We start from the raw sequence: 60,948 nt of genomic DNA on the forward strand, positions 1-60,948 counted from the left end.
TTTTAAAAAATGGGTTCTGAAAAATATTTTTGAAAAAGAACTGTAAAGTTGACGACTTAGGCTTGTTACCTGTTATATGTGTGGTGTACGGTGATGGGGATGAGGTGGTGGTGGTAGAGGGACCAGGGACTGAGCCGGTGGGGCTGCAGACTGCCCCAGGGTGCCTGCTGCGTCCCCGGGCAGCTCAGGAGAGATGCACCGCGCAGCCTGGGCTGCTGAAGCAGAATCTTGATTTCAGCAAGATCCTCGGCCGTTGGGTGTGCCTGGCACCACCGGGAGGCGCGGACTGAAGGCACGCCGTCAGAAGCGCTGGTAGAGGTGGTGCTGCGACCAACCCCCGCCAGTGTTCACGGTACTTGGGGAGGGGTTAAGGAGGGACTGTGGTTGCGCAGATGCAGGTTGTTCCTTGGCCTCCTCTGCCTTCTGCCCTCACCCACTCATGGAACCTCCATGCCTCCCAGAGGAGGGACACGGGGTGGGCTGGTCCTGCTGGTCTCCTCTGGCTTCTACATTCTTGTTTCCATAACCTCACTTCCTCCCCTCTTCAAACTCTAACCGACCCCCATCACTTCCTTCCCTGCACATTTACAGAGTACCTGCTGCATACTAGACGGACAACACCTTGCCCCTATGAGTCTGACATTTCTGTTGGTCCTGGCATCCCCAGGGGTGTCCCCCAGGGGCGTGCCCCCAGGTGTATCCCCCTAGGTGTGTGCCCCCAGGTATGTCCCTCAGGGATGTACCCCCAGGCGTGTCCCCCTAGGTATGTGCCCCCAGGAATGTCCCTCAGGGATGTGCCCCAGTTGTGTCCCCCAGCTGTGTCCCTCAGAGGTGTGCCCAGTTTTGTCCCCCAGGTGTGTGCCCCAGGTGTGTCCCTCTAGGTGTGTGCCCCCAGGTATGTCCCTCAGGGATGTGCCCCAGGTGTGTCCCCCAGGTGTGTCCCCCAGATATGCCTCCAGGTGTGTCCCTGGCCTCATCATTGCCCTCTCATTCCTGTTTCTCTGTTTGAGGCCTCAGCCCTGGATGTGGCTGGGGGTCTCCTGCTTCTAACTTCACCTGAAGCTTCTCTTGGGTGTTTATGTTTTGCTGGCACAGCTCAGGAGAGGGGAGGGAGCTGATGCGGAGCTGATCCCCCGGCAGGTGCTGAGGTTACCTTAGGTCCTCAGAGCTGGCAGGTGACCCGAGGGCAGGCTCCTGTCAGTGTCAGGCCAGGTCCCCACATACTAACCAGTCCCCCTGCCAGTGGTTTCACTCTTGAATACCCAGTGAGCGGTTCACTGTGGGTTTTTTTTCTCTCTGAATTCCTGATATCAGCTGTTTTTCCTCCTGCTTTCTATCTTCTTAAGACAAAAATGAAATACAGTAGGAAAGCCACAGCCATCTTATATTAAGTTGGGGTTTCTCCCGGGCCCCTCTGCTTTCTGTTTGGCCTCCGGCTCACGCAGGGGAACAAGCAGGTGCGCCACCTGCCAGGGCTGAGGACCCAACAGGGCAGCTTCAGGGAGGTCCATCGGGGTCTGCACTTTGTCCTCAGAGGAAGCAATGGGGAGGATGGGCATCTAATCCGCCTGGAAGCAGCTTAGAGGATTGTCTTTTTCTGGCACCTGCTCTGTGACCCCGGGCTGGGATTTGGCTGGAGCTGTGTCAGCTGGGTTCCCTGGGCTCCCGGCGAGGCCCCCAGTCACTCTTCACCTATTGGGACGCCTGCAGTCTGGGGAGGGCAGGGGGCACAGGCCCCGGACAGTGGGTCAGGCCTCTCGAGCCTAACTCGGCAGGAGGCCAGCACCGGGATGGATTTCGGTTCCCTGGAGACGGTGGTGGCCAACTCAGCCTTCATTGCCGCCCGGGGCAGCTTCGATGGGAGCAGTGGCCCATCTTCTCGGGACAGGAAGTACCTGGCTAAGCTCAAGTTGCCTCCACTGTCCAAGTGTGAGGGCCTCCGGGAGAGCCTGGACCTGGCGTTCCCAAGTGTGTGCTCAGAGCAGCCCATCGGCAAGCGGCTTTTCCAGCAGTTCCTGGGGGCTGATGAGAGGCATGTGCCAGCTCTGGAGCTCTGGAAGGACATCGAGGACTATGACACTGCAGATGACGACCTCCGGCCACAGAAGGCCCGGGCCATCCTGGCTGAGTACCTGGACCCCCAGGCCAAGCTCTTCTGCAGCTTCCTGGATGAGGGGGTAGTGGCCAAGTTCCGGGAAGGGCCCACGGCAAGTGAGGATGGGCTGTTCCAGCCCCTGCTGCAGGCTACCCTGGAGCACCTGAGCCAGGCGCCCTTCCAGGAGTACCTGGGCAGCCTGTACTTCCAGAGGTTCCTGCAGTGGAAGTGGCTGGAGGCCCAGCCTACGGGGGAGGACTGGTTCCTGGACTTCAGGGTCCTGGGGAAAGGTGGTTTCGGGGAGGTGTCTGCCTGCCAGATGAAGGCGACTGGCAAGTTGTATGCGTGTAAGAAGCTCAACAAGAAGAGACTCAAGAAAAGGAAGGGGTACCAGGTGGGCAGCTGACTGTTCACGGTGGTGGGAGGGCCATCGGGCTGTGTCCGGTCCTGCGCGGGGCCCTTTGTGGGCTGGCTCCTCTGACCTTGGGACACCGGGCCCCTCCTACTGGGCAGCCTCCTGATCCTGAGCCAAGGGCCTGGCCCCCGGGGCATAGAGGGGGTGTCCTCAGCTCTGCCACCCTGGCCCAGCACTCTGCACACCACAGGGTTTGCCCTGACCCCTCATCAGAGGCGGCCTTAGAGGTGTTTGTTAGTGTGGGCGGTATTGCATATCCTGCCAGCTGTCATCTTTTTTTTTTTTTTTTAAGATTTATTTTAGAGAACACGTGTGCACGAGTGGGGAAGGTGGGGTAAAGGCAGAGGGAAAGAGAGTCTTAAGCAGACTCTGAGCTGAGTGCAGAGCCCAACGCAGGACTCAGTCCCATGACCCTGACCCTGAGATCATGACCTGAACTGAAACCAAGAGTTGGACACCCAACTGACTGCACCATCCTAGGTGCCCCTCCTGCCAGCCGTCTTGTGTTTTTACCACCATCATGAAATTTGGGAACAAGTGTTGGGGGAGGCTGTTGGCTTCCTGGAGCTCTCTTGGCCCTGGCTTGTCTGTGACGGAGAGCACGCTGGGAGTCCAGCCGCTGGGAGTCCAGCCAGGCCTGGTAGCATCCGCCATGCTTTCTCCGGGCCGGAGTGAACCAAGCACATGGGGTTGCTGCATGGGGTCTGCTCTGCATGGGGTCAGGCTCCGTTGAGGCAGGACAGTGGATGCTGCTGTGTTGTAGGAGCTTGTCTCATCCCATGTGGTCCCTTGTCTTTCCTGCCAATGGAGCACAAATGCAACTTTTGGGGTTAACAGCAGCCACCCAGGGTGCCCACCCCAGGGCTTCTCAGTAGTGCTGTCCCTTTGGGGCTACGGGACAAGCAGGCATCCCTTCCAACTGTCCACGTGTGGTCTGAACCCAGCATCTTCTGTCCGAGGTCGGGGTCCTCACTGAGCCTAATACTCAGCAAGAGCAACCTGACATCTGCTCCGTAGTGTGGATGCAGAGGGCTCCCAGAACACCAGGATCCCTCCTTCCAAAAGGAATTCTACCCTCCTTAACCAAACATAATTTTAAAAAACATGTTAAATGGACATCGTGAGGTTTTAAAATACAGTTGGAAGATGAAGAGATGCTGCTGGGTCCCTGGCTGGCCGCTGCCCAGGGCCTGGAGAGGAGGTTGGGGCCTGGGGTTGCAGTGGGCAAGCTGGCCGGGTGTACCGAAGGCCCGGAAGGAAGGTCAGCACCACACAGGCTGCCATTGCCTGTGCTGGGTCCTCCGGTGTTTTTAAGGCTGGTGGTCTGACTCCTGCCCCTTGCTGGCGAGTCCTCTGTACACCCACACATTTGCACGGCTGGTTGGGGGATGAGTGAGATGTCTGTAGGTTGTTTGCAATTGTGTGGTGCAAGCTCCTTCAAGTGTGTTTGCATCTATTTTCTGGCATGTGGGACTTGGTCTTTTTGGTGACATCCTGCTTAAACCTGATAATATTTCGACATCTTGCTTTTCAGGGTGCTATGGTGGAGAAGAAGATTCTAGCAAAGGTACACAGCAGGTTTATAGTCTCTCTGGCCTATGCATTTGAAACCAAGACTGACCTCTGTCTGGTGATGACCATCATGAATGGAGGCGACATAAGGTAAATGGGGGGGCTGCCCACACGTGTAGAGAATATGGTGACCTGAGGTAAAGCCCTGGGCCCCCATCAACATGCTCCTCCCGTCCCCCAGTGGCTGATACTCTGCAGTCCTATGTGAAATGTGGGACCACGGGCAGATGGCCCGTGGCTCTCTAGCTCCTGGTGGACCTGAGGTTCATGTGACCACATAGGGGTGGAGGCAGCAGGAGCACAGGGTGCCACAGGGCAAGTGCTAACTGGGCAGACAGATGAAAGAAGGCTTGGGTGGAGGGCAGGGGTTGAGGACACTGCTTTGTGACCTGCTCTTGGGGATGACGGCAGAGCTGGAAACGTGACGTGGCCAAGTTCTGGGACCGGCGCTTTGCTGCCAGTGGATGGTGTCTGGATTTGCCGGGCGTCTGAGGACCCAGCCCTGGACTCCGGAGGATGTCAGGCCACTGGCTTTCAGTAGGGAAAGACCCAGGTGCAGCCCAGGCAGTCTGACTGCTCTTGCCTCCATGCACTGGTCTGTAAAACTAGTGTTCTCAGGGCATTATGGAGAGTCTGTTAATATGTGTAAGACACCTGAAAGGGTGTCACATGTCGCAGATGGGGCCATTGCTGTTGGTGTTCTGTGCAAGCCCCTGCCTCCATTCTGCCTGGTGGATTCAGCTTCATTGAAGATATGTCATGTGTATGTTGGCCATGTTTTCCAGGCGGGAATTCTGAGGCCTTGACTAAGGAACGCTTGTGAAGCCACATGGGGAGGAGAGAAGAGACTAGGAGGTTCATGCAACATGACCTAGAGAGCAGAGACTATCATGACACTGTACTGTACTGCATCCTACTACAGGGCATCACATACCCCATACTACACCCCACCATCCTGTACCACACCCTGCTGTCCTGTACTACACCCTGCCATCCTATACTACACCCCACTGTCCTGTACTACTCCCCGCCATCCTATACTACACCCCGCTGTCCTATACTACACCCTGCCATCCTGTACTACACCCCACTGTCCTGTACTACACCCTGTTGTCCTGTACTGCACCCCACTGTCCTGTACTATACCCTGCCGTCCTGTACTGCACCCTGCCGTCCTGTACTACACCCCACCATCCTGTACTACACCCTGTTGTCCTGTATTACACCCTGCCATCCTGTACTACACCCCACTGTCCTGTACTACTCCCTGCCATCCTATACTACACCCTGCCGTCCTGTACTACACCCCACTGTCCTGTACTACTCCCTGCCGTCTTGTACTACACCCCACTGTCCTGTACTACACCCTGTTGTCCTGTACTGCACCCCACTGTCCTGTACTACACCCTGCCATCCTGTACTACACCCCACTGTCCTGTACTACACCCTGCCATCCTGTACTACACCCCACTGTCCTGTACTACACCCTGCCGTCTTGTACTACACCCCCCTGTCCTGTACTATACCCTGCCATCCTGTACTGCACCCTGCCATACTGTACTACACCCCGCCATCCTGTACTACATTCCACTGTCCTCTACTACACCCTGTTGTCCTGTACTACACCCCACTGTCCTCTACTATACCATACATGCTACAGCACACTGTACTGTATTATACCACCCTGTCCTACACTATATTATACTATACTAAACTGTACTATGCCACACCATATTACAGTATACTACAGTATATTGCTACATAGTACTATACTATACCGCACTACACCATACTACTCTATAGTACATTATACTACACCATACCACACTACACAATATTATACACCATACTACACTGTTCCAGACTACACTAATACATTGTACCAGATTATAGTACACTATACCACATTGTACAGTACTATATCATACCATAGTACTGCTCTGTATTATACTCACCATTGTCTACTATCCTACATGTGCTGCACTGTACCCCATCACACCATTCCATCCCATCCCATCCATACTATGATGTACTATGCTATTCTGTATTACACTACACTACACCATACTATGCTACTACCCTATGCTACACTATACTACACTATACTTCTCTATACTAGATTATGCTACACCACACTGCACGACATGATATTACACCATATGACACTCCACTCCCCTCTACTACACCATACCACACTATGCTACGTTATACCGTATTAAACTACTGATACTATACTATGCCACGCTATGCTGCACCATAATACATCATGCTATACTACATTAAATCACACTACACTACATTGCTATGTACTACTACCCTCTACTAGGCTACACCGTGCCGTACCGTACTATACTATGCTATACTATGTTTTGCTACCCTACTGTGTATTACACTGCATTATGCCATTCTACATTACACTGTATTGTATTACACCGTACTGCACTATGCTGCTCTCTACTATACTATGCTGAATCATGCCATACTACTCTATGTTGCTTTATGCTACACCGTACTACACTATCACACTATACTATGCTACATGTACTACACTGTACTATATACCACACCATACTATACTACACTATACTCCATCACACTGTATTATATGATGCCGTGTCATGCTGTACTACATTATACACTTTTGCACTGTGATATGCTGTGCTTGACTCTACCACGCCACATCATACTGCACAATATTACACTGTGCTATTCTATACTATCCTACACAGTGTCACATGCCTTATCTATACTGTACTAAATGTACTGCACTATACTATAATATAAATGTAACATAAAAGCCATTTATCAAAAAAAAAAAGCCATTTATCTTGTCATCATGGCTGATTTGAGGCTTTCTCTCCTGTTCTCTTGGCCTGCCTCTCACTGATTGCTACCTGACATAAATAGTTTGTTTCCTTTTATTTGTTAGATCTTGCTTCTCTGTAGAAAGTAATAGTGGAAAAGATGAGCAGCAAGGTCATAGGAGGAGAGAAGCAGGAAGGAAACCCTACCTACAGCAGGCCCACCCAGGAGTCTGTGCTTGGGCTCGGTGAAATGGCCAACGTGTTTCCATGGACACTGGATTGACTGCTTTTGTTTGAGGGGACTCAGGCTCCCTGCCCCGGGCCCTTCACCATCCTCTGCCCTTCCTCCTTTGGCTGGCAATGGTGAAATGGCTCTGGGGTCCATTTCCTAGCCTGTGCAGACCAGTGTGGGTGAGGGGGGGAGAGCAGTGAGCTCTTATGCCTTGCTCTTCTCGCAATGGTTGTGGCGACAGGTTTGTGAGGACACAAACACCAGCTGCCAGGGCCTCTTGGCACTGCTGCAGGCTCTTCTGGCTGATGCTGGGGCCCCACAGTGACCAGACACTTCGCTGACAGCATGGGATTCTGAGGTTCTCACTGTTTTGGGAGATTTTACTTCCTTAGAAACTGTGGGCATCCCACTTGTTGTCCCAGAGAGTCATGGGCCTCTGTGTGGTCTGACCCAGGTACCACATCTACAATGTGAATGAGGAGAGCCCTGGCTTCCAGGAGCCACGTGCTATCTTCTACACAGCCCAGATCATCAGTGGCCTGGAGCACCTGCATCAGAGGGGCATTGTCTACCGAGACCTCAAGCCTGAGAACGTACTTCTGGATGATGACGGTGAGGCAGCCTCCCCTCCTGGCATTTTCCTGCCCAGCCTCCCCTCACCAGGCTCTCCTCCCTGGCCCAACGGATCATCCATAAGAGGATAGACTGGTCACACTTTGTGCCTTTTATGGGATTCTCATTAGATGGTAAATAGAGATCTCGGTTTGCTTTATGTCCTTTTAGATACCCTCCCTTTGTGTCTTTAAGTCACACAAATGTGGGGCATTCTTGAAATGGGATTTGGGTGGATTGTGCCCCCAATCACAGTGACAGGTGCTGTCCTCTGTTGGGGACAGGGTGGGAGGTGCAGAGGCCTCGGGGCCCTTGGGTGGGCATGTGCTGTGAGTGCCTGCCCGTGGGCACAGGCGTGCCCTTGTGTGCAAGTGTGTGCATGTGTGCAGAGGCTGCACTTGGCTCCTGCAGGTGCTGGGAATCAAAGTGCCCTAGTTCTGTGGAGCCGTGTGTGACCTCAGCCCATGTTTGCTTTCAGGCAATATCCGAATTTCTGACCTTGGGCTGGCTGTGGAGCTGAAGGACGGGCAGACCAAGACCAAGGGCTATGCAGGGACCCCAGGTTAGTGCCCGAGGTCAAGCATGGGGCCGCCTCTTTTCTGGGGGTGGGGTGGGCGTGAGGCCCTGGGGAACTTTGGGTATCCCCACCCCTCATAGCAAATAGTGAAACCACTGGCTCTGGCCAGGGCGTATGCCCGGCAGGTTGTAGCTGCTGGAGGGGCGGCAGTTCTGGCCACAGCCTCTGTGATGCAGCTTCTGCATCAGTGGCTTCCTGGACATTAGCAGAGTGCATTTGTCTTGAGTGCTCAGCCCTGTTGGTCAGAGCCCTAAGGGTCTGCACTACATTGGTCACCAGCCTGCCCTCAAGAGAATAAGACCCCCACTGAGGTGGGCAGACTGGGAGAGCCACCTGGGGTAGCCCCCCTCCATGTGGCCAGGGTCTTTGCAGTCCAAGGGAACCCAGGGTGGAGTGTGAGGCTTGGAGGGGGCTTCTCTTGTCCAGAATGTGTGCATGTGTGTGCACACGTGTCCGTGTGTATGTACGTATGCACACATGCATCTGTGGCTGCATGCAGGCGTGTCCATATGTGTATGTGCACGTGTGTCAACATGCACACACATGTCTGCGTGCATGTGCACACATGTGTCCATGTGTATGTGTGCATGCACACACAACACATCCTGCTGCTCCCCCACACCTCTACTCCCCTCAGTGGGGGGGAAGCAGGGCCTTCAAGTTGGGGTGGGCGCAGCAGGCAGCCCAGGGGCAGGGGGACTCAGTGCCATGTTGCGGCCCCTACACCTGTGCCCGCCGCACGTGGGGTCAATGCCCTGCCCTTCCATGTTCCAGAAGGTCCAGGGATGCCCAGCAAATCCTTTCCTGGTTTAATGTGACTTTGGGGGAAATGCTGCCACTGAGATTGGGGCCACTTGGACTGTGTCCCTGAATCCTCCTGTCCTGTGCTCTGGGCCCCTTTGGGGTTGTCCCTGTCATGGAGGGTCTGTCCTCATCTGAGGCTTCATTTAGGGAAGGTCCTATCTTGAGTTTTCCAGATCTTTGGCCTTAGTCTATGACCTTCCAGCCCTGTGTGCGATCATGTGAGCAGAAACACTCTCCACATATTTTAGGGTGATTCCAATCATTAGGAGAAAGCCCCAGAGCATAAGGCACCACAAGCTGGATTCCAAGTAGTCTGATTTGAGCAACACCCGCCCCCGGTGGCACAGCATGCGAGGGCTCTGCCGGCCACCAGAGGGCCCCCTGGCTTTGCCATGGCTGCTGCCTTTCTCTGAGTTGAGGACGCATCTTTTGAGCATTTGGGGTCAGGTGCAGGGTGTGACCTCCAAAGAGGTGCAGCAGATGGGGAGGCAGGTGTAGGTTGGGCTGCAGCCTACTGTGTGCCTCTCCCTGGCCTCTCTGTGCCCTGCCTGCTGGAGCCCCTGGAGCCAAGCCTCTGCACGCAGTCATCGAGCTGTGACCCAGGCACAGAGGACATGTGGGCGTGCCCTCCGAACCCACAGGGTTTCCAGCCCAGACACAGGGCTGAGTCAACGTGAGGAGGAATTAATAACTAGACTGAGTAGTGTTCACTCACTTACTTACTCGCTTGCTTACCTGCTCACTCACTCACTCACTCACTTACCCACCTGCTCACTCACCTGCTCGCTCACTCACCCACTCACTCACTTACTCACCCATCTGCTCCTTCAGGTGACAGATGTTTTCTGTTACTTTGTCCCAGATGCCATGTAGGTCCTTGAGATAGAAAATGATGTGTCAACCTGGACTGAGCTGGGAAGCAGACTAGAGGCCACCCACCCCTGGGATATTTGCTACAGAAATTGGTCCCCTCCCTTTGGCCTGGTGAGGCTTTCTCCCAGGCCCTGTTTTAATCTGAAAGTGGTGGTCTGTTAAACATGTCTTTCTCACAGCATCTGAGCCATCTGGATAGTTCCTGAGAAGCGGACCCACAAAGGGGAGATGGGCTGTCAGGGCCGGAAGGGCCTATGGAGTTTGACTCCTGTAGCCTCTTTGGGAAGAAGTGAGTCTGTGGTCACCTCAGCTTGGCTGCTGTTGCCAAGCACATCCCCTCTTAGAGACTGGCTCTGAACTTGGTATATTGAGGGCCAGGCAGTACCAGAAATCAACAGACACATTAGCATTGCTTACCTTGGAATGTCTGAAGCCGTTGGGCACAGAAGCCCCGTCCCAACCCATAGCACCTGCCCCTGGTCCCCAGGGAATGGACTGCCCGCCCCTCCTATGTGCTGGCTGGCTTCCGTACAGTGGCAGTTTAGGGAGGTCTAGAGCTTGCTTTCAGGGAGCCCCCTCTTCCAAGATGCAGGGCTCCCCACATGGCCCCAGCTCCCCTGATGTGGCACAGACCTGGCATGAGTGCCTATGGGGCAGTGATGGGCATCTGCATTGCTTTTTGGACTGTTTTGCTTAAATTTGTCTGCTGGGCCCTTTTGGGAAGGAGCTGGTAGCACCTGTCTCTGACCATATCCCCCAGCACCTGTCTCTGACCATACCCCCCTAGCACCTGTCTCTGACATGTGCTACATGGCACCACAGGTCACAGTTGCTCTGTGTGGTGAGCAAGGACTGTCTGTCTGGTTGTGTGCCCGGGGTGCCACGGGGGAGATGGGGCTTCACTGCTTATGTGGCGAGCAGTGGTTCTCAACCAGGGGCAGCTCTGCCAGAGGAGATGCTCAGCAGTGTCTGGAGACAGTTTTGGGCATGACAGCTGGGGGTTCTAACTCTCGGTGTGGCCAGGGGTGCTGCTCACCACCTCACAGTATATGGGCAGCAGCACAGGAGGGGTAGGACGGGAAGTCCGTAGTCGTGTGCAGGGCAGTGTCAGTTGTGCACCTGCCAGGGCAGGGAGTGCTCACCACCGTGCGCTGTGTCTTGCCCGGCAGGCTTCATGGCCCCTGAGCTCTTGCGTGGTGAGGAGTATGACTTTTCCGTGGATTACTTTGCTCTGGGGGTCACACTGTATGAGATGATCGCAGCCAGAGGACCCTTCCGTGCCCGAGGAGAGAAGGTAGGAGGTCTCTCGGGATGTGTCCCATAGTCACCCCATGACCACCATCCTTAGGGGGCAGCTGGCCCTTCCTGAGTGCTAGGCTTCTTGTGGCAAGTCCTTTCTGGGCAGGAGAGGAGACATGGTGGCCTCATCTATTCATATCAGGGAGCGCCCCATGCTAAGATGTGTTTCAGGACCAGCCATGCCTGGGCCTCCCCAAACCTCCGCTGAGAGCAGCGCTTGGCACCCCCAGGCCAAGCCGGTCCTGGGAGGAAAGGGGTGCAGGCTTGCCCCCTTCGTGCCTCTGCTGCAGACAGCAAGTTCCCCGTCACCCGCGTGTTGAGAACCTGCTCTGACACGGATGGCAGCCTTTCTGAATAGGGGGCAGCAGGCATGGGCTTGCTTTGCCTAACCCCTGACCCCCACCATGCCCATCCCCTGCACCATGTGCCCAGAGTCGGGCTCACCTCAGAGACCACTTGGGTCCAGCTCAGACCACCATAATGAAGCGATGAACCTCTCGGTTTCCTGGTCGACGTAAAAGTTGTGTTTACAGCATGCCGTAGTCTGCATAGCGAGCAGTGGCTTCACGTCCAAGGAACGGTCCATGTGCCTTAGTTAGCAGCTTCTTTAGAGCTGACCGTCCTCAGGGTTCTCGGTGAGCTGTGATCACTGACCATGGATCACCGTAACAGCTGTAATGATAATGAACACATTCGAGGTCTTGTGAGGAGCACCACGTGACAGAAACATAAAGTGAGCATGTGCTGTTGGAAAAATGGTGCCAACAGACTCATGTGCTGCCACGTTGCCGCAAACCTGCCATTTGTAAAAAGCAGATTTCTCAAGCACAGTGAGAAGAGGGGTGCCCATAGGTGGTATCTGGGGACCTCACCACCTGCTCAAAGCTGAGGGAGCAAAGCCAGCCTCTTCTCATGGGTCAGGTGTGGGTGGGCTTGAGGCTTGGTGGCTGCGGTCAGCCAGGTGGACAGGAACCAGGGTGAGGGGCACCTCCGGGGCAGCTGTGGCAAACAGCAGTGTTTAGACATGCCTGGAGGTCACGTCCCTCTCACTTCACTGTGTGGGGTCCTCTCCTAGCGTGTCCATCCCCAGGCCCACTCTGGCCCTGAGACACGTGTGGAAATAAGCCACGTGCAGTCTCCTGAGAGTGGTGTCTCTGCCGCTCACCCACGGGGCTGCTTGGGGTCTCTGCACATCAGCCTGAACTCGACTAACCCGTTTGCTCTCCTGACATCCACTTGGAAGAGCAAGGCAAGGCAAAGCCATGTGTGGTCTGTGCATGGGGGCCTGGCCTCTGGCGGGGGAGACCCCACGGCCCCGAGCAGAACCCCGGTTTCCCGATGGGCTCGGACAGAACAAGCGTGGTGGGCCCGCACAGCTCCTTGTCTCAAGTGTCAGACTCGTGTGGCGAAGGAAAGAAACATCCCAGAAGGGTAGCTGTGGGCGAGCCTGGGTCCGTGACGTTTTTGGAGACACAGATCTAATCCGTGGCAAAAGCAGATGGCCTGTGTTTGCCCGAGCTGGGTGGAGACAGGCCGCCGAGGCACAGGGCGATCTGGGGTCGTAGTGGGGCCTCCGACTGGCTGTGCAGGCCCTTTCCCTGGTTGCTGGGAATGGGGGTCTGTGGCAAAGCAGACCCAGAACCAGGCAGCACCGGCTGGCCCTGCTTCCACCCAGTCTCCTGTTTCCTGTTCCCTCCAGGGGGTGAGGGACAGTTACGTAAGTGTGCCCGTAGCTCCCTGGGCACCACAGCTGCCTCGACCAGCACTGCGGGGGCCTGTCCTCTGGCTGGAGGTCCTGAGCCCTTTGCGTGGTCATGTGCGCATGTGTCTTCCTGGGAGGCACGCTGGCCCAGCCGTACACGGACTCCATGGACTCTGCGGGCTCCGTGTGATGTGGTGTATCCTGCCGTGCAGGTAGAGAACAAGGAGCTGAAGCAGCGGGTCCTCTCGGAGGCCATCAAGTACCCAGACAAGTTCAGCCAGGTCAGCAAGGACTTCTGTGAGGCACTGCTGGAGAAGGACCCCGAGAAGCGCCTGGGGTTCAGAGACGGGACGTGTGATGGGCTCCGCGCCAGCCCCCTCTTCAAGGACATCAACTGGAGGCAGCTCGAGGCTGGTACTGTCTCCTCGTCTTTGGATCTGCGGGGTCGAGGGTGGGCTGTTGGGGGGGTCCGTGCTTGCCTGGCCTGCTGTTGGCAGGTCCTGAGATTAGTGGCGATGCTGCAGAGCCTCGCCCAGCCACCCTCCTGCCCCGATGACTGCCCGCCCCCCAGCCCTGTCACTCCACGACCCAGACCTGGGGGTTAGCGCACAGGCTTCTCAGGCTGGTAGAGGTTGGACGGGATGCGTGGGGCACATGCTGCTCTGGGAACCGAAGGCCCAGGCCTCTGTGTCAATTCCTACACCCTGCACTTTTGAGGAGCCGTACCCGGGAGAGTGCGGGATTCCTCAAGCTGTCTGCTTGGTACAAACTCATTCATTCAACAGTATGTGTTGTCAGGTGTCAGGTGTCAGGTGTCAGGTGTCAGGTGCACATGTGTGGACGCAGCCTTACCACAGAGCCTGTAGGAGGCGTGTGAATACGGGACTCCACGCGGGAGCCCTGAGCATCAGATACCCCAGGACAGAGGTTACTTCTGCAGGGAAGGGGCTCTGCCGGGGGAGCTGGTGTGGGGAGGATGGCGGCCGGGAGGCTGGGGCCAGGGGGTGTCTGGCATTCTGTATCTGGAGACTAGGGCGCCGGGGATCTAAGCAGGTTGGAAGAGAAGCAGCTTTGGAAAGAAGATGAGGAGCTAAGTCCCGAGCTGGGTTCAAGGTGTCCCACCTGCCGCTGATGACGCCTCGGGGAGGCCGGTGTGAGACTGCCGGCCAGAGCGTGGTGGGCACCCGGGGAAGCGCGTCCAGCCTGACACTAAGGCCCTGGTGTCCTACTCGTGCCGCTGGGCACTGGGAAGCCTGTCTGGAGCCACCGGGTCACCTTGGGAAGAGTGGCCCTGCTCACTGAGCATGCGGCTGTCTCTTTTCTCTCGTGGTGTCCCGCATCCTGTGCTTTCCCTCTCCTCACAGGGATGCTGACGCCCCCCTTTGTACCAGACTCACGGACCGTCTATGCCAAGAACATCCAGGACGTGGGCGCCTTCTCCACGGTCAAGGGTGTCGTCTTTGACAAAGCCGACACAGAATTCTTCCAGGAGTTCGCGACGGGCAACTGCTCCATCCCCTGGCAGGAGGAGATGATCGAGACGGGCGTGTTCGCGGAGCTGAATGTGTGGCGCGCTGATGGGCAGATGCCTGATGACATGAAGGGGATCGCCGTGGAGGAGGCAGCCCCAGCGTCCAAGTCAGGGATGTGTCTGGTTTCCTAAACGTGCAGAAAGAGGTTGCTCTGCAGCCCACAGGGGCGAGGATGCCTTTGTGAGCCGCTGGGCGCCCGCAGAGCTATCGGGGAGAGGCCAGAGTGCAGAGTCCTGTGCCGCTGAGGAGCCCAGCCCATAAATAGTCCACTTCCTTTCCCCCATTTCACTCAGAAAGATGCCATGGTGGTTCCCACGTGGAATATGCCAGAATGCACGACTCAAGCTCTCATGTTGGGCCGCTGGGGCGGGGGGCTGTTCACATCGGTGGATGCTCCGTTTGTTTCCCGGCACCGTCACTGTGATGTCCCAGAGCCCTGCCGTCTGGGGGATGCCTTCTCCCACTTGGCTCAGGGGTTGGCAGACCACGGCCGGTGGCTCCTGCGCACTAGCAGAGGGGCCTGGGCTGTGCCTGGCTTCTGCCCCCACCTCCCATGCTGGCTGGCTGCTGCCAGGGCCTGCACTGGTCACCCACTGCCCACTGGTGGTGCTGGCACCTGTTGGGTGCTGAGTGGTGCCGGCTCCTGGCTTGCCCTGACCAGGCTGGGCCCAGGTGTCCCAGAGGAGGGGCTGAGGGTGGCTTCTCTCTGTCCTGAGAACATCTCCAGCTGGTGGCACCCAGGCCCAAAGCTGCCCACCCCCTGGGCAGACAGATGTGCAGGAATCTTCTCTTTCCAACCCAAGCACTTGCTCACCACCCCACTCTGCCTCCTGGCACAGCCCTTTGTCCAGCTACGGTGGGCTGGGGGCAGCCTCTCTGTGTCCCCAGAGGCAGCAGCACCTACGGGGTGCCCTCCCTTGGCCTCTGGCCACCCGGCATCATCGGCACTGGCCCCTGTGTTTCCTTTAACCCCACGGTCCCTTGTGCTGTATGTGTCCTGATGGGGAGAACATGGTTCCTGTGGTAGCGGCCTCCTGGACTGAGATGTGGTGGCGTCAACCTGGGAGTCCCATACTGCACACAGGGCTCGGGTGGGGTGGAACGGTGGTCCAAGGCCTGTGGAGTACTTTCAGAAGGGTCTCTGCCTCGACTAGGGAAGAATTTCTGAGTCTCTACAACCTGCACGCCGTGTCACACACTGGACAGGCAGAGAGCCACGTGATGTGGCTGTGAGACGGAGGACTGTGTGTGTGGGGACCATTTGGGAAGAGTGCCCCCAGGAAGATGCCACAGCGTCAAGGAGGGGATGTTGGGACCTGCGAGGGAGTGAGTGCAGGGTCCTCCTACCTGGTTTCAGCATGTGCTCTGGGGTTACCCCCTCCTGTCCCAGCTGCCTTGGAGAGCCAACCCCAAGTCCCAGGGTGTCCCCACCCTCAGGCCGTCAACCCCAAGTGTATGGGGGGGTCTCCACCCTCAGATTGCAGCATTCAGTGTTGGGGCACCCCCGCCCTCAGGCCGTCGACCCCGAGTGTTGGGGCGCCCCCACCCTCAGGCCGTCGACCCCGAGTGTTGGGGGGCCATTGCCAGCAGAAGTCCGTGTGCAGTCCAGGTCCCTCCACCCTCAGGGAACAGTGGGTCCTGCAGCCCACGGGAGAGTCACTGCTCAGGTGCCGGGCCATGCAGGGAGTTGTGTGTGGCACACACAGTTGTCCGGGGTGTAGACACCAGCCAGGTGGTGGAGAGAATCAAACGCTGTGGCTGGAGTCTAGTCTAGCCCTACATCTGAAGCCTCTACCTTGGAAGTGCCCCTGGACCAGAAAGACCCTTCTCTCCTGGCCAAGCATGTAGCCTGCCACCGGCAAAGAGTGGGGCCTGGTGAGGAGTCCAGTGCTTTCTGGTGTGCAGTCCAGAGCTGCCACCTGGTAGGTCTCTGCAGGCAGGCCAGGGCCAGGGCCAGGGCCAGGGCCAACCACTATGCCCATCAAACCTGGGTGTGACTTCCAGGATGGTGCATCATTAAGCAGGTGACGGCCACATATGTCCCATAACTACATTTTGGTGGAAGAAAGACCCATTTCTGGCTTTTCTAAACCATTTAATGTGTTCTAGGTCCCCATGGCCCTGGACTGGGAGTGATTCCAGCAACCATGTGGGTGGAAGCCTGGCTGCCGCCCAGTAGGCCTATTACTGGAGACCCCTCTTGTGGCAGTGACAGCCACCAGTGGGGACCCATCTGCTCGGATGGCCAGATAAAACACAGGGCATGGGTTGCTCTGAATTTCAGATGAGCAGCAGATACTGTTCTTGGAGGGTGTCCCGAATGTTGCACGGCCTGACCCTACACTAATGTCACGGTGTCGTGGGCCGGGTCTGGCCTGCCTGGTGCCGATCATCCTCGTCATGTGTGAGGAAGTGGTTACTGTGCTGAACCAGCAGGCCTGTTGGGCGTGTCTCTTGGCCTGTTCAGGAGGGGCCTTTCCCTGGCCTGTGGAGCTCAGGCTGCCCCAGGCCTACCCCCACTCCCTATCTACACACTCCCTATCCCTGCACACACTTGAATGGTAGTCTCAAGGTGCTTGTGGGAAGATGCCCAGCATGTGGAAATTGCAGCTCTTGCAAGACACTCCCACCCTCCCCCTGAACTCCTGGGGTCTGGGGAGGGGCAGATCAGTGCTTGCGGGTTCCTTCCTGGTCTCAGGGGGTCTCTGCTGTGGGTGGTCTTCCAGGCACAGCTCCCTAACCTGGCACAGTCCAGGGGTCTGGCTGTCCCACACGTATGATGGTCCTCCCCTCCGCTGTGGCTGGAGTCTAGGGGACACGCTGCCCGTCCTGGACTGCAGGGCTGCCCCCGACACAGACTCCTCACTCAGCCTCAGGTGGCCATCAGGGCTTCAGGGCTTTGGTCAGTCTGCTGGCTTGTTTCTGGCTGGGGGACTGCCCGCACCAGGCCTAAGTGGGAAGCCCCTGCACAGGAGCTTTTGTCACTACCCCTACTGTCCTGCGTGCTGCAGCTGCCTAGGGGTCTTCAGAAACTGGCCTCCACACCCCACGGGGGCTGGCCTCAGGCACTCGGGCATCTCTGGCCTGGAATCAGAGCAAGGATCACCTGCGTGGGCGGCGTGTCCAGACGTGCATCGCGCTGGGGCGGCCCCCAGGGTATTTCTCCTCAGGAGGAGGCCGGGCAGCGCAGGGCCCCGGAGATACTGAGATCTAAACAACTCAGAGGGACTTCTTGTTTGTGAAAAACAAAAAAATGCAGTTTCAATTCTTTCTATTCAAGCAGAAAAAGGCAAAAATAAAAGGCAAAACAGAGGACGGATTCTAGATTATGCTATGAATGCTAGTTATATTCTTTCTTTCGAAGTCACACACACACACGTCTATGCACATGCGTATGTGTGCTGACACAGGCCTCTGCAGACACACGCACACACACGATCTGCCTCTGTTCTCATTTCTGTGCAACTATCAGATTATAATAATTGCTTGCCACGCCCGTCTTTGCCAGACTCTGAATTCCAAGCACCTGCATTTGCACACCTCCTCCTGACCCTGTCTGGTGCGTTGTGTGGCTTTACTCGGCTGCTCACAGGAGCTAGAGGTGTTGATAGGCATCGTTCATTCCCTTCTATGGCACACACTTGTTTGAGATGGTGCAGAGGTGGGTGGCACTGTGGCTGCCTTGCACAGAGGCCCCCTGGGGTTTAACGAGGTGGACAGGAGGTCATGCGGAGCGAGCTGCCAGAGACCGGGGCAGTAAGGGTTGCATGTCAGGGAAATGCAGGTGCCGAGTGCTGTATAGACACTGCAGAGAAACATGGGTGCTGTGTCTCATTCCCGTTTGTGCTCCTCTCTCCACCTGCTGCAGGCCCCCTTATGCCTCACTGTGCCCACACCTATGCCAGGTGCTCAGAGAGGCCTGTCCACCTGGGCAAGCAAATGGTTCCTCCATGGCCACGGGTGACCTAGGAGTTAGATTAAACCCTTTCTCTGCTTATCCCTGTGTGAGGCCCTTGGGAGCCCCTGGATGAACAAGGCCTCAGACGTGGGTGTTGGTGGGGTCGTGTGGGCTCCTGGCAGCAGGTCTGGCTGGTCCTCGCTCTTGTAGGTTCCAATGGCAGTGGTGTTGTTGGCGGCTCACTCAGTGTCCCCAGGCCCTTGCAGGCCAGCCCAGAGGGCTGGGAGCATAAGCCACCTTCCTATTTCAGGACAGCACGAAGCGGACTTCGGTTCTGGGCATGGTGGACTCTCGTCCCCCCCTCCCCCAACCTGTGAGGCCCAGCCCCTTGCAGTACATGGGACAGCCCCCGGCAGACTGAGGCTGGGGAGGAGGAAGCAGTAGGCTGGCCCCGGACCAAGGGGATGCCTTCTGCCTCCTGTGACCTAGGCTAGGCTCTAGACAGGCCTCCACCAGGCCCAGGGAAAGCAGCCCCAGGAGGAGTGACCCTCCAGCCACAGGCACGAAGGAGCCAGCCCTGCGAGGCAGGGCCCCCATCGACAAGGCACACCCATAGCCTCGCTGTGAGGAAGTGCTGCGTCTCCCCCCCACCCCCCAGCTTCCCCCTGGTATGGACAGAGGTGAGGGGACCTGGACCCCACCCCACCTGGCAGTAGTGGGGTGGTGCCACGCCCCATGGGGCCCAGGGTCCTCCTATGCCGCCTGGAGGCCCAGGGCAGAATGGAGACGCACTTGTATGCCCAGAGGCAGGAAGCCCCACATGGGATGGCCAGAGCTGGTGCCACGTGGCTCGGAGGCTGGGACGACCCCACAGGGCTTGAAGCCATGGCCAGAGTGCTGTAGCAAGTATTTGCAAAACGTGTACGGCAAATACGGCGAAAATTCTCAGCAGCCGGAAGGATGGTGCGCATGGGCACCCTACTGACACGGCAGGCGGGACGCGCGGGACACGTCTTCTTGCTGGGCCCCTGGGAGCCTGGGACAGCTGGAGGCCGGCCTTCCTCTGCTCCCCTCACGGCCACCGGCTGTGCTCTCATCTGTGGTCTTCCTAGATGGGCTTCCTCGACGACACGTCTGCTTCCTGAGTGGGTGCTCTGTCCTCGGCTCCAGGGTGGCCGCCTGACCAGCAGGACATGGACAGCACATGGGCCAGGCCCGCGGGCAGCACACGGTTTGAAAGGCAGAGCCCAGTGTGAAAACATGAAGTCAAACACAAACAGGAGTGGGTTTGCAGGCCCTTGCAGATCACATGAAACAAAGACAACAGCTTGCTTTGAGTAGGTGGAAACCAGCCGTCGTCCCCTAGCGATGGGAAAAAAGTGTTTCCAAAGTCAGGCTTCTTGCTCCAGGGTCAATGGATGAGAGAGCCTACACGGTATCGGGGGACCAGGGCGTGATACAGGGAAATGAGAGCGGACACCAGGCACTGCAGCCTATGCCCCCACCCCTGCCAGGCCTGGCCTGCTATTCCCTGTGCCCGTCCCTTGAGTCAGGAAGCCTGAGGGCAGCTGTCCTTCCCTTGCCTGCCACCACTTGCTACTGAGTCTGTGTGGTCAGCAGGCTGGCATCCAGGCTGTGGAGACACGCACTGCGCACATCGTGTGGCTGAAACAGGAGACCTCGGACAATCTGTGGGGCCGAATCCAAGGCCCAGAAGGTGCTCTCACTCCCGGAACCACGGATGGGCTTCACGCTCCTGGGTGCTGGAGGCACATGAGCCTGAGACCTTGAAACAGGGCACATCTGGGGTGTAGCAGAGTGTCCTGCTTGGGCTCCTTTTTTTTTTTTTTAAGATTTTATTTATTTATTCATGAAAGACACACACAGAAATAAAGAGAGAGAGAGAGAGAGAGAGAGGCGCAGAGATACAGGCAGAGGGAGAAGCAGGCTCCATGCAGGGAGCCCGATGTGGGACTCGATCCCAAGACTCCAGGATTATACCCTGGGCCGAAGGCAGATGCCAAACCACTGAGCCACCCCGGGATTCCCCCTGCTTGGGCTCCTTAGAGAGATCATGGTTACCAGCCCTCCTGGCAAAGCCCAGATGGTGTTTTTAATTTAAAAAATTCATGTCTCTGAGCATATCTCCTGTCCTGTTCCACTTTACTCGTGAGGACAGGCAGGCAGGACCTGCCATCTGCCATTTCTCTGGTTGCTCGTTGTCTACATTATTTATCCCCTGAGCTTCATTTCAGGGTCATCTGGTTACAGGAGGGAGTCGTGTTTTGCTGTGTGCACACCACTCCCTGGAGAGCAAGAGCCAGGCTGCGTGCACACACGAGCCCCCAACGATTCCCACCTGCTGGGGTCGAGGACAAACCTGAGAAACACACTGACTGCGGATGAGCAAGGAGGCTCTTGGCTCATTGCTATATTTCTTCTCATCCTGCTCTTAGAGCTGGGGGCACCTGTGTCCTTGTCCAGAACTGGTGACTCCCAAGTGCCTCTGATCCCTGAGCTGCTGATCCCTATCTGCTTGAACAAACTGGTTTTTCTGCCAGTCAGGCTGATGTGATGGGCCTGCAGCAAGTTCTCCTGCCCTGGATGGGACCCCGAAGGTGAGACAGCTGGGGAGGAAGGATGTGCCCAGCATGTGCCCCGACCCGGCAGGAAGCAGGTGCTGATACTGTTTGGAGTCAGGTTCGCACACATTTCCTCATCACATATTGATCGTGCGCCTGCCCTGAGATGGACCTACTCTCAGCCAACGCTTGCTTCCTGGTAGAAGCGGCATGTGTAACGGTCACTCCTGCCCTTTGGAGGGCGGGGTCCTGGCTCCTGCGCCCTGGCTGCCCAGCCAGGCTGTCTGGCCTCAATGTGGGGCCTCCCTGCAGGCGGGCTGCCCAGGGCAGCATGCATTCCTCAAGTGGCCTCCTCATGCATTTTTAAGTCACCCTGACCATGACTCAAGATACTAAATTCTGAATTCTTCCACTTCCTTGCTCAGTGGCTTCAGGGAGGGGCCGTGGCAGTGGGCAGGGGGGCTGGCAGAGGTCCTTGTGCCTTTTACATCTTGGTTTCTCCAAAGCCTGACCCAGAAAACTGAGAGGCAGTAAGAGAAGAGTTGGGGGGGGCAGGACGGGGCCCAAGCCAGTCTGCCCAGCGGGACTGCGAGGCCTCGCAGCCAGCGCCTCCGTCTCACCAGTGTCAGACACGGTTGAGAGGCCTGATGGCCAGGTTGCCCCCGCCCCACTCTGTCCCCCTGTCTGCATGCACGGGCCGTGTGGGCGCCCAGGACAAGGGCTCCTGCCAAGGTGTCACGTGGCCCCGTAGTTCAGGCTGGTCCCGGCCGGCAGGCACACAGCCCGCCTCCTCGGCCCACCCGCACCCCCGGTCCTTCCCCTGCGCCGCCAGCCTCCCGTCTGTCCTGAAGGCCGGCCTCCCCAGGAAGCCCAGAGGTCGGGTCTCAGCCCCCAGGGCTGGGTGCCGGCGGGGGCGACGCGGCGCTGGCCACCAGGGAGGGCGCCGGGTGTCACTTGGCTGGGCCGCCTCCGGAGCTGCCGGCGCTCAGGGCCCACTTCCCGGGAGCGGTGGCAGCGCCTGACCGTGCGTCCACCCCGTCCTCTGCCCGCCCCCCCGGCGGCTCGTGCACGGAGGGAATCCCAGAACGGCTGCTGGCGGCAGAAATGAAAGTGCGTTCGACGTCTGCAGTCGGAGCAGCGCGTGCTTTCCCCTCTGAAGACGTCACGCTAGACTGGGCTGACCTGCCGTCAACCAGATACGGCCGTTTGGAAGAAGTATTTCAATTCTCGGGCCTGTTTCTTCATCTGTGAAATAATATCGTGGAGATTAAATAAAGCCTCGGGTGGAAAGCAGTGGCCGCGGCGGGAGGCGCGCGGCCGGCATCCAGCGGGTGGAAGCCACCAGCCACCCCGCCTGCCTGTGGCACGCCGGGCCCCGTGTTCATGCAGGGGAGGTCGGGGTAGGAGACCCAGGGCACTGCCTGGGCAGGGGAAGGAGGGCTGCTGCCCTCACACATGTTCTCTTTTCCCTCACCCGGTGCTTTTACTGAAGCGGTTGCTTTTTTATATTTTGCAGATGTCATGACTGCTAACATCGCCATCTGCCAAACTGGTCAGCCGGTGCCGGCTGCTGAGCTGCTTCACAGAGGAAGGGAAGTGCTGAACCCTGCGAACGCCGGGCTTCACGGCCTGGACTGCACAGAATCGTCAGACTCTCCATCGGGGACTGGAAACCTGCTGGGCACTTCCCTGCGGTCGGCAGATCCGTCTGATGCATCTGAACAAGAGACACCATGTGCCCCCCTGAGCCCCCCGTGGACCTCACTGCCCCCGTGGACCCTGTGCACCCCCATGACCCACACACACCCCCTGAACCCCTAACCCACTGGAAAGGAAGCAATGCTACGTGTCCAAGGGAGCATGGGCAGCAAAGACATCAGAAGATAGTCTGCCCTGCGTGGCCTTCGGGGTCCTGCTCGTGTCCCATGACCCCCACCAGGGACCACACATACCCTCTATGACCTCCACTGAGGACCCGGTGCTCACCCTTTGGGGTCCCGTGTGCACCCCCCCACCCCCCCATGGGGACCACGTCTTCCTTCCTTTGGGCTCTGCTGCTGGGGCTCCCATCAGCGAAGGCAACCTTTGCTCTCATCCACTTCCAGTGAAACCCGCGCGTCTGGGGCCACAGTGGCCAAAGCCCGGCGCGGTGTGGCGCCTCTTCTCTTGTGTGATGTGTCCTCCAGTGACTTTCCCAACCGTCCCATCGTCCGCAGGGCCATTCCCAGCGTCTCTCTCGGAATTCGATAGTTCACAGCAAACGTGTCTGCACTAACTCGAGGCCTGACATGCCGTGTTTTGTCCAGCAGCTCGTGCCTGCACCTCCATTGGATTCCTGTCCTCGTCTGTCACCCCAGCTGCTCTGACGGCCCCGCCCGCGCCTTCCCTGCGCCAGCGCCCCGGGACTCAGAGCCCTGCCGGATATAAGCTTGTGCCTCAATTATCTTCTTAATGTCAATACTAATCTGTCCAGTCCCTCTGATTATCTTCAGACCGGAAGAGGACAGATTTCCTCTTAATTGTCTTAGCAAGAGCTGAATTAAATTACATTTAAAAAGTCCCCCATCCCAGACGGCTGCTCCTATGGAGGCTAGCTCGCTCCGGGCCTTGGGGTCAGGTGGAGGTGGGTGAACCGGTTGTCTGCTTGTGAGCCGGCGCCAGTGGTTGAGACCTGATGCACCCGTCACACTGGCTGCAGTGGGGGCAGGAGGCTTCTAGGAAGTGAATTCTAAGCAGGACGCCCCTGCAGTTACACACACAGGCTTTGGAAGGATTCTGGATCTGCTCGGCCTCACAGTTTACCCCCTGGGGTCTTGGTCTCCCCATCTGTGAAGGGGGGTCAGTACTGCGGTTGTCCAAGGATGCCATGTGGGTGGGCTCAGTGCTGCTGCACCCCCGGCCGGCCTGGGTGCCCCCCAAGCACCTTGCTGCCTCCCCAGGCCCGCCCACCGGGCCTTGGTGCGGTCGGGTTTCCGGATGGCTGACTGCCTCGCAGTCCTCGTGTCTGCCTGATGCCCTCACCTTTCCAGGGAGACCCAGGTGGTGACTCACTGTTTTGTGTGTTCCTCTTCCCAAAGCTGCACCAGGTCTGCCTGCCCCACGTGGCTCTTCACACGTACTAATGCCACATGTGTCAGAGGTCAGGAGGCGCTTGGGGGGCCTACGGCGCCTCGTCCTCATTTACGAAATGCATTATTGACACCTCTTCCGCACATGAATGCCAGCCTCCCTGGATCTTTGTCCATCGGCTCCCTGGCACTTCCTGAGTGCACGGATCAGTGTTTAGTATGCAGTGGGTGCTCAGTAAATGTTTGAGAGGATCAGTGAATAAAGAGTGTCTTTTTTCAGACATTGAAACTGCATAAATGCCTTATACTCACCAGAACCCCACGAACCTGCATCCTTGCCCCATGTCACTTTAAAACAGATTTATTTGTTTATTTTAGAGAGAGAGTGTGAGAGAGCGGGGGGTGGGGGGCAGAGGGAGAGAGTCAGGCAGACTCCACGCTGAGCGTGGAGACCAACACGGGGCTCGATCCCACCATCCTGGGACCACGAACTGAGCGGACACCAAGAGGCGGACGCTTACCCGAGGGAGCTGCTGGCGCTGCTGCCTGACATCCCTTTAACAAGCCCACACTGCTCACGCCAGTCCACGTCCCCCAGCTGTGTGCACCCCTCTCACGTCGCGCCTGCTGCTCTGCTGTTGTGCACACGGCGTCAGCGCACACACGCGCGAGGCTCTGTCATGGTGATGGCCCCGAAGGACAGTGGCCTCAGCACACACACCGTACCCTGCAGCCCCAGGAAGGTGCTGGGCCAAGCCTGGGCTCACAGTGATGAACACACAGCTCTCGGTGGCAGGGACTGGCAGCCTGGGCTCAGACCCCAGCACCTGTGCATGGCGCTGCGGGGGCTCTGCTCGCACCCGCACCTTCTGTTCCTTGCACATGCACATGTGCAGCGAGCGCTTTGGCGTTGCTGTCGAAGCTCCTGCCTCACCCTAGCAGTTGGCCCACAAAGGCGCAGTGGTGGGGAGAGGCACACCCTCGTGTCGGTGTTCTCCTCATTACCAGGGAGGTGGGTGCCTGTCACGCTGGCTGGTGCTTCGGCTCCTCTGCTGTGACGTGTCTGCTCACACGATTTAAGATGGCACCGGTGGCCTTTACGAGACCCTTTCCTGGCCACCATGCACGGTCCCGGGTCCCGGGACCCCCTTTGCCCAGATGCTGCCATCCTAACCTGGGGTCTTTACTCCGTACCAGCATGATGGAGGGATGTGACAGGGGCCTGTGGCCTGCATGTGTCCCTGGTTCATCCATTTGTGGGGAACTGAGTTTAAGCGTCTGCTGCCCTCTGGACACAGAGCAGGAGCCCAGTCGGGGTCGGGGCAGGTGGGAGGTCAGAGCCAAGTGTAGCCTCCCCACTCCTCTGCAGCCTGTGGCCTGTGGGCACCGACCAGAAGCCCTGGAGGGTTTTCCCGCTGGTCTGCCTGCTGGCCCTCAGGCTCTGGCACAGGGACCGAGGCCGGAGGGAGGTGGGAAGGAGGCGGTGCACGCAGAGGAGGGGCGGTGCTCCGGCCACGCAGATCCTTGGCTGCAGCAGTCGCAAAGGCAGGGCGGGCCCCCAGGAGCAGGCCCTCCCAGGATGCAGCCCTCGGTGCCCGGGCCCCTGGCCCTGCTGGATGCCACAGGTGAGTGGGGCGCCAGCACCCCGGTGGTGCCTGGAAGGCCATGGACTGCAGTCCTGGGCTGGGGTCATGGGCAGGGTCCGCTCGCCTTTCTGCAGCCCCGGGACTTCACCTGTAGGGCCCTTTGTCCTGACACAGTTGGCTCCTTGCACTCCCCCCACTCCATGTCTCCTGTTACCACGGACCCGGCCTCTGCCTCCCTTGTCCCAGCTTAGCCTGCAGACATTTCCAGACCTTGTTTGCACAGATGGTGGCTTCTCCCCACGGTTTGGGTGCAGCCGTGTTCCAGCCTCTACACCCTCTGGTGCCCTCGTTCCTGGAGCCCCGGGTGCCTTGACAGACACCGCCTTGGGCACACGGCCCGAAGGACATGGATGCACTGTCCTGAGCAGGCGGGGCAGGTTTGGGACGGGGCAGAGAGGCTGCTGCTCCCTGTCTGGGGGTCCCGCCAGGCGTGCATGTGCAGCCTCTCGGAGGCCTCTCTTGTTAAAAACCAGAGTTAATGGTATTTGGCTTTTAAATAATTAAAGAATCTGGCTTTTCCTTGAAAGAAACAGATGTGCGGCTCCCTTCTCTAAAGCACGGAGCTCTGGCACCTGTGACTTCGTCCTCCAGAGACGGATCACCTACTGGTGTCCTATGACTGCACTGGAATGACTGGTGGTTTACAAGGCAGTGTCGGGCGTCTTTCCTTCCGACGAGGAACTATAAACTAATAAACAACAGCTGGACTTGGGCTCTTATCTAAAAATACTAAACATTAGTGCAGCTGGGAACTCTGCACTCGGTGTCTCTGCAGCCAGCACCGGCATGCATCCTGTGGATAGTCGCGGAGCAGGAAACTGAGGCTGAGTCTCTGGTTTCTGCTCGGATTCCGGGGGCCGTCACTGTCCCTCTGTTTCGGGTGATCCCACGTGATGGAGCAAGCGCACTCTTCTCTCTGGGACTCGAGGCCCCACAAGCACTGCCTGGTCTTGGTGACACGTGTCTGCTCCTGGTTGCCCTTCGTCAGACGGGGCGAGGCTTCCAGAAGAGCTGTGGTGGCCAGAGGGCAGGGGCAGGGGCCGGGGGCTGAGTGCCTGCTGTTCTGGGCGGGAGGACGTACGTCCCATGGGAGATGCCGCTGGTAGCCTTCAGGGTTGCCCCTCAAACTCCTCTCCCCCGAGGGAGGGAAGCCAGTTTAGCACCTGTTAGGCCGTCTTAGCGCTCTCTCCACTCACGTTGCGCGTTCACATGTGTCCTGACAGCAGCTGAGATGCGGGTGATGCAGCTGCTTGTCTCTGTCTCCACTGTCCAGCTTGGGAAATGGAGGTCACTGTACCCAAGAGGTCTGCCTGTCATCTGAGCTGGGCGTGGGGTCTGGTGGCAAACGGGGCACACGGCCCCCACTCTGCGGGCTTCTCCTTGGGGGGATGGAGACTACGAGGCCTTCTGAGCGGCAGCCGCCTGTGACAAACCTGACGGTAGATATTTTAGGTACCAGTCAAGGCACGTCATTGGTAGAACACCACGCTCAGCCCTGCGTGTGGACGGGATGGAGAGGACCTTCCTCCAGCACAGGACCCTTTGTCTGCAAAACCTGACCTAAAACTGCATGTGTTGGGGAAATTATGATCCTGCCTTCCCTTCTCGGGTTTACTTCTTGTTCCCTTATCTTATGCCCAGTCCTGTGTTCATAGTGTCTCAGGCCAGGGCCTTCTCCTCCGTCTCTGGGCAGTGCCTGCAGAGACCTCGCGGTGGGCGGCATTCGGCTTCCCAGCATCCTGTGGGGGCCACACCACGGCAGCTTCGCCCTCCAAGTGACCTCGGCCCGTCATGGAAATTCGGACGGAGTGGCCGCATCTGCTTGTGCCCAGGCTTCAGAAGGAAAAAGGACAGAATGGGCTGCAGGGAGCATCCCACGATCCCTGAGGAGACATGTTTGGCCCTTGGCTCTGTGATCTGCGCGTCAGAGCGCGACCCTGGGACGTGCTGAGGGTGTTAGGCCAGGTGAGTGCCTCCGTGGCGCTGAGAGGCCCCGGGGGCTGTGCTCTGGCTGAGGCTGGGGGCAAGAGATGTGCTCCATACTAAGTGAGGAAAAATAGCAGAAGAAAAACCCTTTGCAGAGGAGGTCACCTGCACGAGTTTGCAGGGTGACTTGTTCTTCCGCGTGACTTCTGAGCATGTCAGGACCCCGTCGCGGGCACGGTAGCTGACCTGCCATGAGCTCAGCTGATGGGACTGCACAAATGCAAATTCACACACAAACTGTCGGGGGCGTGGACCTTGTGTGCAGCGACTGAGCCTGGACATTGCCGTCATGCGCCATTGTCTCTGCTGCTAAACACTCAGGATGTTGATTGAAGAAGTTTGGTGCAGAGAAGCACCCTCTTCTCTTATCCTGCACAGGAATCCAGATGGCTAAGCTCCAAGAACACAAAACCCAACAGCCCGGATGCACTCTTGCCTCTACCTCTGCTGTGTGGCTGCTGCCCATGAGGTGGGAGTGGGTGTCTCCAAGTGCAAATGGTCCCGGCCAATGAGGCCTCCCTGCCTTCCCTGAGACACACCACAGGGAAGGGAGTCAGGTCAATGGGAAACCCAGAAGTCAAAACTCGAGGGCTGGAGAGACCTTGGGAAGGTCTCCTGTCTGGCTGCTTTCCTGAGTTCTGTGACACCTGGAATCAGGTTTGTCCACAAGCACTCTGACGTCCCAAGTAGCAGATGAGGTCCAGAGACTTTGTTCTGCTACTAAAGTTTGGAGATAGACAGCCCAGGCTCTTTGTGCTCTGCCATTCTGTAAGTGTGGATTCCCTTATGGCCCAAAATGGCTGCTGGGGCTCCACCTTTATGCTCATATTCCAGGCAGCAGAAAGGACGAGAGAGAGAAAGGCAGAGGGACAGGCTTCTCTCAGAGATTTCCTGGAGGGCCTACTAGACATCCTTTGCTTTGATGGATGCTAATGGTCAGGCATGACCTCTGCTGTGTGGGTTGTCAGGATGAAGGCTTTGGGGAACTTGCAGACCAGGATGGGCATTGGTTTTGGGGGTGAGCTGTGGTGGTGCTGGTGTTCAGTGAGGATGTACTCTGTGGGCACAGTCTCAGGCACGAGAGATGGAGCAGGGAAAGACAGATCCCCAACTGCCCTCATGGGCCCATCAGGTGCGGGGTCTGATATCGGGGCGGTGAACACTGGAGCGGAGCTCACTGGCTGCAGTGGGCCTGCAGGGGTGCAGCCAGAGGCTCCCACTTCCAACCAGCAGGGAGGCAGGTGCGGGGGAGGCTTTGCAGGTGCAGGCAGGTGGGGGTGCACGTGTCCTCCAGGAGAGGACGTCGAGGAGCCTGGTAGAAACTTTCCAGGGGGACTAGTGGGTGACCAGGGGGACGCTGACTTCCTGCCATGAGAAGCAGGGTCCTGGGAAGATGGGGTCAGTCATGTGGGCCGCTTGGGTTACCTGCGGAAGGATCTTCCAGACCCTCCAGGCCCCAGAGAGGTGGGGCGAGGCAGGATGTGTGTTTGCTGAGACCCTGCTCTAAGCCCCATCCCTCTCTCACGGCTCCTCATTTGTCCTTCTTCTAGAAGGGTTTGCGAAGAGGAAGAAGACCTCCCTTTGGTTTGTGGGGTCTCTACTCATGGTGTCTGTCTCCATCCTGACCGTCGGCCTGACTGCCACCACCAGGACAGAGAACGTGACCATGGGGGGCTACTACCCAGGAATCATTGTGAGTGCTGCTCCCCTTGGGTCTGGGCTCGGGTGGAGGGCAGGGCACAGGACCTTTTGCCAGTGGTTGTGGTCAAAAGAGGCTGAGCCCAGAGGTGCCTGTGTCTTCTCCCGGGCCTGTGGGTGTGCTGGTGGCCGCTTGGGCAGCCTCAGGCAGTGGCCTGCGTGAGCACAGGGCCTTGAAGGGCAGGGGAGCAGGCACAGCGCTGGAACCTTGAGATGGGGAAGGTGTGGGGGGGTGGGGATGCCCAAGCCAGGGAGGGTGCCCGGCCCGTGCAGGACAGACCCTGGACCGGACCACCCTGGGCCTCTGAATGGACCAGCCCAGCCAGGAGAACAGAGTGTGCCTTTAATAGAGTCCTGCAGAGGAGCCCCAGGGAGGTTCAGCTAATCAATTGCTCTCATGGGGGCAGCAGAAAAGCATGTCATCCACTCCTAATTTCAGATTTCAGGCAGTAATGCCACAGCATAATTGGGGACAACCTACTCAGATCTGGCAAGAAGTGCCACCCAAATTCAGAGTTATCGAGGAGAGTGTCTGAATTGTGATTTCATGTCCACTGTTGTTAGCAATAGAATCTGCTGAGGGGCCCACATGGCACGAGGGGTCTGTGGAATCGGCTGTCATCCACTGTGACGCCCTTGAAATTGCTGTCATAAATGCTCAATCCAGACCTTCTTAAAATAAAGCTCATTTAATCACATTTTCTTACTGAAAGTGTTGTCAAGATTAGTAATAATATTGGTAACATTTAGGCAGCCCCGGTGGCTCAGGGTTTAGCGCCGCCTTCAGCCCAGGGCGTGATCCTGGAGACCCGGGATCGAGTCCCGTGTCGGGCTCCCTGCATGGAGCCTGCTTCTCCCTCTGCCTGTGTCTCTGCCTCTCTCTCTCTCTCTTCATCTCTATGAATAAATAAATAAAATCTTTAAAAAACAAAGTCACCTGCTTGGAGACCCGTGTCTGCGGACATGGTGTCAGAGTGGCCCCGGGAAGAGACGGGACGGAGCCAGTGGAACTCAACAGAGGCACTTCAGTGCCTTCGTGTCCGAGTGGGCCTCCGATGCCTTTGAACTGGGGAGCTGGACTATGATATTCTGCAGCTGCATGTGGAGGAAACGTTCGTCTTTCCTCCCTGAGGATTCCTGAAGTCTTGGTGAAAACGTCGCCTGTGCTCATGTGTCCGTCTCCACTGATACAGACGGAGGCTTCAGTAGCTGTAAGCGGGTCTGACCGTCCGTGCATTAGATCTGACACTGTCCCCTGAGCACCCACAGCAGCCGTCAGCGCCCCAAACTCAGACACAAGCCCGACGGGCAGGAGCCCAGCTGCCACCTGCTGCCTGTCGCCTGCTGCCTGTCGCCTGCCATCTGCTGAGAGCACCTGCCGCCTGCTGCCTGTCGCGAGTGGCCCAGTGCAGTTCCTCCTTGTTGGCCGCCAGTTCAGCCGATGGACATTCCTGGAGAAAGTCTCCTGCCAGGTGGACTCGCTCGGTGGAGGGACCCGCTGCCCTGCATCCCTCATCTTGACGCTGGCACGGCCAGGGCGTGTTCCTCCAACAGACTCCTCCCTCGGTCCGGGGGAAGGAGCCGAGGCTTTCTCAAGGATGGGAAGACCCCGTCCTCCCAGTGCCCGAGACTCCTTCCTACTCTCCTCCGCTCCCCAGGGTTACCTGTCTGCCTGCTCACCTGAGTGGCATCGGCCACGTCTGTGGGCGACGACAACTCTTCTCCCGCGTGCCCTGGGTCCTGGTTTTCCAGTATGTCACCCTCACCTGGCGGCCAAAGCAGGACACAGCTGTGAGCACTCTGAGCTTCTGTGAGGGTGCGGAGGGCAGGGTCACATGATCAAGCGTCAAAGTACTTGAACACGGGCGTGGAGATGGGTCACGTTTTGGCAACTTCTACTCCAATCACCAGCTTTGATGGAGCTGGAGAAGCCCGCCCAGCGGTGTGAGCGTGTGTGCCACTGGGCGGTTAAGGTGGGGGAGCTGCCTGCGCTAACCTGAGTGCTTTCTCCCTTGTGTTTCCTTTGCCGCCAGCTGGGCTTCGGAGCTTTCTTAGGAATTATTGGCATCAACCTGGTGGAGAACAGAAGGCAGGTGGTAAGAACGTACATTGTTTCTTTCAAATGTGGGGCAGGAAGAGTGCTGCCCCTCAACAGAGTGTGTTGCGGCTCTGGCAGTGCTCCTAGGAAAGCCTTCCACCCGCACCCAGCAACGCAGGACCAGGGCCCAGTTTCCCAGGCTGTGCACTGCACAACTCTGGTCTCAAGGTTTAGTGGGTGCCCTTCCCAACTAGTCTAAGTGAGCGTTGCTTCTGGGATCATAGGGTGGATCCTACAGCCTCATGTGATAGTCCTGGCCGCCGAGGTCGAGGTGAAGGAAAGAAAGATTAGGGGGTGGGATGGGGGTTAGTAAGTGAAACGATGATATAGAGGCTCCCCCAGGCTGAGGAGAAAAGGGAGGTAGCTGGGACAGCAGGACCCGTGGCTCAGATGGGCTTTGTGGAGACATGTAGACACTGCCTGTCCACGGAGTCGGTTCTTGGGGTGAGTGCCGATCTGGACCAGAATTCCAAACACGGTATTTTTATTAACAATTTCATTTTGGCATCTGTTTGTTGCACGGTTTGGGGGATGGAGCTCCAAGAACGGTCAGTTTGTTCTTCCAGTCACTGAGGTGGCTCGTGTTCAGGGGTATTTGGGGCTATGTGGCCGTTTCTGACTCCTCTCCAATCTGGCCATCATGCTGACCTCCAGGTTCGCAGCCACCTGCCCCGGGGCTCACACTGCATGACGGGCGTGCAGGAGATGACCCCATGTGTCCTCTGTGTCCACAGCTGGGCTGTGCTGGCCACACTGAGCAAGCAGCCCCTGGGGCAGAACGAGCCTGGCTGAGTGAGGGGGGACGTCCCGGGATGGGTCTGGGGTCGGGGGGGGGCAGGTCAAGGAGGTATGGATTCTGGCAGAAACAAGTGTTTGTCCTAAGGACTGGGAGGGTGAGCGCCTACTCTGGGCTGCCGGCTGTGAGGAGGTGGACAGAGGGACCCAAGGCTTCTGCCACCATCCAGGCAGTGCTGGACCCCAGCCTCCTGGGAGGGCAGTGCTCAGCACCCGCATGCCCCCTCCTCCCAGCGAATCTCTGGAAGAATTGTTGAGTTCTGTCCATGCTTAGCCACGTTCCAATGTGAGTGTCCCTGGGGAGGCCCCTGAGTTCAAGCTGCAGGGTGGGGAGGCACCAAGCTTGCAGAGTGGGGCTCGCGGCTGGGCTGCCTGAGGAGGGGCTGCAGCCCCCAGGACCCCGCAATCCATCCAGCAGAGGCAGTGGTGACCTGGGCCTGCAGAGGTCAGCCTCCTGATGGCTTTTCTATGCGACTTCCCCAGGGGCAGAGCTGGCTGTGAAGTGGGGGGCAGGTGTCAGGCTGGTGGTGAGCAGGCCAGCACCCTTGGGGTGGTGCTGACCGTCTGGTCCGCAGACACCTACTCTTTCCTCTCCTCCAAAAGCTTTGTTGAGGTATAATCCACCCTTTAAAGGTGTAAATTCAGTGACCTTTAGCATATACCGGGTATGTGAGGCCATTTGAGGACATTTCTGCCCTTTTGACCAGAAGCCTGTGTCATCAGCCACCAGGCCTGCATCCCTGTCTCCAGCCCTAGGCATCTGCTACTCAACTTTTGTGCGTGTCGACTCGTGTCCTGGCTTGTCACTCGGCATCACGCAGTCCAGGTTCACCCACGCTGTGGCCTGTGTTGGGACTTCATTGCCGAGTCACGTCCGGGCGTGTGGATGGGCCGCTCCCTGTGTATCCATCCATTAGCAGTGGTCACGGGGTCGTGGCCACCTCCGGCGTCTGTGCACAGGGCCACCGTCGGTGGTGGATGATACAGTCCCACAGACACGTTTTTGTGGCTCCGGCACGCAGACCAAGGTGGGACTCCCAGTCCTGCAGCAGTCATGGGAAGAAGTGCCAGCCCGTCTTCCAGAGCAGGGGTGCCATCCTCGTTCCCACCCCCGTGCTCGTGGACTCAGTGTCCCCAACCCTGCTGACACGTGTGCTCACCTGCCGTGGGCCGGACGTGGCTCTGACTGTTCCCTCGATGACTAGTGACCGCGGGCTTCTCTCATGGGCTCATTGGCCTTTCCACCTTTCCTGCAGACAGGGGTCCATTCAAATCCTCTGCTGATGTTTACGGTGGGTGAGTTGTCTTCCCGTTACTGACTCGTCCTTTACACGATCTAGACCAGCCCTTTGTCGGATGCAGGACTCCAGTTCTCTCTCCCATCTGTGGGCTCCCTTCCCCTTGCTTCCGTCCCCGGCTCTCTCCTTCTGTCCGTGCAGTGTCTCAACTCCTATTGCTTCGTAGCAAGTTTTGAAATCAGAACCCGAGTCTCCCTACCATGTTCCTCTTCCTCAGGATTGTTCTGATTCTCTGTCTTTGCGATTCCCTCTACATTTACGAATCAGCTTGAGGGCACCTGGGATTCTGATGGGGAGTTTGCTCAATCCCTGGATCAGCCGAGGGAGTGTCACAGGTTTGTCCTGACCCATGAATGTGGGATACTTTCCTAGGTTTTTTAGATCTACTTTTATTTCTCTCAATAATGTTTTGTTGTGTCAAGAGTCTTCAGGAGGCTGTTCTGTGCTTCTTTTGTTCCGTTTATTCCTAAGTATTTTATTCTTTTGGAGAATGTCATAAACAGAATTGTTTCCCCAACTTCATTTTTGGATCGTCCATTGCATGTGTATAAAAATACGATGGATTTTCCTCTGCTGGTCTTGTATCCTGTAGGTCTGTTGAGCACATTCTTCCGTTCTGGTGGTTTACAGTGGATTCCGTAGAATTCTCCATCCGAAAGATCATGTTACCTGCAGACAGAGATAGGTGTGCTTCTTCCTTTCCAATCTGGATGCTGGAGGTCTGTTTGGAGGCTGCGGTAAGAGGAAAGCAGTGTGGGGCCCAGCGAGCCCACAAGCTTCCCTGGGCACCAGACCAGAGCCTTCGACGGACTTGTCTGTGAACGTGAGCTGCCCCGTTGTCCTTGTTGGGAAGCTGTTCTCCAGGCTGACCTGTGGGAGGAATGTGTTCACGGACCTTTCACTTAATGCTGACGGAGACCGAAGCCCAGGTTCACCTAGGAGGGGTGTGACCTCGGAAACCTTACTCAACCCTTGGGACCTGGGTCTCCTTATTTCCAGGGCTGCTGGGAGCACCTGGGTGAGGACACCTGCCAGCGCTGGCCCAGAGCAGGTGCCCAGCGCTCTCTTCGGGACGTTTGTGTTGCTTCCCAAGTCAGGAACCAGCAGGCTGAGAAAACGCATTTCAAGTGCATCCGGACACGTAAGAAGGTCTTCTTCTTCTTCTTCCTTGATCTCCTTTTAATTTTCTCTGACAGAAAATTTAAACATATGCGAAAGTAGGCAGGGGAGGCGAATGAACCTCATGGCCAGTCGTATCCCCTCACCCCTGTTTCTTCCCTTCCCATATTATTCTGAAGCAAATAGCAGACATAGTGCCATTTCATCTGCAAATACTTTACTCTGCTAGAATTTACGGGTAGAATCTAATCGTTGTCAGTGGCTTCACCATTCTTTCTGCCCAGCTCTGTGCTAGTCTCCAGGGATTTCCTAGGAAGGCCCCGACATGAGTCAGCTTTTCATACTTTCTGTTAATGGTCAGTTAGTGCCTCCTCTCACCCAGACTGATGACAAACCATCGATGTCACTACCAGCTCTGCTGTCCAGACGGCCCCAGGGGTGGGGGCAGAGGCCTGCGGTGGTCGACTGTGGAACTACGATGTGGGGGGTGGGTCCGGAGAGCTTGGTGGGGGAGGGCGGTGACGTGAGCTAGCCCTGTGGACCTGGGCCCATGGCAGTGGGTGCCTGGGCGCCCTACCTGCCACTGCCGGGAGGGGCTGTCCCACTGCGGGTCCTGGGCCTCCTCTCTGCCCCCAGACGCAGACCTGCTGGTGTCTCCCCTGCACACCGCCAGGGTCACCATCTGGTCCTTTGTTGGGAGGTTGGGTGTTTTTCCATCATGTGAGTTTGTGAAAATCTGCTGTTCCTTCTTGAGTTGAAGTTGGTGGTTCATGCTTCTTGGGGATGGTTGGTTTCCAGGTCATGCTCATTGGTGCACGAGCTCATGGTACTTTCCTACTATCCCTTTAGTTTCTGTAAAGTTGGTAATAATGTTTCTAGGTTCATTTCTGATTTCAGGTATCTGGTTTTTCTTGCTTGTTCTCTCTCTTACTTCAGCTATAGATTTCACATTTCCGAACAACCAACTTCCAGGAACGTTGACTGATCTTATTTTTCTTTCTGAGTCTTCTCTCTGCATTAACCACCATTATTCCCTGTATTTCACTGCCTTCGGGTTTAGTCTGTTCTTTTTCCAGTTCATTTGGGCATCAGGCGGCCAACTGAAGGTCTGTCTGCTTTCTCAGTGCATGTTTACTGTGGTCAGATCCCTCCAGGCTTTGGCTGTGCCCCCAGCCAGGCTCCACTGTGCCTCCGTCTCGTTGCGGTCACCTCTACCTGTATATGGCCTCCCTGCTGACTTCCTCCTTGACCCATTGGTTGTTTCAGAGTGTGATGTTTGGATTTTCCGTCTTTCCACCCATGATTTTCTAGTTCCATCCTTGTGGTTGGGAAGAGGAAGGTACAGATGGTGGGAACATGGTTGGAAGACACACGAACTTCAGCCTGGGGTTGTAGGGGAGGCAGGGTGGGCTGCGTGGGGATGCACGCCATGGTGGGGCCTCGGGGCCTGCAGTGTCCCTGGCAGGAGGCTCCCAGTCACAGCCAGGGGCAGAGGGTACAAAGGGGATGAGGGACACCTGGAGACGAGGGAGCTGGGGATAGGGGACACCTGCTGAGGGATGGCCTAGGAATCCTGCCCCCCTGCTTTGGGGGTTGGGGCTGCCTGTGGGCTCCCTGGTGAGGGCCTGGTGATGTTCTCCTTGGCCCACAGTGTCCCTGCCAGCCTGGTCCACATGATGCTCCTGGGCTGTCTGACTAAGCCCCTCTACCCACACCAGGGGCCACCCTCCACCTGCCCCTTTGGAATAGTGCCCCCTCCACCAGTGCAGATTCTCTCCAGAACCCTGAGGCCTGACCACTATGCCTCTCCCATACCATCTCCAGGTGCCCCCTTCAGACCACCCCTGGCTGCTCCTGGCCCTACACTGGTCATCACTTGCCTGGGTCATTGTCCCCAGGAGCTAACTGCCCCCTCCCACCTGCTCCAGTCCATCCCCGCAGGCAGAGGGCTCCCAAGCTCCAGGGCAGGCCTTCCCAGACCCCTGCCCCCTACCCGAGAGCACCACCTTGCCCAGTCAGATCCCAACCCCCTTGGCAGCCCTGAGTCACTGAATGTGTCTAATGCCCCGGATGAGAGGCCTGACCCCCAAATGACAACCTTCCCAGCAGGTGCCAAGCTCACCCCACTCTTTGCTCTCATTCCTACATTATCAACTTGACTTTATCTATTGGTGTTTGGTTTTTAATCTGCCTTCCCTGTTGCAATGTAAACTCTGTGAGCCCAGGAGATCTGAAGGTGACCTTCCCCTCTTCCCAGAGAAGGGGCCCGGGCAGGGTGCTGAGGCCAGTTACCCCGTCCTTGTGGAACTGACAGCCTCCATGCACAGCCCATCTGTGCAGCCGCCCATGCAGTGTGGAGAGTGATGCTGGCACTGGGTTTTACTTTTCAAGGGTGGTGGGTGAAGGCAGGGCCAGCAGGAAGTCGATGAGAATGTTCAGATGAACAGTTTGGATGAGACCAAACCAGGGCATGCATGTAGCTCTGGAGAGCCTAGGGCTGGCAGGCAACGGCAAAGAATACAGTGCACATCCTGGGCTTCCTGTGAAGTTCTGGGTGAAATTGGGCAGAGGTGTAATAGGAAGTGTCTTGGCTGTCTGAGACTCCGGCCAGGCCACTGCTGGGGCAGAGCTGGTCGTGTGGCCAGCACGTGGAGCGTGGCCTTCTCTGGGGGCCACTGAGTCAGTGTGTGATGAGCTCGCTGAGGCAGCAGGTCCTGACAGCACTCTGCTTGGACGCACGAGTGAGGTAGGAGGCCGTCAGCGCGTCAGGGGTGGGGTCACTTCTGGCAGCTTCTCAGGCAAGTGGCCAGTGCTTGGTGGATGTCCCAGCTGACAGCTGAGCTGGGGGTGAGTGCACAATGCACAGAACAGGTGGACACTCACCTTCGACAGGGCCCGGTAGCCAGGTTGGCCACAGACCCCACCGGGCTCTAGGAGAGTGATCGCTGGGGACAGTCCAGGTCCTTGAGGACAGCAGGAGTGGCCCGAGGGATGGTTGGGGATGAGGGAGACAGATGTAGAAGACATAGAAGAGTTCCTGCCACGGGCTGTGAGGCCTGTCTGTGGCCCAGCCTGCCCGGGGCTCGAGAGCGTCACGGGCCAGTGTGAGCATGGCGTCTGGGATCAAGCAGGTGCTCAGGAGGCATCCGCTGGAGGAGTGGGCTCTCCCTCCTTGGATTTGTGTCAGAGAGTTTGCCTCCCTTCCCGAGATCACTAGCTGCTTGGGAGGCCTGGTGCTGGGGCACGGGGCTCCATCCCACACTCTTGAGATTGAGGGTGGCCAGCCCTCCCTGCAGTGGCAATAATGTCATAGCTGTTGGGACTAGGAGGACTCTGGGCTTGAAGGGGGTTCATTCATCTCGAGCCTGTTTCCCTTCAGCCCCTCTGGCCAGGGTTCTGCCCCAGGGGACCTGCTGGCACCCTGGCAGACAGTCTTTCCGTGTGGGCCGTGAGGCTGTCCACAGAAGCAGGGGGCAGTGATGGGGCCTGACTGGCCTCTCCTCCCAGCTGATGCTGAATGAGGTGGTGCAGCCTCGGGCTTTGGGCCAGTAGGAGGGGGCTCGGCATTTCCTCCCCGGGAAGCTAGAGCTGGGCAAGGACCAGCCATGTCCCTCTGGGGGCCTCCCTGGTCAGCCTGGCAGGGGAGTAGCCCCCTGGTGCCATGGACCTCACAGGGCACCAGCTCTTGTCTGGGGGTGCCGGCAGGGCTGTGCTTCCTCCAGTGCACAGAGCAGGGGGGCCAGCGCAGCAGAGTCTGCAGGCTGGAGCTGCTGTACGGAAGAGTTGGTTTTAGAAGTGCCACGGTGAGGCTGGATGATTCTTCTTTCTTGTTTGGATGAACAACAGGCAGGGCTTTCCGCACGGCTCCCCCTGAGGCCTTAGATTCTCTCAGTTAATTCATCATAACGTGTCAGAAATGTCAGACTGGGGGTAGAGCCGAGGACCTCTATTGGTTTTGCCACATTTGCCCATGGCACTAGAGAGGCAGGTCCAAGGAGGCTCATGCAAGGTGCTCATGCACCTGTCTCCAGATGGGGAACCCGAGGACCCGAGAGTCACTAGTTGAGAGACCCCCAAGGACTTAGGCGAAGCCCTGATTTGCAATGTTGGGGGATTATTTCCACTGAGTGCTGGTGGGGCTGGGGTCTAGGATGAGCCAGGGTGCCAGCCCTTCTCTGCTCCTCGTTGTGGTGCTCCCGCCCATCCCTCCCCCTGCAGTGTCAAGCCAGGTGGCATCTCAGCAGCTCCTGGCTTCAGGGAATCAGTGAATAATTCAGGTTTCAAGGATGGGGAGGGAGCAGGCCTGGTGCAACAGCGACCGGTGAGCCTGATGCTGTCAGGAAGTGGCTCAAACACACCGCCCTGAGAGACCTGGGGAATCAGCCGGCTGGCATGAGCACATGTCCAAGGCTAGAGACCTGGAGAGCTGCTCACGAGCATGTGTCCTGACCACAGCCTGCTGCTCACAAAGGTGCATCCTTCTAAGTGGCTTTATGCAGATCCTGGACCCGGTATGTAAACACACATGATGGGTCCTCCCTGCCTGAGAGGATTATGGACACAAAGCTGTGGCTGTGTTTTTTTTTTTTTTTAATAAATTTATTTTTAGTTGGAGTTCACTTTGCCAACATATAGAATAACACCCAGTGCTCATCCCGTCAAGTGCCCCCCTCGTGCCCGTCACCCAGTCACCCCCACCCCCCACCCACCTCCCCTTCCACCACCCCTAGTTCGTTTCCCAGAGTTAGGAGTCTCTCATGTTCTGTCTCCCTTTCTGATATTTCCCACTCATTTTTTCTCCTTTCCCCTTTATTCCCTTTCACTATTTTTTATATTCCCCCAATGAATGAGAACATATAATGTTTGTCCTTCTCCGACTGACTTACTTCACTCGGCATAATACCCTCCAGTTCCATCCACGTCGAAGCAAATGGTGAGTATTTGTCGTTTCTAATGGCTGAGGAATATTCCATTGTATACATAGACCACATCTTCTTTATCCATTCATCTTTCATGGACACCGAGGCTCCTTCCACAGTTTGGCTACCGTGGACATTGCTGCTAGAAACATCGGGGTGCAGGTATCCCGACGTTTCATTGCATCTCTATCTTTGGGGTAAATCCCCAACAGTGCAATTGCTGGGTCGTAGGGCAGGTCTATTTTTAACTCTTTGAGGAACCTCCACACAGTTTTCCAGAGTGGCTGCAGCAGTTCACATTCCCACCAACAGTGCAGGAGGGTTCCCCTTTCTCCGCATCCTCTCCGACATTTGTGGTTTCCTGCCTTGTTAATTTTCCCCATTCTCACTGGTGTGAGGTGGTATCTCATTGTGGTTTTGATTTGTATTTCCCTGATGACCAGTGATGCGGAGCATTTTCTCATGTGCGTGTTGGCCATGTCTGTGTCTTCCTCTGTGAGATTTCTCTTCATGTCTTTTGTGTGGCTGTGGTTTTGACGGTGTTAATACTTGGGGGATCTCAGGGGTTGACACAGGGGACTTCTTTGTATTATTTTTGCTTCTTTTTTGGTAAATTTAAAATTATTTCACAAAATTTGTTTTAAGGATTTAAAGAAATGGCCAACAAACCTAAGAAAAGGTTCTTAATAGAAATCTAGCTGGAAATACTGTGAGCCTGTTTTGTGCATCAGATGGCAGTGTCTAAACGATTAATAATAGGAAGTATCGTTTGGGTATAAGGACACGGGTGCCAGAGAGCTGGGGTGCAAACTGGTGAAGCCTCTTATGGGACCTTGTGGCTTCTCTGCTGCTAAAATCAGTGACCCAAATGTGTCCCATCTGTGCACTCCTGGGTTTGTCCTGTGGAGATTCCCCCACAGAAACCAGAGCTGTAGGGTGATGGGCACTGGGGGTTATTCTGTATGTTAGTAAATTGAACACCAATAAAAAATAAATAAAAAAAATAAAAAAAATAAAAATATTACAAGAGTAAAAAAAAAAAAAAAAGAAACCAGAGCTGTAGACACAATGTATTAGGGTCTTCGCTGCAGTTTGTAATAGTGAGAAATTGCAGACCGTTCAATAGTCAGTTTGTTCATGAGCAACGTGTGGAGGAGCGGGCGCCAGAAGCTCCCCGTCTGCCATGTGGACAACCTGCAAGAAGGCAGCCCTCCCAGGAGGGGAGTGTCGGGCAGGGCAGGGGCAGGACAGGCCACGAGCGCCGGGAGCAGGGGCTGTGGGCGGTTTGTCCTGGAGAACAGGTGTCGGGAGCGTGTAACGCCCACTCGCTTCTCTGCCCTCTGCCCCAGCTGTTCGCGGCCATCGTGTTCATCAGCTTTGGCGTGGTGGCGGCCTTCTGCTGCGCCATCGTGGACGGCGTGTTTGCAGCTCGGCACATAGTGAGTTCTCCTCATTTTGTTCTCCATCGCTGTCGGGGGTTTAGAAACATCTACAAAAACAAAAGTTCATGTGGCAGGACTCAGCTCATAGACCTTCCTGGTTCCTCTCTCCACTTGTTTGCCAGATGCTGTTTCTACTTCTCTGGCTTTTCCTCATTCCCTGCAAAACTGATTCGGCACATGTGTAGGCCCATGCACAAGCATGCACACGTGTGGGCAGGAATACACATGCACAAGTCACATGTGGACAACTCATGTGTGCACATACAGTGCACTCATGCACTCATGTGCATGCACATGCATACAGGTGCGTACACACACTCATGTGCATGCACACATGTGCACACACTCATAGGCACAGGCATACACAGAGTCCTGTGCATGTACATGCACATACTCTGAGAACACTCACACACATATGTGCACATGTGCACACACGTATATACAGTGCATGCACACATTCTTGGGCACAGACACATGCAACACTCACATGCACACACATGTATGCACACACTCATGAGCATGCGTGTACACAGATGCACTCACACACACTCATGTGCACGCACACGTGCACACTGACACACTCACACACACAGGCACCAGCATCAGCATCTCAGTTGGAATCCAAATTCAACTTCCTACATGACAGGCAAATGTAAAATCCATTGTCAAATTATGTGGGTTTTTTTTTTAGCCTTTTGTGTGTTTAGAAAAGTTTTGCTGTAGTGTCAGGAAATGGCCCTTGTTTCAAACTGGGCAGATGGAAGCCTGACCTGTCCTTGCCCACGTTTCTCCTGAACCAAGATGCCCGTCATATGCGGCCGCCTCTGACCTTGGAGATTGGACACAAGGGCTGGTGGGGCTGGTGCTGACTCTGCCTCTGCTGTCCGCTTGACCTCCCAGTGTCCTGTCCTACTAAAGGACAGTGAACTGCCAGTCATTCCCTGAGACCCCTCAACAGACCTTCACGGCCTGAGGAGCAATGGGCCAGGAGCTGACGGACTTTGCATTCCCACTGCCCTGCGGCCTTGGAGCTCGCCAACAAGCACATGGCTCCATGGCAGGGTCAGGTCAGGGCAGACTGGATGCCCCACAGATTCTCATGTCTGAAAGCTAGTCCCCAAGGTGACGGTGAATGAGGCCGTGGCCTCTGGGAGGTCACGAGGTGGAGACTCTGTGAAGGGACCTGAGGGCTCGCTCGCTCCTCATTCTCGAGGCTACGCTGTCCCTGAACCAGGACATGGGTTCCCACCAGACGCCGGATCTGGGGCCCCTGATTGTGGACTTCCGGCTGCCAGACTGTGCGAAACACGTCTGTTGCTCAGTAGCCCTCAATTTATAGCATCTTTGTGGCAGCAGACTGTGTGGACTAAGATATAAATTGGTACCAAGAGTGGGGTGCTGCCTGGGGGTCCTTCCCTGGGGCCAAGCAAAGTCCTTGACGGGGGGTCGGGGTGTGTGGTGGTGGTGACCCCTCCTCTGCTTCTGCATAATGTGGTTTGTGCCTTTGCTGATGGATGCAGGCGAAGGGAGAGCAGGACAGAACCTTCCAGCAGAGCTCCCAGGAGAGCCCTGGCTGCACATTGGGCGGCGCCTGCAGGGCTCACGAGTGGCCCTGGGTGGACCCGGCCAGCAGGTACCTGGAAGGGATAGATGCCAGGGCCCATGACTGTGCCTCTGCATCTTCATCGTTTGTTAGAACCTTTTAGGAGTTTCTATATACTTTGTCTCAGACTCCTGTGTCTCAGTTTTGGAAAGATCATTCAAACTACAAGTCTCCGGCCAGTATCTGCTGTCCTGGTTCTGGCACTCTGCAGGTTAGAACAGAAAGCATATCCTGAGTCTGATTCCCATCCCAATCTGGTCAGTGATGTCCACCATGTGCTCTGGTGCTGGACGGTCATGCCTGCAGGTCATCCAGCTGGCGGCACAGACCAAGGGCTCCTTGAGCCGGGGCACAGAGGTCTCTGTGCTCAAGATGTGCCACTGGGGTGGGTGTCCCAAGCCCTTCTAAGGAGGATGCACCACATGTGCCCTCAGTGCCACTCTCTGAGAAGCGTCTGGGGGATGGATGTTTGTGGGTGCAGTGTTAGCAGGCTGACCTGGAAGCTGGCAGATGGGGTGTGTGTGTGACCCCATGAGGCCCCGCATGAAGCCTGCTGTGGGGCTGCCAATGACAGTTGGTGGGAACAGCACCGCCGGCAACTCCAGGCTGCATGTCTGCTGCACAAACCCATTTCTCTCCCAACAGACACAGAGAATAATGTAATTTCTGATGACAGGAGTCAAAATGCGATTTTTAAAAAAGATTTTATTTATTTATTCACGAGAGACACACAGAGGGAGGTAGAGACACAGGCAGAGGGGAGGAAAAGCAGGCTGCCCACAGGGAGCCTGATGTGGGACTCGATCCCGGCCGGGACCCTGGGGTCACACCCTGAGCCGCTCAGGTGCTCCAAATACGATTGTTGTGAACATTTTCATTTCCCCCACCAAATTGGGTAGAGCTAGTTCCCAGTGGGCAGAAAAAACAGCTTCTAGTAAGTTAACTCCCTCAGGCTCTGGCCTGTCTGCTCTGTGACAAGCCGGTAGGAAAGAGTCTAGAACAGTTGAGTCACTTTACTTCTCTGGTGGAGGCTCCACCTTGGGCAGATGCAGGTTGTCCGCCCTGGCCTGGCCGGAATTTTGTGCCAACTGGTCACCTGCTCCAGGTAAGCGTCTCCTGGGTTCAGGAGGCCTGTCCACGCAGTGGCATCCTGCTCTAAAAAGAGTCAGTTATGGTTTTCTCTTAGTGTGACCACGGCTCAGGTGTCACGGGCCCAGGGAGGCCGGGGTGCCTCTTCCGCTCAGGCCCGAGGGCGCCAGGAGGGGTGGTTGTAGGTGATGCCGTGGAGAAGTGTCCCTCAGGGGCGGAGGGCGGAGCATGCCCGGGGCAGGGGCGGCCAGGCTCTGCTGGCGCGGGGCTTGGAGCAGGGCCTGGGTGGGGGCGCCCTGAGCCAGGCACCATCCTGAAGGCCTCCGCGTCAATGTGGATGGCTTCTCAGGTAAATACGCCTCTTCTCAAGCCACGTGTTCTTTTCCTTCTAAATGCACACGGAACGTATTTTGAGACGACACGATATCCCCGCCCCACGGCCTGAGTGCCCCTGAGTGCCCCTCTGCATTCAGGTGGCTCAGCTCCCTCCGGCCAGGAAGGACAGGCGGTTTGTAGGGGTGGTCACCCGGTCCTGAGACCCCACCTGCCGGCGGCAGGCCCGTATCAAGCCAGGGGGTACGGACCCGAGCCACAGCCCGGTGACGATCCTCCAGGCAAAGTGAGGACTCGGATCACGGGCCTGCCCGTTGACGTGGAAGGGCTGCTCGCTCCACCTGCACGCACCGGTCCAGCTGGTCCGTGCACGACAGACTCAGACGCGGATGCTGACCCGCACGCGCGAGTGAAGCGGCCGTGGAGGGGACCCGCCAGCGTGCGAGGAAGGACGCTTCACGGCGCCGATGGCTGGCGGGCGGCACGTTCCCGCCTGAGGCCAAGCGCAGGAGACGCTGTGACCTCCTGCTTGTTCTGTGAGGGAGGCGCCCGAGCCTAGGGAAGGGGAGGGGAGGGGAGGGGAGGGAAGAAGGGAAGGGTCAGATCAAGGGAGTCCCCCTTCCCGGGCAGACCCCGTTCTTTCCGTTGAAACGAGCACCATAGGCTGTCCGCCCGGGCAGAGGCTTCACGGACCAGGCCTTTCCGCCCATTAACCGCAGGGCCACTACCACGAAGGGGCTGTGGTGTCCGAGGTCGGGCACCTGCTGGGCCCATGTCCTGCGTGCTGCGGCCCAGGAGCTTGAGGGGCTGGGTGCACAGGGGCCTGGTCCAGCGTCCGCCTGCCCGGGCCCGACCGACAGCCCCTCTCTGCCCTTCTCTGAGGCTCCCCTGTGTCCTGCGTGGACTCCAGCTCCTCACAGGTTCACACAGCACTGGCTGATGATCTTCAGCGAATCTGGGTTTGCTTGTAATCGATTCTTTCCAATTTTCTGTAGGTTTGAAATTATTTCCAAACAAAAGGTTTAAAAATTGCCAGGACCGAGTGCATAGCTTCACCCTCCTGGGTCAGGGGCTTGGCTCGGCTCCTGGGTGCTGCGTCTCCAGAGGGCTCAGGCTGCCTGGACGCCAAGGGGTCGCGCCTGTGGAGCCCGCCACCCTGCCCACTCCCCATCCCCACACCTTTCTTTATTCCTTGGTCTGGTTTTCTGTTTCCCTCCAGCTGCACATGGACGTGGCACAGGGCGTGTGCATCAGGGAAGATGTGGGCATGGGTCTGAAGAAGCAGGGTCTCTGGGTTAAAACGTGCAGCCTGACTGGGGGGCAGGGGTGATTGCCCCACAGACGATAAAATCAATTCATCAAGGCTCTTTCCTACAAACTTGCAACCGGCTTTTAGCACTTCCCCAAATTATGACTTTAAGGTGCCAATGACTGGGGGACAAGGTGTGGGAGGACACCAGAATGTGGAAAAACTTGCCCCCAGATGCATGATCCCGGTGCTGGACGTGGCATCTGCTGGTGGCCTCTGGACCCCTGGGCCTGCGGGGTGGACCCCGTCATGGGCTGTGGCTCCTCAACATTGCATCCAGCTGGCCTGAGAAGCACTTAGGAGCTGTGACGGTGTGTCTGGGCCTTGGGGACCCAGCCAGTGCCCACTGGGCGTCAGCACCCCTCCTGGTCAGGCCCACTCTGGCACTGCAGCCTTGCATGTGGTGTGGCTTGCATGCTCCGCTCCAGGCCCAGGTCTCCCTGCTGCCGGCAGCACTCACTCTGGCTTCTGAGCAGAGACCCGAGGGTGGGGCCAGGTGGGCAGCCTTGGGAACACTGGCTTTGGAGGGAAAGCCCGGCCCTGCCTTGTGCATGGGTGTTGCCAGCCTCGTCGCCCACCCAGCACGTATTGGAGAGAAATTTCCTTCAAATCTGCTTGTTTCCCAAGTCGGGGACCCCAGGCAGCGCCATGGGAGTGAAAGGGTAGCTGTGCTCTCCCTCAGCCCCCATCTCCTTTCTAAGACCAGTGGGATCTGCTGAAGCCATTTGTCCTTGCAGGCAGGGCATGAATGTCACCAGCTGCTACGCCAGGCTTCCCCCTTCCAAGCTGGCTGGAAGCCCCGTGAAGTGGAACATCAGTGCCCAGGGTCCGGAAGGTCGGCGCTGGCACATTTGTTGGCAGCTAACGACCTATTTCTACCCAGCAGGACCTTCGGGCAGATTGTCTGGGCTGCGAGACAAGCGGTTCTGGTTTATGATGGGAGACACAGGAAATAATGGGCTCAGGGTGGACTTGCCCACCCTGAGGGTGGGCAGAACAGTCACCGGATGCTGTCATCACAGGTGCCCCTGGCGCCTGCCATCCACTGGGACACTGAGAGGAGCTTTTGGAACAAGCCTGTGTGGGGATGACAGCCCAGGGGGGCAGCCCACTTGGTGGTTGGGCTGATCACACCACACTGGTGAGGGGCACAGTGTCCCCGTCCTCCTGGCGGCCCCACATCTTCTGTTCACAGCTGCTCAGCAGGTCCTGCCCTGACACACGTGCAATGGGCCAGGGGCACCCTAGGCCTGTGGCCATGTGGCCTCTGCCACAACTACTTAGTTCAGCTGTCGAAGCACAGAAGCAACCACAGATGTGGACAAATGAGCATGGTTTTGTGCCCATAAAACTTTATTTACAAAATCAGGTGGTGGGCTGGACATGGCCCAAGGGTATAGTGGGCTGACCCCTGCGGGAGACAACGGGGTTTTAACTGAGTTTTAGTGACTTAGAGTCTGATATTAATATGCATGGTGTCTTAATGTTGATTTATGTGGAAGAGTTAGGAAGTAAGATTTGTCAACAGTCTTTCTGCATGCCCGTGGCCCATTTTCTTAGGCCCGGTGACCCGGACTCGGGGCTCTCTCCAGCCCAGCAGAGGTGAGGGTTATCCCCAGAGAAACGTAGTCTCGGTGTCGTCATACATTCGAAAACTAAGGCTGTGTGGTCGGTGGGACTAAAATAGGTCCCAGTTTTATTTAATTCAAACTAAGAATTATTTCCTCCTGATTGGACACTGAAGATTTAGACAGAAAAGGAAACTACGCCACCGGAGCTTCTGTGTTAGGAAGATAGTTTGCTGAAACGTGCAGGTTGTCCACGGAGTTTTCGTGTCTGACTTAAGGTGGTGCCCGGAGTGGACTGTCCTCTGAGCTGCCGTGGCTGCAGATCTGCGTCGCCAGAACACTTGGGGGGGGGGGGCTGGCCATTGGGAGGTGATCAGGGTCAGATGGGGTCATGGGGATGGGGGGCCCTGTGGTGGGATTAGCGTCTGGACAGAGACCAAGCCCGCCGTCTGCCATGTGAAGACGAGGCAGGAAGAGGCTGCTCCCTGGTCTGCGGCTGCCACCAGGGCTGTGGGAGCAAGCGTCTATTCATCAGGCCGCCCGTCCGTGGCATGAGTCACGGTGGCCCAGCTGACCAAAGTGGAAACGGTGCTGAGGCTGGGCGCGGCTGGTGCTCGAGTGGGGCTGGACTCGGATGGGGACAGGGTGACCTGTGCATCTGGATGCCTCTAGCAAGACTGCGATGTACAGTCAGAAAGGGTGTTTCCATATGGATATTGGTGTGAGGAAGGGCGCCGATGCAGCAGGGTGGGACCCAAGTCACCGGATGCTGTCATCACAGGTGCCCCTGGCGCCTGCCATCCACTGGGACACTGAGAGGAGCTTTTGGAACAAGCCTGTGTGGGGATGACAGCCCAGGGGGAGGGGCAGGGCAGAATCAGCGGCATCCTGTGAGGGCTCAGCGGTGGTCACCACGGGGCCTTGGCCACACCAGCCTGCCAGCCCCCATCCTGGCACAGCCCTGTGGTCCGTCCTGCACCCCACACCCCTTTCCTGGCTCTGCTGTCTGTCTCCTGCAGGAAGGTGGACCCACGGGGCTGCCCAGCTCTGCGTCCCGGGCTGCATCCCCAAGGGGCTGTCGCTGGTGGTAACCTATGTTCTTTTTGGGTCAGAGGTGGGGGTGTTCTGAGAAATAGGACTAACGGAGAAATAAATACAGTTATGGGACCCTATACCCTTGTGTACCTTATAGATAATACAGGTTCGCAGCATGTTACAGCTCCTGGGTGTCAGTTATTGTGTGTCCCCTAGGGGCAGGGACTATGTCTAACCTGGGCACCTTCTTCGTCTGGCATGGCATCTTCTCCATGAATACGGGGGACAGATTTGTGGATGGAAAATTGGATAGGGCCATAGATGGATGTATGTTGAGTGGTTGGTGGGTGCATGGCTGGAGGGAGGGAGGGAAGGATGGATGGAGGGAGGAAAGGATGGAGGGATGGATGGAGGGAAGGATGGAGGGAGGGATGGAGGGAGGGATGGATGGATAGAGGGATGGATGGAAGGATATAGAGATGGTGAATGACTGGATGATCAGGTGGAGGGGTGGCTGGGTAAATGAATTAATGACGGGTCTTTTTTTTCTCCCTTCCTGGTACAAAACTTGTTTTGTTTTAGGGATAGAGGCAGGAGCTGACAGGTCTCCTAGGTCACAGCAGTAGGTCAGGCAACGGCCTCCTTTCTGCTGCTTCTGTAGGTAGAGGGAGGAGGGATGTGTCAGCCCAGCCTGCAGGGTGGGTGCCACTTGGGGTGGGCCTCCTGCCCTCAGTGGCCCAGCCACCCACGAGGAGTGGCAGGGTCTCCTGCTCTGCGTCCTGCCCCTGGCGGATGCCCACAGGCTTTGAGCCTGCAGGTGGGTCTGGAATCGCTCCTGACTTGGGGTCAAAGCCACTCCATCCCACGTGTGTGTCCTTGTGCCTAGGAGCCCAGGCCCCTCACTGCGGGAAGATGCCAGTTTTTCGCCAGCGAGGTGGGCTACGTGCACGACACCTACCAGACGGAGGTACACAGGGTCTGGGGTGCGTGGGCTTCCTTCTGTTGATCCGGCCCAGGGCTGACTAGCCCACCATGTGGCAGCTGGAGTGGCTTCTGGGGACACACAGCAGTCTTGCGGGTCGCCTGTTGGGTTGTAGGTGGCCACTTGCAGCGGGTGGTGCACAGGCATGGGGCCCCTCTGGCAGACTGGCCCCAGTTCTGCACAAACCTGTCAGTTCGACTAAACTCGTCCTCCCAACTGTGCACATGTGCAGGAGGAGCTGTATCTGGAGCAGACACTGCGGATCACCCCCACATGTCTTTGGGTGCTTCTGAAGCCTCAGGGGTGGAGGTTCCCTGCTGCCCTTCCAAGGGGGAGGCAGCTTTCTCCAAAGGCTGCCCCCAGCCCTCCTGGCCTTTTACCTGGGGTGAGGGGCTGGAGAGCTCTCCGGCCAGAGGCTGTCACAGGTCCTCCCTGTACACCCCCACCCATCCACAGACACTTCTCCTGTCTGCCCTCCTTCCGGCTCCCCCGATGGATCGTTTGCTGGTGGCCACCTGTCCACTTCTGCTCCTGGGGTCACAGAGGAGCACAGATAACTTCCTGAACCCCATCTGTCAGGCCTTCTGAGGATAGGGCCACATGACCCTGGGGTTGCCCTGGCTCGCCCCTCGTTCCCAAACCTCTTTCTCTTGGAACGAGCCCAGGAGCTTGAGCAAATCCTGATGCTGCCCTCCCCTGCCCCCCAGCTTGTGGCTTCACTAGACTCAGGATCTGAAATGCTCCCTGGAGGTTCTGGGCCTGCGCTGCCTGCACAGCTCTAGACCAGGCCCAGCGGCTTTCCCTTATAAAGAGTCAGTGATTTTTCAGGGTCTACAGACCAGAGGGTCTCTGTTCCCATTCTCGTCCCCGGCTCCCTGGTGCAAGAACGGCCACAGGAACAGAGGAGCATGGCCACACAGAGCTTTGCCTGCATGACAGGCAGGGGGGCCAGGCTGGGCTCCAGGCCTCTTACTGGCCAACCAGCTCTAAGCCGCCGTCCCCTGGGCTTGCACACTCCCCCGGGGCCAGGGAGCCATGGGTGGCCCCCGTTCCCTTGCCCCTCTGCCCCCTGAGCTTGCAGCCCTGCCCTTCCCAGGACCCCAGGCATGACCCTGCTGATCTGGACATTGCCCTTATGTGCTCCAGGTACTTGCCCATGCCAGAACACCCCACAGCCTGCAACCACAGGACCCTGAGGGGGGTCACGAGTCTAGTGGTTTTGGAAGTGTGGCCAAGAGGGCCGGGGCCCCAGGGACACTCTGAGTACCCCGTGGCCTGGCTGCTCCTTCACCTGCCCCTGGACCGGCAGAGCTTGCCCCCTGCCCTTCACTTGGCACGTCGTCCGTCCTATCTCAGGAGTCTCTTGTCCTCCCCAGAGGTCACTGCTGCCCCTCGGAAGTTGGAGCGGTCCTGCGCCACTAACTCCCAAACACAGGCAGCATTGCTCATGTCACACTGGGGGAAGGAGGAAGGTCATGTTTCTGCTCCAATCTTGCTTTTTTAACATCAAAAGTCTCCCAGCCATTTATAGGGTGATTCTGGCAGGGGCCTGAGGGCAGGATACATGTTCTTATGCCGGGCGGTCTCCAGTCTCGGCCACACCGGGTTGCCGGGTGCGGCCTATGTGTGAGCAGGAGGAGTTCTCCCTGATGGAGTACCCCCCTCTCTTGGAGCCGTCCCCCGTTCCCTCCTGGAGCTGCCCCCTGTCCCCTCCTGGAGCTGCCCCCCATCCCTCTCCTGGAGCCGTCCCCCCCCCCCTCCTGGAGCTGTCCATATGTCCCCTCCTGGTGCATCCCTGCCTACATGCTCAGTGCCTGGGACCCTCACCCTCTCCTTGTCCACCAAATGATGGCTGTCTTGGCAAAGCCTCATCCTCTGAGTGTCCAGCAGGGGGACCCTACCAGCCCGCAGCCCACTGCCCCTGGGGTGGGTGGACGGAGGAAGGCGAGGAGACAGGTCCCAGGAGGAGGGGCTGCCTGGCTCCCAGGAAGGCAGCCCTGTCCCCTCTGGGGTGAGGAATGGCCGGCGCCTGACAAGGTCTCTCTGCTCAAGGTCACCTGTCACTCCTCGAATGGCCAGTGCCAGCTGAAGGTGAGGAGCAGCACGTGCTACTGCTGTGACCTCTACAACTGCCAGAGGTGAGTGGTGGGGAGGGGCCTGACCACATGGCCGCCATCCATGCTCCTGACCCTCTGGGCCCTGGCTCTGCACCCACACAGTCCCCTTCAGTCCTCAGATGTCCATGGGAGGAAGGGGTGTTGAGTCCATTTCATGGATGAGAAACCGAGGCACAGCAAGGTGCTGAGGTATGGGGAGGGCCACAGCCTCCCGCCCCTTGGTTGTGGCTCTGTCAGAACCTGGGCCTCTGGACGGTATGTATGTGCCCCAGGCCTCTCCGTGTTCCTTCCTGGTCAGCTGGGGCTGGGCTGGGTGGCTGCAGCCGGGGCCCCTTCCCCGGGCCTGGGGGGCCCTGAGTTCAGGTCCTGGTGAGAGCGCCGTGCTTGGCCTACCCTAACCTGCGCTGTGAACAGCGGAGGGCCCTCTTCTCTGCGTGGGCTGCGAGAGCCTGCCCAGGCTGCCGGAAAGCTCACGGCGTGTGGGAGCCTCCCCAGGACGGGCCCTGGGGTTCTTGGTGCTCAGACTCACCTGCACAGAGCCTCAGGCATCCATCCTTAATGCGGCAGGGCTTCTACAATAGCCCTGGGCCCCGTGTCACGTTACTAGCTGGATCACCTACGCTAGAGCTAGCAGGGACTTCCATGTTTGCTTCTTGGGTCCCCTCCCCAGAATTGTTGGAAACCCCAGGGTTCTAAGCAGAAACCCCATTATCCCCAAAGAGGGTTCTGTCCCATTTCCAAGCCAAAATGGGAGAAACAGCAGATGTGTGGACCCCTGCAGGCCCGTGGGGGGGCAGGACAGACCCCCGCAGGGGCTCACCCTCCTATATTCCCTGCACGGCAGCAGGTGGAGAGAGCCCAGCCACGAGTCCTGCTGGCTCTGAGGGTGACCCAGTCAGGGCTCCATCATCCTTCTGCCGGGACCTGGGTTTGGGGAGTGGGCTCGGGTGGTCCTGCCCGCTCACAGGCCTGGGTTTGTTCCCTGGAAGGAATTCCAGAAGCCCTGGGAGACAGCCTTGCCACTGTGACCTCAGGGTGCATCTGGGCTGGTTCACGAAGGGGGTCCCCCTGACCCTCCCTTGTCCGGATTCAGACCACTGGGCTCTGTGCCCTGCCCTGCTTGTGGGCCACCTCCTCGCCAGTGTGGGTGACACTTGCTACCCTCGGGCAGCACTGAACACCCTCCTGCCTATTATGAGTTCGTGGGTGTGCATCGCTGCCAGGACGTGCTGCACCTGTACCGGCTGCTCTGGGCCTCGGCACTGCTGAATGTCCTGGGTGTGCTCCTAGGCATCGTCACAGCAGCAGTTCTGGGCGCCTTCAAGGACATGGTGAGTAGGACCCACTGGAGATGGGTCGGGGCTTGAGGTGGACAGGGTGGGCCTCCTTATCCTCACTTGCAAGTGGGGAAACAGAGGCTCACATGAGCTGCCAGCCACGTTAGGGTCACAGCAAGCCTTTACCACCTGGTCCCGGGAGCCGGTCCTCAGTAGCATGCGGTGCACGAAGCCACTCGAGGAGTGGGAGACGTGATGGGACCCAAGCCCAGGCTGTTCACCCCACCCTGTCACGCCCTGCTGCCCACGGAAGCCCAGAGCCCCGTGTTACGGATCCAGGGCTTGGGTCTGTGTGTGCCCGAGCTAGGGGTGACCTGGAGATGCCTCCGACCATGGACGAGAGCTTTGGGGCTGGTGCTCTGGCCGAGGCGGCTCCAGCTGACCCCCCCTCCCCCTCCTGCCCCGGGGGCACCCTCAGCCCGGTTCTCTGCTCGGAAGCAGCTTGTCCTCGGGACAGGGCTGCGCGGGACCTCTGGTCCCCTCTTTTCCCTGAGACAGGCTTGTACCCAGCTGGACCTCTTGGGCACAGCCCCTCCTGACCCTGGCTGTCCTTGGCTGGCGAGGCCCCACCTCAGGCCATGGACTCCAGAGAGCACAAGCTGGGACCGGCTAGTGTGGACACATGGACCCCATGCCCCACAGGCCCCACGCTGCCTGAGCGCGCTGCAGACTGGTCACAGTTCATGTTTAGGAGCTGAGCCTGCAGCCTCCTGAGATATAACTCGTCTCACGCTGTCTGGACCGAGTCATGGAGGGAGACCCCCCCAGCAGTCCCCCTCCCCCCACCGCCCCCCTCCCCCACTGGCTGGTGCACAGCCTTTCCAAGCTCTGGGGCACAAGGGGTCTCTAAGCTCATATGAGACAAGCCTCCTCCTCCTGGACTAATGTCACTGTGGCAGGACTGGGATCAGGATGCTGACGGGCACAGGCCGCGGGGAGCTCCTGTGGACCTGAGGCAAGGCTTTGCCAAAGCAGCTAGTTCAAAGCTTCCACTCTTGGCACATCTTCTGAGACAGGAGGAGCGTAGATTGTAGGTTCATGGGCTTAGACCTCCGCCGCTCTATGAGCCTGGGTGAAGGCATGGCCAGTGGCCGCCCAGGTGCTCTGGAACAGGTTCTGGCGTTCATCAGAGTCCACAATAGAATTGTTAGAAGGTTCTTTAAATTTTACACCTACTGAGTAGATAGTCTTGTAACTTTGATGGGTTTTATAATTTAAAAATTATCTTAAGGAATGAAGGCATTTCATTAGCCATCAGAAGAGGCTTGCTCCAAGGCAGGCACCTGCCAGGTAGAGATGCCCTGTAACATGGCTCCCCTGGAGAGGAACAACCAGGGCTGTGGTTTTTTTTGTTTTTTTCTCATTTTAGGGTTTATTTATTTATTTTAGAAAGAGAGAGAGCATGTGCATGTGGGGAGGGGCGGAGGGAGGGGGGGAAGCAGGGAGTCCGATGCAGGACTCGATCCCACGACCCTGAAATCTAGAGTTGGCCTCTTCACCGACTGAGCCCCCCAGGTGCCCTGGAGCTAGTGGTTGTCTTGCTTTTTCAAATAAAACACCAAAGAAATCCTGGCCTAGCCTGGCACGTGGGTGTGTCCCTGAGACAAATAGAAAAATGCAAAAGTAAGCCCTGCTTTTAGGTGTTCTGATCTGATCCAGGAGTGTTGTCTCCCTTGCAGGTGTCACAGGAGGGTAGCAGGAGGATTGGGCTCCGCGGCTGGTGGCCTGATGCCCAGGGTGGGTGGCCTTGGGAGGGCCGGTTGACACACATCTGTTCTGCTGGCAGGTCCCTCTGTCCCAGCTGGCCTACGGCCCGTCTGCTCTGCCTCAGATCCTCTACAACCCCGCCCAGCAGATCCTGGCCTACACGGGCTTCTGCCCATCGCCCGCGACCCTCCCCACCTGCTCGTCCTACCCTCTGCCTCTCCAGGTAGGCCTTGTGTTGCCTGGGAGAAGCCAGTGGGCCCACATCACAGGCTGCAGTCGCCCAGGACAGCCCTGGTCAGACGGGACCCAGATGGGGGTCCATGGCCTCCCTTCCCCCAGTTTGTTAAGGGCAGCAGAGCCAGCATGCACTGGCCAGGGATGGGGGCCCTGTGAGGGAGGCATGGCAGACAGCCCGGCCCCTCCAGTGTTTCAGGCTCCTTTGCTGGCCTGGCCCTTGGCATCGTCCAGGCCTTGAGCCTTTTCTGACCCAGGCCCGGACCCTGTGGCAGTTCACCGCAGAGTCCCGGCCGGCCACCCGTGGCCTGTGCGCAGTTATCTGGAGACCATGGGAGCTCACCCTCCAGCCATGCATACCCACAGAAGTGGCCACCTCACAGCCAGTAGGACACATGGGCCTGGGGCAGCTGTGGTCGTTCCCAGAGTGGCACCTGCCTTGTCTTCCAGTCCTGTCTCCACACAGCTCCCTTTGTGGCTCTGGGGACCCCACTGGCCAGGCCGGCTGGCTGCCTGGGGTGTCAGTGAGGTGGCTGGGAGCAGGTATAGGGGGTTCTGGAGCCCGGGACATGGGGTGCGGTGTGCTGAGGGGGCTGTTACCTGCAGCCTGCCAACGGAGGGCCCACTGGGTGCGACCTGAGTGGTGTGCCGGCCTCCTGCTGGTGCTGTCTCTACTCACCTGGAAAATGAGGCTAGTGGCTGAGCTGCCTGGGCGTGGGTGATGTCTTTGAATTCCCAGAGGGCACCCGACACAGCCGTCCACCCAGAGTCAAGCCCCACTCTGGTCTCCACAGGGCTGTGCCAAGGGACGCTTCCTCCTTCCCAAGAAGCGTCTGCCAGGCAGTAGCCAGCAGGTGCTGAGTGGGCACTGGGCCCTGGTCCCATGGGGACCGCAGGGTGCTCGGTCCTGATTCCACGGGCATGAGGCCCCTTCAAGCACCGTGTCCCCAAGAGGGTGAGGCCTCGCTTGAGGGTATCTTACCCTCCTCTGTGATGTGGGGGAACAATGGTCCCAAGGCTGAAGAAAGGAGAGGTTTGTCTACCACCCCTGTAGCGCTCACCCGAGGGCAGGTTCATCCCCATGCCACTGGGCACAGCTGTCCCCGCCATCCTGGGGGCCACACTCGACAGCCTCAACTGCCCTGGAGTGCTGCTATGTCTGGGCGTGCCCCTCAGTCCCCACCACCGTGAGGACCACATTGCCTTGACCGTGTGCCCTGAGGGCTCCACTCTGCTTCTCATTCCTTCAATTTGCCAAGCCCAGAGTGTGAGACCCACAGCCGTGGGGAGGCTGGATCCCTGGCTGGTGGGCTGCCTTCGGGGACAAACCCCAGTGCAGAAACGTGGACCTGAGTGCAGGCTGGATTGGCTCGCTTGTCACCCATCCACGCCAGGCGGCAGGGGGAGTTGTGCCCTCCAAGCTCTGGTGTGTGCTGTAGGGGCTCCTACTCCTTTTGGACGCCTCCCATGAACTTGCCTGTGATGGTGGACCTGCATGAGCCCAAGTGCAGCCCTGACTCGCTGGGCACCCGCTGGTCCTTGGAGGCCGGCAGCTGCTGGGGGCTCTTCTGGGTCTGGGTCCTGACCTCAGAGCCCTGGGTGGGTGTCACGATGCGTCTCCTCATAGGACATGGGGCGAGGGGGTGGCCTTCCATGTGCCGGCCATGGTGCTGGCTAGTGAATGTGGCGTATCCCATCCTCAGCCACTGTCCGGGCTTGTCCTGACAAGATCTCCCTTTGTCCCCCGGGGGAGGCCTGGGCGCTCCCTGTGCCTCGTCAGCTTTATCACCAGCATGTGCAGGAGCATCAGTACATTCACACCAATGACCAGGTCTCAGGGAGATGACCGACTGGGGTGCTCCATGTGTGTCCTGGCGATGGAAGGGGAACCGATGCTCTGTTTCCATGACCACAGAGAGGGAATAGGAGTGTCTGAGGTCATTAGCAGCAAAGGATCCCCCCCACATAATAGCAGGGGCCAGACAGCAGGTGCAGCTGTTTGGAGCCATTCATTGAAAGAAAGACCTTCAAGGGAACTACCCTTCCTGCTTCTAGTGGTCACCTGGCCAGGACACACGGGAGGGCTTGGCATCATGACATGTGTGAACAAAAATGGAAGGTTAGCTGCATCCTACACCAAATTGTGTCTTGTCTGCTTTCCTAACAGGGCTGCCAGGGTGGGCAAAGCTGTCCTGCCAGAGATTGTCCTCATGATTCACAGCAGTTTTTTAATGGTCTGTGGTGGTTCAGTCCAGGGTTCATGGTGGTTTAGTGTGTGGTCTTGCAGCTGCTCATTTCCAGCGGAGAGCTAGTGGACACATGCACTGTAAAGGCTGGGAGCTCCTAGCAGACCAGAGAGAATGTTCTCTAGAAGTTTGATTTGTCCCCTGTGGTCAGGGAGGAGAGAGAGAGGTGGGCAGAGGCCCGGCCATTGGATTCTGAAGCCCATGCTGCTGACTTTGAGGGGGCAGTATTCTTGGGTTCAGCTACGGCTTGTGAGGACATTATTCTTTCAGAATGCTAAATCCCTGGGGCCCCTGGGTCATTGGTGGGGAAGGGTCCAGAAGGAGCCGCAGAGGTCAGATGGGCTGGCTTCTTGGGGGCCCTGGACACCTGGCAGGTGGAGGTAAGAGGGACCAGAACACCATCAGGAGATCAGAGCTCTTAAACACCCTGTGTATTTCATAGAGGGGACTGTTTGCTTTATTTATTTAAATACTGGTTTGAAGTAGGCATTTCTAACTATTAGAAGTTAAGGGAAAAAATTTAAAAGGTTTGCTGGCAGGTTGAGAAAAACTGGAAATTTTATTGACTTAAACTATGTGCCATACTCAACATTTTTCTTCTCAGACTCACTTTTACTTGAGTCTATGTGTGTTAGCCAGGGTTCCCCAGGGAAAATAGGACCTGCAGGATGTGTGCGCATATATAGGTGATACAGATATTGCTACAGAGAGACAGAGACAGAGGCAGAGAGATAGAGATAGAGACAGAGACAGAGAAACAGAGGCAGAGAGATAGAGAAAGAGACAGAGACAGAGACAGAGATAGATGGAGACAGAGGCAGAGAGACAGAGAAGGACAGGAGGACAGACCGAGCCCAGAGCCTGCAGGATGGGGTAGACATAGGCTACAGAGCAGGGAAGAACGGGTCTTGCAGGCACAGGCAGGCAGTCCAGAGGCGGAGTCCCTCTTCCCTGGGAACTCAGTCTTATCCTCTCAAGGCCTTGAACTGATGGCCTGATTAAAAGTCCATCACACCTAGAAAATACCTCCATAGGAACATCTGGGCCAGTGTTTGAGCATCTGGGCCAAGGCCTGGCCAAGTAGACACATAAAATTAACCATCGAACTATACTGAAAATGTTGGTGTCTTAGTTTTTTCTTAAAATATGAAGTGCTGGGGAACCCAGATGCTTGGGGTAGCCTCTTCCTTGGACATGTTTGCACTTTGGTGGGAGATGCCTGCGCTGCAGCCGTGTGGGCCGGGAGGATGGGCATCTCTGCGGGTGGCTGCGGGTGCGGAGTGTGTGCAGAGGAGGGCCCCATGGACTGAATGGGGCCCCCCCAGCCTCACTGGTGGTGCAGCCTGATCAGGGGGCCTGGGTCAGGCGGGTGGCCCTGGGTGTGGGGGAGCCTGGCCCCCAGGGGGGCTTTTTCTGGGGTGCTGTGGTGCTCCATGTGGATGCGTGTGGGGCTGGCCCTTCCGCTGACCAGCCCCACCCTTCTGTTCCTTTCAGCGCTGTGGCGGCTTCCCAGCCTCGACTCCCAGGGACCCCCCTCTGTCTGAGGATGTGCAGCCTCCCAACACACCATCTCTCTGTGCTCCAGCCCACTTCCTCCCAGGGGAGAAGCCCCCCCCCTACACTCCATGACACATGGGCATAGATTGAAAAATAATTTAGTTTTGGTTTGTTAAAAAACAAAGCAGCCTCTACAAACCTTGCTTCTGTGGCCAACCTCCCGGGAACATTGGGGGAATGTTTGAGTCTGCGCCCTCTTTCCCCTCCTGGGCACATCTGTGGGCAGAGAGGCCAGGATCAGTGGTGGGGGGACAGAGCCCCAGGCTGCACCTCTATACGCTGGACACCAAAGAGATCCCAAACCCCCCCGAGCCCCCTTGCCCTGGGTGGTGTCGTCACTCACTAAACAAAGCTCACTTTCTTACCAGCCCCCCAGTGAGCTTGTCATTATTATTTTGCAAAGGGAATATGGCCCTGTGTGCCCCATGTGAACATCCTGTATCAAGGAGGTGTGTAGTATGTTTACATACTTACCTGTGTGTCCCCACAAAGTGCAGGGCTCTGTGCTCGGAGCTGTGTTCATTTGGTACTTGCTGGGGATGGAAAGGTGCTTTGGCTTAAATATCAAATGCTGCCTGTAAGGTATGTGTGTTCACTGAGGTCTGTGTGCACTTCTTTTCCCAACCTGTTGTCACACCTGCAGAAAGACTTGCTACCTAAGGCTACATGTTTCCTATTCAAGGCATCTTTGCTTCCAGCTGCCATCTTTCATGGATTATTCTAGAGGCTGTCCAATCTGCTGTGTGGGGCGGCCCACAGGGGGCCTCCCTTGCCTGCAGAATAGATCCCTCTATGCCCCAATGTCTCTGCTCCAAGTGACCACGGGTGGGCAGCTTCTGAGGCCCTTCAGCCAGAGCCTGGGCCACAACTCTGCCTCTTGCAGACCAACAGCCATTGACCAAGACATACCTGGCGCAGCAGGTGGGCACCCACCTGGGCAATGATCAAATCCTGGCTGAGTGACAGGCCTGGGAACATTACAATCCTGGAGCACTGGAGAAAGAGGGGTGGAGACGGGAGGGGTGGGGGAGGGAGAGAAAAACCCGGAACAGGAGCCTTGGTCAGCGGCCGTGGTCTCTTGCCCCCTGAGCTGGCGCGGAGGCACATCTACCAGGCAACATTCCGGGCCTGGAACGGGAACCCCTCCCACTGCTTCCTGAGCCCAAGGCGCGCTTTCTCTAAAGGTGACGTGCAGGTTCCTACGGGGAAGCAGCGCACATGGGATGTGGGGCGTGTGGTGGGCCAGGTGAGGAGCCCGGCACGCTGGCCCTAGAGGAGCTGCTTGCTACAGGCAAAGAGGCGGGAGGCCTGGCCCCTGGTCCTGTGAGCCACCTTCAGGTTCTAGGAGTGGGATGGAGTCTGGGGTGGCTCCGAGCCCCAACTGGTCACGGCCCAGCCTTGACCTTTGCAGAGGAAATCCCCCTTCAGCGCAGGGCTGGCAACGGGGAGTGTGGAGGCAGCCAGCCCTGTGCTCGGGGGGGTCTGAGAGGGGATGCCAGGGCCCCCCAGCAAGCACCTCATCTGCCTGGAGTTTAGGAACCAGCTCCGTGTGGCCAATCAGGAAGCTGCGGCAATCTGAGGTGTTGTCTCCGTCCCTGAGTTCCCTGTCGTGGGAGCCTGGACTCCACCCACTGGAGTGTGCCCCACGCTCTCAGGCGATCTGGGGGAGTGAAGTGGTGCCTCCTGGGCCAGGACGCCCGCCTCCTCAGGACCCGTCCTGCTTAGAAGCGCCCCTGAGCTGCAGCCTGGCAGCCTGTGCTGACCGGACCCAGGCCGCCAACCCCAGCAGATGGCCACGCACGTACCAGGAGACACAAGGATACTTTCTGACCTCCGCACTCATCCTGGGCCCAGAGCCACACAGTAGTGTCCCGGTTCACACCCATGTCACCCAAACCCACTTCTATCTGGCTGGTGAACCCAAGAGCTGATAAAAATATTAAACTCCCAGGCCAACAATTTTGCTCTTGCCCACAAGAATGTCTTTATCCCTTGTACCAGCCACAAAGAATGTGAATAATTCGACTCCCAGCCTGGTGGTGGCTCCAGGCACCCCCCTTCATCCCCAGGACAGCTCCCATGCCCTGCACCTGACCCCCCGCCCCAGTCCCCGACATAGGTCTCCATGCCCTGCACCCCACACATGCCCACACCTGACCCCCCAGTCCCAAGATAGTGCCCCACAGTCTGCACCCTGCACAACCAGATGGTGGTGATGGTTGCACAGGTTTGTTAATGTATAAAACCCACTGAATTGTACCTTGTTAAAGGGTGAATATTGTGGTACATGACTCGTATCGCAATGAAACAGGGCGGAATACCCTGATGTCAATGCATGTGAAGCAGAACCGGGAGGACAGCGTGTGTCCAGTTAACAAGAACAAGACCCTCATCATCACTGTGAAGAGTGGCCCCTAGCTGAGCAGAGATGCCCTATGAACTCAGGGGAAATGTTGTCTGGCCTACAGGAAGAGGGAAAAAGTCCAGGAGGCAAGGCCCTCATTCCATTAGTGGCTCCCCAGACAGCAACAGTTATATATGTATTTCCTTTTCTCGTGTTCTAAACTGATTTAATTATGAAATTTCATATACGGGCAGAACGAATGCTTAAAGCTAAGGTACAAGGGCTTGAGGCACTTGAGAGCCCAGCCCCTCCCACCTCTGCCCCAGTGCAGGATTTTGTGTGGACACGTTTCAGCTCCTTTGGATCAGTACCAAGGAGCGTGATTGCTGGATCAGATGCTAAGAGTGCGTTTGGCCCCGTG

The 60,948-nt window shown here is 57.4% G+C and overlaps 2 protein-coding genes across 4 annotated transcripts; both read left to right on the forward strand.

Annotated features, from left to right (window-relative positions):
• Window positions 1-1,790: 1,790 nt before the first annotated feature.
• On the forward strand, window positions 1,791-17,846 carry GRK1 (G protein-coupled receptor kinase 1). Its single transcript, XM_038570132.1, has 7 exons — window positions 1,791-2,489; window positions 4,045-4,172; window positions 7,573-7,730; window positions 8,209-8,292; window positions 11,154-11,278; window positions 13,198-13,399; window positions 14,350-17,846. Exons 1-7 carry the CDS (start codon window positions 1,791-1,793, stop codon window positions 14,646-14,648), a joined length of 1,695 nt encoding a protein of 564 aa, XP_038426060.1. The 3' UTR covers window positions 14,649-17,846.
• A 7,723-nt stretch (window positions 17,847-25,569) lies between these two features.
• TMEM255B (transmembrane protein 255B) lies at window positions 25,570-58,763 on the forward strand. Of its 3 annotated transcripts, XM_038570133.1 has the most exons (9): window positions 25,570-25,690; window positions 29,248-29,390; window positions 31,429-31,491; window positions 40,974-41,063; window positions 48,890-48,970; window positions 51,038-51,123; window positions 52,274-52,433; window positions 54,226-54,369; window positions 58,121-58,763. In XM_038570133.1, exons 1-9 carry the CDS (start codon window positions 25,645-25,647, stop codon window positions 58,253-58,255), a joined length of 948 nt encoding a protein of 315 aa, XP_038426061.1. In that variant the 5' UTR covers window positions 25,570-25,644; the 3' UTR covers window positions 58,256-58,763. The 3 variants fall into 3 exon arrangements, with proteins under 3 accessions (XP_038426061.1, XP_038426062.1, XP_038426063.1); XM_038570134.1 differs by lacking the exon at window positions 40,974-41,063; XM_038570135.1 differs by lacking the exons at window positions 31,429-31,491; window positions 40,974-41,063.
• Window positions 58,764-60,948: the final 2,185 nt, after the last annotated feature.

Source organism: Canis lupus, chromosome 22 (assembly GCF_011100685.1).
Source record: "Canis lupus familiaris isolate Mischka breed German Shepherd chromosome 22, alternate assembly UU_Cfam_GSD_1.0, whole genome shotgun sequence".
NCBI classification, from domain to species: domain Eukaryota; kingdom Metazoa; phylum Chordata; class Mammalia; order Carnivora; family Canidae; genus Canis; species Canis lupus.

Excerpts from the sequence above, each read along its gene's own strand:
- GRK1 (XM_038570132.1), top strand. The coding sequence starts at position 1,791 with ATGGATTTCGGTTCCCTGGAGACGGTGGTGGCCAACTCAGCCTTCATT. Across the intron at positions 2,490-4,044 it reads AGAAAAGGAAGGGGTACCAG|GGTGCTATGGTGGAGAAGAA; the intron begins GTGGGCAGCTGA and ends CTTGCTTTTCAG. Across the intron at positions 7,731-8,208 it reads CGTACTTCTGGATGATGACG|GCAATATCCGAATTTCTGAC; the intron begins GTGAGGCAGCCT and ends GTTTGCTTTCAG.
- TMEM255B (XM_038570133.1), top strand. The coding sequence starts at position 25,645 with ATGCAGCCCTCGGTGCCCGGGCCCCTGGCCCTGCTGGATGCCACAG. Across the intron at positions 29,391-31,428 it reads GCTACTACCCAGGAATCATT|CTGGGCTTCGGAGCTTTCTT; the intron begins GTGAGTGCTGCT and ends CTTTGCCGCCAG. Across the intron at positions 31,492-40,973 it reads TGGAGAACAGAAGGCAGGTG|CTGTTCGCGGCCATCGTGTT; the intron begins GTAAGAACGTAC and ends CCTCTGCCCCAG.